We start from the raw sequence: 72,089 nt of genomic DNA, 5'->3' as shown, positions 1-72,089 counted from the left end.
CGATATTCAAACCGTATACTGTAGTCTTATGCAACTGACGAATTGTTGCAGATATGATACAGTGTTTTTCACGTTCTATATTGTTTTCTGTAGGATTTTGATTTTTTACGTTACGATCAATAATTCTCAATAATACAGTGTGTCATAAAAAACGTTTACAATTAATTTAGTTAAATATTCTTTTTTTACATTGAATTGCATAGGCCTACCAATAATTATTCGTTCGGTATATGGACATTGCTAGCCATGGTTGTATCGAGATATATGTAGTACGTTTCATGCTTTGATTTTTTTTCAAACCGTCTGTACTGGAAATATCTTATTATTTATCTTCAATGCACTGCTCATTCTTAACGTTACGCATCCTTTGCTATGAGAAAAAAAGTTTTGCATTTTTATTTAGACTATCGTGTGAATTTTTATGCCGGCTGTTTTTTCGCACGTTTTCTTAATGTTATTTTTCATGTACTTCAGGGGTGTGCGTGTTGGTTGCGATGGGCACTGTCCGTGTCAATATAGGGGATGAAGGAATATTTGAGGTGAGACAACCTTCCCCAACAAAAGAAGAGGATCATTGCCAGATCGGGAATACATGAGATTAATTTTCCGTTCTTCTAACTAAATTATTGTGTAAAACGAAAGCAATTACTATATTTTACCCGTCCTGCTTTTCCATACATTAAAATCAGTCTCTATTTGTATTCAGTATCAGTAATATCTATGCTCTATATGATTATATTATCAGCAAACTTAATTAAAACACAAACATAAGAAAACACCGTCTAATATTTCTGCCGAGAAGAATTTTATTGAAAAAAAAACAATGATCGTATCTGTTCGTTTAGTGGACAGGAAATAAATCGATATTTAACCCAACTGTGCTCAGTATCTCAATATCTTAGATAGATGCATATGTTATAAAAAATATTTTGTGACAATATCCACAGTATGACAATGTTTTGCAGACATATTCGAATTGGCCAAATATGTAGCATTTATGCGATAACTTGAACACACAAACGTCGTTTTTGTCAGACCTATGTGATGGTTTTGAGAGTTATATGATAACGTTTTTGAGTTCTGCAAATATTTATACTTATTAAAATTCCATGTAAATTAGTTTCATGTCATCATTAAGTTATTCTGTTGATTGTATTTATATGTTATAATCAATTTGTAATGTGCATTATTTTCAAGAAAATACCCTCCCACCACCATCCCCATTATTGTAACTGTGTCAAAGAAATCCCGAGTGAAAACGTCCACCTGTTATATGGCTTTCTACTGCACTTTGTCTTTTCAATATTTCATGTTACAATAAATCTTAACATTAACATACGATTTGAATTTTTGTTATATTTATAACATACAAATCTAACTATGTAACATGGCCATACTTTGCAATCACAGATAAAACTTGAAGTGTCTTTGGGGTTGAACCTTTAATGGGCTGCTATGTACATTTATAGAACCGGTATTAGGACAACATATTGAATATTTAGATACATGCATATATATTTCTACCACAATAGAAGGTGTTATTTAACTCCCAAATTATCTTTGCATGTAACATTTAACTTGTTGTATAAAAATACATGTTATACCACATGTGACTTACATATGTACATGTAATTTATAAAGTACTTGTGTCATAATAAAGGATGCAGATTGCTTCGAAAATTTGACATGGGTACATATACACAGTCCAAGTAATTCGTTTTTACGAAAATTACATACGGCCAAAAAAGAACCGACTGATTGCTGAATCCAAAATTATACTTCTGAAAATATATTTAATGATTTAGAACGTTATCACGATAATTTGATGCCCCAAGGAGGAAATATGGTTTCAGATTTATTATTAAGTGAGGCAAGTCAAGGAAATGCATAAAATGTTCTGAAATAACTATTTTGAATACACAAATATATATATATATATTATCTTTAATGGAACATATAGTAAATCTGCTATTTAGTAAGTTCATGTTTCCTAAATAATATGAATGGTAACATGTTTTATAATCTTAATATAATTACGTGATACAAAACATGAAATGCGTCAACAACATATGCAAATATGTACACTATACAGTATGATCATCTGCAAAAAAGCTTAATATGATACTATCCTGAATATTAAAATGTTCTAGCTATCTTGAACGAAGCAAAACAACCTTTTCCTGAGGGTGACGTTCTTCGTAGATCTAGAATGATATATGTGATAATTTCTTTATAATCCATGACAGAAGATGTCAAGTGCATTTCTCTGATTGGTGACTAAACTAGTTGATATATCAAGGGTCACATAAAAATGCATGATTTTATCAAAACATTGTAGTTGGTAGGCGTATTGGTGAAATGAAATGACATTTTGGATTATAGTTATATCATATGCATAGACACTATATAAATCCAAAACCTTACAGAAATAAGGATACAAATGGGTGATTGTCTGGCGATACCATACCACATTCGCCTGTTAGCGGTACTCCGGTTTTCAACTTTGCGCTGCCAACATTGCAAACAAATGTAATGAATATAAGCTGACAGTATGTTGCGCAATTGGTGTAAAGTCATCATGGACACTGCCGTAATGAAACTTGAGTATAGCCTTCTATAAAGGCATTGTATGCTTTTTTTCAGTAAAAGTGAAAATCGATCTTGATCTTATGTACTATTCAAATCCATAAACATATCATAATGTATCACTCTCTGATAATGCAGAATTTTGACCGTTTTAAGTGCATTATATTATTTTTGCCAATATGTTCCCAACTATATTTTGTTAATAGCGACCCTGATCTTGACCTTGACATGTCCACATCACAACATATCAACCTCTGAAATTTCATCTAGTTTGGTTTCCAGTACATAAAATGCTTCAAAAACATCGAAACTGTTCTACTCATATCTCAAATTATCACGATAATAACAATAAATGAAGTGATCAAATATTTATAAGATTTACGAAATGGTAAGTGATATTACATGTACAAAATGAAAATATATGAAATAATTGAATATTTAAGGAAACGGAACATAACAATGTTATTATTATAACTATAAAATGCATGTAATGACCTACATGAATTACATGTTCATGCTTAATATATCTACAAACAAAGACATGAAAAAAATATTTCTGTTTCAATTGACATCATATATATATACATTTATCACTTATTCGGTCTGATATCTAGTGCAATCGCTCAAGAAATGTATCTTTTCTGACTTATTTGATAAAAGTTCGTCTTGGGATGCGCACTATGTCTGCACGGTGTGCACACGATGGGAAAACTGGACGAAATATGAAGCTATCACACAACTGTTCGCATAGTGTGTGATTCTGTCGTAGTAAATGTAGTTTTGGAAATGACTGATAATAATACAATTAAGTGTTGGATAGGGTTAATTCAATTTCTATAAATGTAAGAGTACTGATTGTACTTCCGAATTAAGTCATACATCTATAGACTAAGCACATATGAATCTATCAAATACAGACTGAATAGTTATATACACTCGTAATTAAGAGTTCAAGAATTTACAAAGTGACACATTTGACCACTCAGTGTACACTCATAATATATGCAATCATTAAATGGACATCTTTTTTCGTCTCGACAATGAAACATCTCACATCTCAAACCGTCAGAAAGGAAATTACATTTTCATTCGCTCTGCATTGTTTTTATTTTCTATCATTTTGCAAGTAAATTTGAAGTGTTACACGGGAGGCCTAGCCGATATTGATCTGTCACGTATACAGCTGTATACAGGAATTTTTATTGTCCGAGGCACAGCACTCGACACTCTCTGAGGGGTGAAATTGTATGCTATAAACTTTAACGAGTTAAGTGTTTTTTGTTATTTTTTTTTTCGAAAAAATGTCAAATCAAAAACGACTAATAATCTACGATCAATTTTAAATGTGCCTGTGGTATATTTTAGTAATATGTACACGAGTTTTCCGTCTGTAATATAAGCCAACAAATTTTGCCATACTGCGCAAAATGTGCGATCCTATCGCACAGTTGTGCACTAGATACTGTATATTGCGTGTGTGTGGACGATGTGCGAACAATGTAAGCTTGATGTGCGCACGAGGGTTTTGGTATGATGGGCGTTACCACAACTTTATCTTAAATTTGCTTTTCATTTCACATGCGATTTTATAAAAAAAATGGCTGAAAGTTTGAATTTTTGATCGATAAGGTGATGTTAACAGTATTACACTATTACATTTGGCGTTGCACCAGCTTGAGATCAGCTTTCCGATGCTTGACCACATCCTTACAAATAAATGAGGTGGTGGCAAATTTACTATGTATAACACGTTAAATCCATGTGTATTAACATGCGTATTAATGATATGAATACAGCTCGTACTCTGATATGAATACACACAGAATAAGAGAGTATGATTCAACGTTATCACAATTCTGTCGTCATGCTTGGGTTGTCGTATGCCACAACGTTGCCGTTGTCGCCATCTTTGCAGTCGCCTTCCTCTATCATAAGCTTGTTTTCAGGATCTAGAATAAACAAACAAAACTGTACTAAGATGCATTAAACAATATTGCATATTTTCTCATCCAGTTATGTAATTAACAGCTCCAACAATTTAGATTAATGGTGAGTCAATGAAATGCAGCTATATGATGCACTTCAATACATTATTGGTTATATTGTAACTAATTCTAACTTAATATTGAAATTAAGTTCGAATTATATATATTTTAACTGACCCGAATCGTGGTATATCAAAATATTCTCAGGGGCTCGAGATATGTAATTACGTTGGTGTGACTTTCGCCCAAGTGCGGACGGTTTTACTCCATCCCAATCACCAGGGTTTCTATCAAGTGATACCAACGTATAATGGTTGTAACTTCTACAACGACATTCTGGGCATCTGTAATGCAATAATTGGGTCCTAAATAAAGGCTTGGATCGAAGTATGAACATAAACTGCTGTATCGCTGATGAAATGACTTACGACACGAATCAATCGAGCCGTTAGACGCACCAAAGAGTTGATCACTATATTCCTCTTCGCTCGGCATCTGAAGTCCATCACCGTTAAGGTTTTCTAGCGTCATCTGACGTCTCACCAGCTCCTGAAGACACTCGTGAATGAACAGGTACTGCTCCTTGATAAAATTAAATCATGACAATGTTATGCACTAGTGAATAATCATATCTAGATCTACCACGATGAATGTACATGTATTCAATCATACTGAAGATTGCTTGATATTAAATTTGAAATAATTCTAAGAAAAAGAAAAGACGTTTTTTCTTACCCTTGCCTGCACCATCTTAGTTCTGTGCTGTCTTATGTTCAGAACGCATTGAAATATATCAAACTCCTGTGAAAGATTGTGGGTCTTGAGAAATTCTGTGAGGTAATCAAGTACGAGATATGTTCCTGTCCTTCCAACTCCAGCACTGAAGCAGAAGCATAGAAATCAAAGCAGATCATTATTGGCTATTCGAATAGAATAAATGGGTGTCATGTCATGTCATGGCTTGTAATGGTGGCGTTGTTATTGCTCTTGGTTATATTTTATAATGATTAGATATTAATGTTACAAATGTTTACTACCTGCAGTGTACTATGATGGGGCCTCCAAGGTCATCGTGAATTTCACTCTTAACCCTGAAAAGAAATTCCAGGAACACGTTGAAATCCAATTCAGCACCAAAATCAGGCCATTCTAGGAAATGAAAATGCTTGACCGATTTCTCGTGATCAGCCTGAAAACAAAGAGTGATAAAAACAATCAAGAGTATACCAACAAACTGCGACATTATCTTGTATATTAGTTAATTGGTATCAGAATAGTTGATGGATGAAAACTGCTTTATGATTAGGATTTGAGTTAACGATCACAAGTAAACATGATGTCCAAACTCACCGATGTGAGGTTAAACTCGGAGTAGACGTACTCGTTGTTGCCCTCTGACACTGTTCGTGTTACCTCAACTTTTCCATATGTCACTGAGTCATGTAGATCCTCTGGCCAATACTGTTCACATTTCTGAAGGATTAAAGTTAACGACTGATCTATAATGGCGATAAAAGAAGTGATATTGCAACTTTAACTTGTAAAACAGTGTTATGAATACAAATTATAAATTATCGATTTCTATTTAATCTTGCTAGAATTGAAAAAATCACAATAAATATGCATATGCATCATATATGTACCGTCTGTCGGACACCGATTTCCTCGTCACTAGCAACAGTATATGTCCACGTAGCGTTACATACTTATAGAATTGTAAATTGTGATTTCATTTATATGTGTCTGTCAAAATGGGGCAAAAATCAATATACCATTCCTGTACTAGAAATGTCGCATGTTGATAACAAACAGTTGGGTTTTACTTACGATAACATCGCCTTCATTGCATCTGGTAAGCATCACAATTATAGGTACATCTTGTTCCCAAACCATTTGCCAAAAATCCACTGTAGTATTTGGAAGAGGTCCTTGGCAAGCTATGTATTCTCTCTCGAACTTGTAACCCTGTTAAAAGTGATATAACCTGATATACATGTGTCTAATTGTTCGAGTGATATTACAACTATTGAACCAATTGAAACATTAAAACACATTGCCATTTTTTACGCTTAAATAACGTTGTGTACTATATAGCACACCTGGTTTATATGTTTTTATGAGTCTATTCAATGGAATAGGCTATTGACTGTTAAATCAGTTAAAGTATTAGTCAAATCGAATACTCTTTAAACAACTATGATATTAACATCCTGCCACTATGAAAAATATATTTGATGATCCCTTCGTTTTCAGGACGATTTGATTATAAGCTTAATCAGTGTAATTACATACGTATCTATTGTTTCTGTAGCAGACATATTCAGTCACCATAAGATTTCACTTATATACATTTGTACACATTTTTGAGTTAATAGATATGCGCCATAATATAGTCACGTAATGTTGATCTGCTGCTAGAAATCTGTTCATAGCATTGTGTCACATTCCTTAAAACACAATATCTGGTCACACGATACTGATTGGTTGATTTCTCTTGATTTTCATCCTACATAACGTGTTTCTAAGTTATCTTCAACAACAGTGGAAACACTTACTGGGATATAGTTTGCATTGATATAATCATCTCCACCGCTGCACAATTTTACTCTCGACCGATCAACTGCAAACGAAATAAGCAACGTTTCGTTGTAGAAATTGGCGGCATCATCACTTCTCTCAGTGATAATTTATGGAAAGAGATAATTTCACAGCATAAACAACAATATTTAAAAATATGCATCAAATTTCGAACATGTATGGTATGAAATTTGAAAACGAAACGTTATCTCTTCTATGTCCGTCAGAAAGATAAATTAATGTGTTTCTATTGTAACGAAATATTGAAACAGAAGCATTGCAGATAATTATATAGCATTGTAGATATTAGATTCATATTCATGGTAGTGTTTAAAATATACATGAGGTCTAATTCGAATTAAGGTTTTGGTAGCTTAAATAACTCACATGTAAGTATGTCATTTTAGCTTAAATAACTCACATGTAAGTATGTCATTATAGCTTAAATAACTCACATGTAAGTATGTCATTTTAGCTTAAATAACTCACAAGGAAGTATGTTATTGTAGCGATTCTTTCGAGCATTTGCCGCAAGTAGTGCTACTTCAGTTGGATGATGTGGACTAAGTGAATTCAGGTCCTGCAATAGAGAAAATGTATATGTATGTAACTTTATACTATTTAAAGTTGAGTGTTATTATGCTAAGATTCGTTTTCATTGTAAAAAATATACATGTAGAATAAATATTAAATATGGAAACATAAAAGTCATGAATATCATATGTTTTGGTACATTATATTTGGCTGTACTTAAAAAAGCCAATCTGGAAAGGTTGCTGCTTATGTATGTATAGCTTTAGAACCCCAGGGTTAGGCCCTAGTTAGGAAAATAAGTATTTTAATAATCATGACTTACGTTTAGAAAAAGGTAAAATGTAAACGCAAGTGCCTTGACAGTTCTTCTAAGTTCATTTCCTTACCATATGATAATACCATTTCTCTTTTAAAAGATAATCTCAAAAACCAAGAAAAAGAAAAACTTCGAAATATTTAAAGTTGAACTCAAAACGGTGCTTTCATTAACTTTGTTTTACAAACAAAGACATTACTAAAATCAAACGTACGTCCCATTCCAGATGACACAATCGGCCGCTGTCTTTCTTCATTCGGTCAACCAACTGTTTTATTCTTCCCAAAACAAACGGTCTATGAAATGGAATGGAAAATCAATACATCAACATTATACATTTGTGTTTTGCTATTATGACTAATTTCAAGGGTCACATTGGCCACGCCTAATCTAGAATCAGCCTCCGAAATCGGACAACTTCATTAGGGTTTCGGCACTTTCCCATATGATACTATTTTTCACGAGCAGTGTGGCAGTATTTCTCAGTTTCAATAACTCAGGAAAACCATTATACTTTGCATGAAGTAATAAAGAGCAAAAAGTCGATGGAGTGTTTACAAATATATCGGTTTCATAGTTATGTTAATTGTTTAAAACACATTTAGCGTTAGTTGTGAATTAGAGTGGGATTTCAATGATTTAATCAAAGATTTCTATAAAAATACACCGATTTTTCTCTGAAGATCATGTGTGTACCGATAAAATAGCATGACACCTCGGGAATAATAGTGGAGATTTTCCCACAAGAGTTAAGGCCTAGACTTGAAATTAACAATAGTACCAACCGATGTCGACTGATATGAACACCAGGACCCGTTGAAGCTCTTGTCAGTTGAGCAGAACCAGAGTTGTTAAATGGGCTGCAATAAAGAATAATAATACTTCAAAAATGTATATCAACAAAAAGTGTAGTATTTGTTAAGAGTAAGTGCTTTTAGTATCCACGTCTTCATATACTTGAAGTCTCGTAAACAAAAAGTCACAATGATATTGTGATGTCGTAAATAACGTTTATAACTTTTCATGAATTTTGTCACTGTAAGAATCTGCAGATGTACTGAAATCACTTCTGCATTTTTTGTTAGTTTGTTTGCAATATTAGTAATCAGAAACGGATATCTTTTCCGACATATATTGTATTTTCGCATATATCACCAGTGTTATACATCCTGTAGCGTTCTTCATTTCATGTGGGGTAAAATTTCTAAGCGATTTGGTACCATGGAACGTGAGTCCGAAACCTGAACAGGGCACGAGTCAAAAATTATCTTCCTTTGTCAGTTGTGTTACAATGTTCAAATATCGATTAGTAAAACAATGCATTATATACAGTAATGTATACAGATCTAAAGGTTTTCAAATTTGAACTTTCAAGAGATCGGCAGACTTTTGGATACCAAGATGAAAATTCTAGCCGAACCGGAAAAAGGAATACAGAAACTTCAATCTTCTGTTATTTTCTTTCAAGGCGAAACTAATTTGTGGTCTCTTAGAATTACTCTACTGTTTACTTCGGTTTTATTTTTGGCCTCAGAGCAGGACAGAAACACCGGGCTTGATAGTTGACCTTAACTCTAAGATGTAACTGTATAAAGTTACATTCCAAACACGGAGTGTGTATCCAAAACTCATCTAGGGGGTCTCAATCAGCGTAAAATAAATAAACCTCAAACAAATCCGTTTTTAGGAAAATCCATGACAACCATACAGATGTCAACTAAGAAGGATATATGAGCAGTACTTGAGCCTAAGGCCAATATATATAATTCTTTATCATTTTCCATCCTCTCCCCTCCCAAATTTAATAACTTGCGACATATGTCATATTATTTGTCTACTTAATAACTGAAATGATATGTTACATCGAATTCATACAACTATGTTATTCAGTCGTAAATAATTACCTATAAGATAGAATGCTTGCATAAGTTTGGAATTTTTTCATTTACATTTTTTCAGACCTAAAACTGGAAAATGTGAAGTAAAACAGTAAAAAAGATCTCGTGTTATGCTATGGTTCTTTTACATGTGGAAAAGTTACAAACTATTCCACAGTAGTAGGTGTTACAAGTAGATTTCTCTCGAATATAATTCATGGACAACAGATGGCATCACCGCCATATTTTAAATATGTATCTTGCATGCTATTTTGATGATTAAAACAAGTTAACCTATAACTAGGAATGATTTTTGAGGTTTTCAAAGATATGCATACAGTTATAATTGGGAAACGGTATCGGAGGATGATTCATTCATAAACCTTTGCAAATAATAAACTGATAATGATAGCTCAAACGTAGTTGCCCCACTCTTTTTCATTATCTTTGCTGATTCGTATGTACAAAAACATATTTTTGGAACTTCCAACAGTTTCCATCTGTACAGTATTACCAGGAGTATAATGATAGCGATGATACATATCAACACCAGGACAATCACTCCAGCGACTTCCCTGCTCGATAGTCCAGCTGCAATAAACACATATGACATCCCGTTTATCATATAACAGGAGTCATGGGGGCCTTAACGGTCATCAGAGTTCTATGGATACTGCCGTTTCTTGTGAAATACTTATCATCTTGTTTACAAGTTTTTATAGCTACCATGTAATCAAAAAGTCAACTGTGTTCGGCATCAACTGCAATTCCATCATACGAATTTCAACAATATTTTAATGAAAACAAATCACACTTAAAAATGTAGGGATTTTTTAAACTAAGAATATCGAAAACTATTGTTAAAGGACCTTTAAACCTTTCCGTCAAGGAATACCATTTCATACATTTCCGGTGTTGAGAGGAAATTATAGCTCTTTTGATCACTTTTGGCCCCGACCTTTAGGGTCCTGGAGGTGAAGAGATTATTCTTAACTTTTGTTCACTTTGTCCATGGAAAGTCCTCGCAAAATTCTATTGAAATTGTTTTAAGGGTTTTCAAGAAAAAATAGAAGTGATAATCATTCACGGTCGGACGGGGACAACGTACGATGCTGGACATAATGCAATCGCACAGACCTCTTAGGTTTTAAAAATAATTACATCTCAACCGTTTTTTCTTCCATCAATTAATATATAAAACTAATTCATCAAACAACCAATCTATTTAGATATTTTCTTATTATCTTAACACCATTACTATGCTCTGTATTGTACTGGTTCGATTTAGATAATATGACAATGATTTAGAAATCAAATAAAATTTTGAAGCTTATTTACGAGAGCATGGTGGTATGTGTATTTGGACAATCGTCGGCTCTGATTTGTGTTTTCTGTCTATGACAGCCACCACCTGTATCAAATAAATAGAGTGGTAACATGAATCATCTAAGTATTGTCTTTTGCAAAATGGCGAACCTGTTTTCTTTATCAAAACTTTAAAAAAATTAGGCAAAACACATTAAGAAAGTCTATGTATTCTTCAATTTTTATGCTCTTTTCTTGACTGACTAATGCAATTAGTCCGATATGACTAAATAAAAACGTATTTCTCATCACAAAAACATCGGAAAAGCTTACTATACACAATCAAATAAGGTTTCAATAAATACTTACTACTAGATACCATAGCATATACATGTTGGCATATACTCACAGTCACATTGAACTTCTTAGCCTTATTTCCTGCCTTTTCGAACAGGGCAACATCCGTTTTGCTCTTATTCTTGAATATACACTATCATCGCGCTCATACATCTGAGGAAAATGATAATAACTAATTTAACCGTTATTGGTAAAACTCTATGCAAAATTGTCTCGATAAACGTTTATTTTCAATTCTGTTATATTTTTTACAAAACCATCAAAGAAAATGCTGACATGTCAACAAAATCTTTAATCAAACTAAAAATCGATGAAGCAATGGTAAATATGAACAAATACAGATTTAAACGAAGACTCAAGTACAAGGAGAAAAAGACGAGGTGTTCTGGAAAGATAACATCTTTTGCTTCATCGACAACACCCAACATTTTGGTAGCTCTAAGTAATTGATGTCACGTCGCTATTAAGAACACAGAAAACAACAACGGAACCTACAGGTATAGTTACTGGCATCAAACACGTCTAACTTTACATGGCATTAGGAAATAGATTGCTTACTAACGAGATCAGTATGCCTACTTCCCATCATTGTCATAAAACAGCAGTTTTCGAAACACTGTGTTGTGAGATTGTCTCTCAGTTGATGAAATCGTGATACCAAGAAAAAAACAACATTATTCGACTAATAGCCATCACTCTAGATGGTGAATATTTTGAAACTTTCGGATGACCTTCGGTGTCGAACAAATGATCTGTAAACCTGGATAGATGTATCCAATTTTTGCTTGTGCGAGATTTCCTTTTCCAAAATGCTTAAAAGTTTATTCAAACCACTTAAGAAATTAATCTTGACAAAATTACGTTTGAGATATAAACTCTGATAATCTTTGGATAGATTTTAGTCTCGGGTAATATTTCTTCGTTCCGTGTGTTTTTGTTACAGCCTTCGACAAACATAAAACAGATTTGACAAAATGGAAAGTCGATGTTCTCTCGCGTAAGCTATATACACAGATAATATAAATAGTGATTCCGGCAAAATCTTTAGTCCCAATAACGAAGCATGGACATTGCACAGAAACACCACTAAAAAACAAATAAATGATGATAGTAAGTAATCTCCTGATAATTGTAGCATGTTACCAACCCCACTTAAGACAACAGATTAACAAAAATGTGAGATTGTTTTAACAATTATTAAAGTAAATATATGGTCAAAAAATACAATTCTGACTACCTTTGTTTCGCTTCATCATCAATTGAGAAATGTAGAATATAGATTTTACAGGTGATTAAATCTATGTGTATATACATACTTGTATCTAGCTGAGCAAGAGTTCGGATATGTCTGTCCATCTATTCCGCACACCGGACTGTAATTATAGGGACACAAACAATTCTGACATGGACACCTGCCCTTGCACTGGATCACAGCACCTCTGAAGGATTAGAAATAATACATGTGTTAAAGCTAGAGGTTAGATAGTTGGTTTCGGATGTTAGATAACAGCGCATATTTTATGCCTCTGCTATTGGTAAAAATTTTAGTGAAGATTTTACTCAGAAAATGGTAATGTAGCGTGGCTATCAGTTGGATAATTCTGCTCTTCGTGTGTGTTAGTAGTAATTTTTACGGAGTAAAGAGACATCAGTGCATATTACATATCTCTACTTCATTAACTTATATTTTGAATGCAATAATATAGTACTATCGTACACTTTGTGTATTGTTACTTGGGCGATAGATATGGTCATTACAAACAAAATGCTCTTCCATCATTGCAAAGCGCGACGATGATGAAACGATATTTCGTTACTTAGCATATCAGACAGGCAATTATAATATGCACTTAATCATCATTGTTTCAGATATTTATTTAAACACAGTTTTGGAAACTATGGTATGAAGAGTAAGTTGGGGTATGTTAATACATGACTTTACTTGCAGGCGTTACCGTGTGTTGTTTTCCGTTATACCCACACATTGGTTTATAAATGTCTGGGCAAATGCAGGGTTTACCACAATGACAGATACCCTCACATTGTACACGAGAAAGTCTAAGGTATGAAATAAATATGAACATACACGTCAGGATATAGTTTATGATGTATGAAGGCCAGATGGTTAACATTTCTAAACCTGTTTTTGACTCTGCCCAGGAACCCAGCAAAAAGCAATACGAAAGTTAAATGCAAGTTCATGATCACGTTTTTAATGTATTACAAATGAAAATATTTTCGATATTTTTTATTGCTCAGACTTTGTAGAACAGAAACAATCTTAATGAATAGCAGCTCTAATCACTTTCTCTGAATATATTCAAGGGCTAGGTAGATAGCCCGCCGAGAATATTGAGGCGTTGTTAGGTAGCCGGCATCCATAGGCTTCATATTGTGAAACCATGGCCGCTGCAACCTTATCATTATCGTTTAAACTATCAGTATATAAATGCAGAAATGTTTTATATTCTAACTGTAATTTCGAGAAGGATGAAAGGTGCAACTGTCAGTGTCCGATTTAACCATTTTTCATGAAGTGAAAAATCAGCTTCTGGTGAATTCAAGAACCAAGATGGTATTTCATTCGTTTAGAGTGTACATTGGATAGTGTCCTAACTACAAAATCATATGGAAAATCCTTCTATGGCTCTAGCTGCTTCTAAATAAGTAGATTTTGACTTTCATATTGTTTACGTATGACTTAAAGAGGTTTTCTTGAGCCATATTTTATCACTGATTTTAGATCATTAAATTTGCTTGATGAATCCATTTGCCGTCTTCAGAAAATAATACACCGGAACGTTTGTAAGTGGCGAGTAGTATCCCTTCCATTTCTTATTCCAAATTCCTAATATTTAAATGATTTTCTGAAATTTCATCAGCTAAATCACTATTGCTATTTTCAATAATTTCACTAGTCACCAATATTACAAACATATGAAACAAACAAAAAGGGTCTAAACTTTATCTCTGTGATTCGTCAGCATTAACATATTTAAAAGTTGGAAAAAGACACAGATTAAAATACCTAGCTTCTTATCTGACAAGTTATATGTAAACCAACTCGATAAGTGTCCTTTAATATTAAAGAGTTCTAGTTTCTAGACTAACCATTCATGATATAGATATTTAAGATTCACTTATTCGATTAGGTTGCTAAAGCAGGCGCCATTTTTTTGCATTTTCCATTATTCAATGTAAATAAATTCCAACGTAACATCTGCGGTTTTGTGTTTTTATATACTTTGCTATTATTAGTCGTATATGTACGTTTAAGGAACAATGGGGAACTTAATTTGCGCGTCATATAATCTTTGCTTGTAGGCATGAAATCCGGCTTGATATACCACTCTTCGTGTTTTTAGATCACTACAGCAAACATTTAAGCTTGTTTCTTGATCCCTGAAAAAACGCCTATTGGATTAAAATTGTAAGAACTAAATCACAGTGATATCCTCACTTTTATCACGAAAAGCATAAAGTCTTTTAAAAAGACTTACACATGGTCTGATATTCTAAGCGGAAAAATGAGTGTAGCAACATATGGATAAATCTAGCAGGTCGTGGCCCAACTGATGCTTTATCGCTACCACCTGTTGTTTTTAAACTTCATTTTACCGATTTAAAACCATTTATCAACCATTTTGTAACAGCTCAAGGGCAAGAGGAATGCAATCAATATACTTATTATAAATTGCACTCCGTAAAACTTATCATCGGTGAATGGTCTCCATACTATAGAGACAACCACCGAGAAGAAGTTGACCTTGCCCGTCTTCGGATGGGCCGTACATACCTTTATGAATTCATACCTGTTGAAAGGCGAAGATAACCATCGGTGCATAGGATGTGATGAACCGTTAAACATTTTCTCTTTTGGAATGCTTTGACTTATCAACTCGAGAATTTTTTATCGTAAGATTACATGTCTAAGGACCCTTTTTGAAACTTTTGAGATTAATCAAATTCTAGGTTAACTGAAAGATGTTGGTCTGTATTATAAACTTATATGACTTACCTTTTTAGTCTTTTGTGATAGTATAACCATTACGATTTTTAGCATTTGTCTTTTACCTTTTAGCTTGTTTGATGTTATTTCCTGTCTGGATCGTTGTGTGTTTCACCAGTTGGTGACCCTTATGACCTATTATGTGTTGAGGGGCCGTTAAGGTTGTGAGAAGAATGATAATAATCTATCAACATTTAAAACTCTCAAAAACGATGAAGCTGTCTCTTTCACACTGTTTAATTATTTACAATTAACTGAGCAGTTATAGTCTTGACTTTCAGATGTTTGTTAAAACGGTTGTTCAATTTAGATTTTAACACAGGCTTATTTCAACCAATCAAGGAAAAAGAATGGAAAACAATCCGTCATTTTACTTACGCGCAATTTGCCACACACTTGTTGCTGTATGTCTGGCCATTTGTACCACATACAGGGTCGTATTCCCTTGTACAAATACAGTTCGATTTACAAGGACATCGTCCCCTGCATGCTACTGAGATACCGCTGGAAGGCATCATACACGTAGTTAAGTATACAATGACATAACAAAACAGCAAGAAAATACTGACAAGTGAACAGAGATTTAATGAAAAAATCGATGACACTCACCAGCACAAACTAGAAAGAAAAGAAAGCTTTACATGGTGTCCAGTGATAAAGTATTTTCATTGATTATAAGCACCATGTACATATTGGTCAATGCAAGTAAGTAATGTTAAGTACTCAAGTGATGCTTGGTTACAGTACAGAAATAACCATGTACAAACTAGACAGTACCGGACGTACATGTATCTTCATTCATATCACACAAGGAAAGAAATGAAAAACGTCTCAAAGAGATCATGGTAGCAACCATAAAGTAATCCCTGTCATCCCTGATCATTGTACATCTCCTAAAAGTCATCTGGAAATGAAACATTCTTCCTAGGAACAATCGCAGTCTTTATGCTTATACAGCTCTGTTGCTGGTAGCTGACCCTGTTGATGTCGTTCTAAGAAAAGATGATGGCAAGTGAGGTGGTAGAAGAGTCGTGTTCTGATTGTAAAAACGGAGGACATTTTCAGTATTTTAATCTTGAAAGTAAAATAAAGATGTCAAGATACTTAGAGTGAAAATGAAGGAGTATTAGAGTCGCGTTTCATAAATTTAGCCTAGTATAAAAAGCATATGTAAGCCAATAATTGGAAGGTCTAAAACAACCGAGAAAATATTATAATGTCACTAGAATCTTATTTCAAACTCAATTGAAATGAAAGTATTGCAAATCAAGAACAAAAGAAAAATTTACACGGAAACTAGTGAAAACGTGCAATGATCAAGTGTTCCGGAAGTATAGTCGGCTTCTGCTTTATTGACGGCACCCAAGATGTTAAATATGGCCAATCCATATAATTGATGGCAAATCCCAAATTAAACAGAGAGATCAGAATACTTCCCAAGGAGATCATTATAACAAGCGTAAAATATCCTAGATAATCTTAATAGTGCATATTTCAAAATCCTGCATTATCGGACGCGACGACATTGTCCAGCAGAAATCATTTCAACTTCGACTCCAATAAAAAACGTATCCACACGGAACAAGATTTAGAAATAATGCTACTACTTTGCAGACAGCAGATACTTACCCTACTTCCTTGGTGTTAAAGCGTATGTTTTAATAGTGTAAATGATATAAGTGTTCCGGTAGTATAATTAATGGAATAACAGTAACAGAAATATGTATTTTCTATGACATATATCACCTACGTTTAGGTATAATATTGCATCTGACATATAAATTTGGACAATATCTTGTTATTTATTATTCCCTTTATATCTAAGTACCTATTACCACATGAACAGAAAAAAAGAAAAGTTTTGTCCTCGATACATCATGACTTCTACAAATTCATGCACATGTAATTAACACAATATGCTTTAAAAAGATGCCCCGTTTAGTCTGTATTACCTTCTCCAGGCCAAGCATTCGCTTCTGTACGTCTTTCCATTGACACCACACACAAGGTAGCCGTAACATTTCCGTACTCCTGTTCAATATACCACAGTCTTAAATATCATTTAAATACAGGCAAGACATTCTGCAAATTTCATAACTATCGAAAAAATATGAAAAGTTTTAGAAGAAATAAATTAATACGCTTGTTTATTACGTCCAGAAGGCAGTAAACGTTGCATTGATATGCACAGTTAATGTATGAGAAATGTCTTAAGCGCTAAAATGAGTCAGGTGCATGGTTTCATATGAATAACAATAGCAGAATGCTTTCTATAAAATTTATATTTCAATGAAATAGAAAGCGACAATTTCTTGATCTTGTTTCAGACTGTGATATGTTTTATTCGTCTCTCATCATATTAAAGCACGACTCATGGATGCCTTTTACCAATAGTTCCATATTTTGTACATTTAATAGTTCTATGTTTCATGTGACTGTGACATTTATACTTGTGTTATATTTGTTTTCCATTCTGTAAGTGGACATCGGATCTGTAGAAATGGAAATTGAAATAAATCGAAATGAATGAATTAATGTATTATTTCGTTATAATGTTACTTTTGTTTCTAAATAGCAGAACGCATTACAATAATTTGTGGTCGTGTGTGGCAGTAGTATCACACTCGCCTTTCACCTCGACGTCGGGGTTAATGGGAAGTATTGGGTCAACCTGCCTGTCAGACCATGGTTGGGTTTCTCGGGGTTATCCGGTTCCTTCTAAGATCCCTCGACGCTTTCACCTGGGCCAACAGGAATGATTGATATAATCTGATAGCTTGTTTCACAATTATTGTAAAGTAAATCAAATTTATACTTCATAACGCAGTTTTCAAGAACGATGATTATTATACTTCGTGTAACAATTAAGCTGACATCACATTACTATGAACCAACCAGTAGCACGTATTCTAGATAGCCAATAAGAACAGCGTAACGTCACGCCACATAACGTAGGTGCATGTGAGTTCAGTCTCGATTCGTGCATATATTACGCAAACAACACAGAGGTGTTGCTTAGTGAACATGTCAGTATAAGCAATTTTAACATATCCAGATAATTTGGGATGGAAGAGATAGTCACGTTTTCACCGATACGAATTTTAGTTAAAAAAAAACATTATCATACGTCATGTCTAGCAATGACTGTATATAATGATTTAAACTTTGTATGAAATTGTAAGTACTACGATATTTCAACTCTGTATGAAGTTGTAAATACTACGTTATATTAAGAGAATCATTTTGATAATTCAATTGATTTGACGCCACAGATGGCTCTACGCGATAATATGCCATGATCAATACAGAATATGTAGATAAAAGTAGATTGTTCCGTGAAACTGATTTATTACGAGTAACTGAATCACCTCCTACTTGATAACAAAGCTATATCTGTAAGTAGACAATTTTTGTTACAATATAAAATACATTAATTATTGAGCAGATAATTGTAGATTGCGAAAATAATTCGTTTATGCTAAGTTTGTCTTAATATCAGGAAAGCAATTGTTTTACTATAATTTGCACCTGTTTTAGGTATATTTTTATATTGTTACACGTAACTGACACAGTGATTAATGATGCGAGTCTCAAAATATTGTCCAAATATAAAATATCATTTTATTTATCACATATTCTCCAGAGAAAATGTTTTCAAACATCAACAATATTCCTACACTTTATACATAGCATTATGTCCTCCATTTAGCCACATGAATATGATCAATGTGTTCTGTCATGTGACGCCAAGTGAGATATGTAGCTGTCACTATCTACGTGACATCCGGGAAGGAGGAGTTTATAAAACCGTCTCACTATCTTACAGCTCAGGTGCATCAGGATTCCCGAAGATAACGAATCAGAATGAGGAACTTTCTTTACTTACAAGGATTTCTTTTGATAGTCGCATGCTATCTTGTAACCGAAGGTGAAGCAATTCGTAAGTATTATAGTGAGAAAGTGATATTACACGAGGATGAAGCCAGAGGTAAGTAATATTACATAAGGATGAAGCTAGAGGTAAGTAATATTACACGAGGATGAAGTCAAAGGTAGGTGATATTACACAAGGTTGGGGCTAGAGATGAGTAATATTACACGAGGATGAAGTCAAAGGTAAGTGATATTACACAAGGTTGAGGCTAGAGGTAAGTAATATTACACGAGGATGAAGTCAAAGGTAAGTGATATTACACAAGGTTGAGGCTAGAGGTAAGTAATATTACACGAGGATGAAGTCAAAGGTAAGTAATATTACACTAGGATGAAGCTAGAGGTAAGCAATATTACACAAGGATGAAGCTAGAAGTAGGTATATTACACGAGGATGAAGCTAGAGGTAGGTAATATTACACAAGGATGAAGTTAGAAGTAGGTATATTACACGAGGATGAAGCTAGAGGTAGGTAATATTACACGAGGATGAAGCTAGAAGTAGGTATATTACACGAGGATGAAGCTAGAGGTAAGTAATATTACACTAGGATGGAGCTAGAGGTAAGCAATATTACACAAGGATGAAGCTAGAAGTAGGTATATTACACGAGGATGAAGCTAGAGGTAGGTAATATTACACCAGGGAGAAGCTAAAGGTAAGTAATATTACACAAGGATGAAGTCCTTGGTGGATTGTTTCGTCATTTTAAGACACGTCTTTGATGTAAGGCTGTCATACACGAGGATGTTGTACAACGCGAGTAGTCGATATAAATGCTGAATTATCAAACAGGAAGCCCTTGGAAACCAGCACGACAATAACACCACTGTTAGTGACTGCGAAATGATTAATTTACTAAACCATATATAGGACTGTACACAACGATAAACAAACTGTCACAGTTGTGCCCTGTGTTATTGTATTTCTGTTTTACCAGAATATAATCCTGGTGTAATTGTAACATTGCTACAGGCACTAGAACTAGAAATACACGCAAAACATTAAGTATAACCAACAGATCTATTCGCTTCACTTCAAAGATGCAATAAGACGTAAAATCTCACCGGACATGGTTTACATTACTATGATTTTTCCGTGTATAATGGAATATTATTTTATTACAGACAGGAGACGGCGTTGTAGCACACAAAGTGGACGAGTGTGTGGTGTAGACGGTCGCACATATAGCAGCACATGTGTTGCTAATCGCAGGTACGCACGTTGTTGATCTCGAAAAGTGTAACATATATCCCGATTCTAGGGAGTGCATGGACCACAGAAACATGAACGCATTTTTGATCGCTTAATTTCTTTCTGAATATGTGCTTTCTTTTAATCTAAAATACTTTTTAACGATCAATAATTTTAACATGCATACGCTATTTTATATTAACATAGAAATCAAGCTATGCTTAGAAATATTTAAATGTTTTCATATATCAACCGCAGAGAACTGTTATCAACGTACGTAGCACCAAAAGAATTTGCACGTTGAAGAATTATTCCTATTTTGAAGATAGTTTAGTAATGCCACCTAGGCAGATGTTTCACTGATATGCACAACATATGCTTGAGATGAAAATATAGTCATGGTTACATCCTTTATCATTGAAATGCCAATTAAGTTCTGGATGTATAATAAATATGTTATTTTCTTATTATATTCTATTGACAAACAGTATCTTAGAATGGTTTTAACACAAATCTACTCTTACCTTTTTATTTTTTCATGCCTTTTGTGGTACATTAGGAAACAGACTACAGAAACAATCTGAACGGTTTTGTAGATAATACTCAAAAAAATAGTTGTACATTTTCGAGTGATTGATCTTTCTTCGGGCGGAACGAAAATCAATAACGCAATAATTCTGTTTTACAGGAAAATCGACATTGCTTGTAAAGGTCAATGTCCCTGTGAGATCGACCGGCGGTGCTATTGTACCAGGGAATACAAGCCAGTCTGTGGGTTAGACGGCAAAACCTACGGAAACCAGTGTGAAGCGAAATGCGCGTAAGCACCTTCGAGTAGACACACCATCTAGTATATAGAACGATGACTTTCCAAAAGCTGGATTTCAGCATTTATTATTATCTTTGAATGGAAGAACTTGTCTGCTCCTGACCCCTAAAGTAATGACTCGAGGTCTTCCGTTATAAATGTCGCTTATGGTGTGCACCTTAATTAGAAAAGTGTCCGAAGGGAAAAAGAGTCAATGTAAAGAGAACATAGAATACCGAAAGAACACGGGTGAAATGTATAATTCATTAGCAATGATCACGAGCAAATGCGTTTTAAGTACGTCCATTCTTTGTTTTAGCGTAATTGTTGAAATAATCTGAACGGTTTTGTAGATAATACTCAAAAAAAAAAAAAATAGTTGTACATTTTCGAGTGATTGATCTTTCTTCGGGTGGAACGAAAATCAATAATGCAATAATTCTGTTTTACAGGAAAATCGACATTGCTTGTAAAGGTCAATGTCCCTGTGAGATCGACCGGCGGTGCTATTGTACCAGGGAATACAAGCCAGTCTGTGGGTTAGACGGCAAAACCTACGGAAACCAGTGTGAAGCGAAATGCGCGTAAGCACCTTCGAGTAGACACACCATCTAGTATATAGAACGATGACTTTCCAAAAGCTGGATTTCAGCATTTATTATTATCTTTGAACGGAAGAACTTGTCTGCTCCTGACCCCTAAAGTAATGACTCGAGGTCTTCCGTTATAAATGTCGCTTATGGTGTGCACCTTAATTAGATAAGTGTCCGAAGGGAAAAAGAGTCAATGTAAAGAGAACATAGAATACCGAAAGAACACGGGTGAAATGTATAATTCATTAGCAATGATCACGAGCAAATGCGTTTTAAGTACGTCCATTATTTGTTTTAGCGTAATTGTTGAAATAATCTGAACGGTTTTGTAGATAATACTCAAAAAAAAAAAAAATAGTTGTACATTTTCGAGTGATTGATCTTTCTTCGGGTGGAACGAAAATCAATAATGCAATAATTCTGTTTTACAGGAAAATCGACATTGCTTGTAAAGGTCAATGTCCCTGTGAGATCGACCGGCGGTGCTATTGTACCAGGGAATACAAGCCAGTCTGTGGGTTAGACGGCAAAACCTACGGAAACCAGTGTGAAGCGAAATGCGCGTAAGCACCTTCGAGTAGACACACCATCTAGTATATAGAACGATGACTTTCCAAAAGCTGGATTTCAGCATTTATTATTGTCTTTGAATGGAAGAACTTGTCTGCTCCTGACCCCTAAAGTAATGACTCGAGGTCTTCCGTTATAAATGTCGCTTATGGTGTGCACCTTAATTAGAAAAGTGTCCGAAGGGAAAAAGAGTCAATGTAAAGAGAACATAGAATACCGAAAGAACACGGGTGAAATGAATAATTCATTAGCAATGATCATGAGCAAATGCGTTTTAAGTACGTCCATTCTTTGTTTTAGCGTAATTGTTGAAATAATCTGAACGGTTTTGTAGATAATACTCAAAAAAAAAAAATAGTTGTACATTTTCGAGTAATTGATCTTTCTTCAGGTGGAACGAAAATCAATAATGCAATAATTCTGTTTTACAGGAAAATCGACATTGCTTGTAAAGGTCGATGTCCCTGTGAGATCGACCGGCGGTGCTATTGTACCAAGGAATACAAGCCAGTCTGTGGGTTAGACGGCAAAACCTACGGAAACCAGTGTGAAGCGAAATGCGCGTAAGCACCTTCGAGTAGACACACCATCTAGTATATAGAACGATGACTTTCCAAAAGCTGGATTTCAGCATTTATTATTATCTTTGAACAGAAGAACTTGTCTGCTCCTGACCCCTAAAGTAATGACTCGAGGTCTTCCGTTATAAATGTCGCTTATGGTGTGCACCTTAATTAGATAAGTGTCCGAAGGGAAAAAGAGTCAATGTAAAGAGAACATAAAATACCGAAAGAACACGGGTGAAATGTATAATTCATTAGCAATGATCACGAGCAAATGCATTTTAAGTACGTCCATTCTTTGTTTTAGCGTAATTATTGAAATTATAACTCTACTGGAATAAGAACAATATTTGCTTTTACTGGAAGTTTGTGTATTGAACAAGATACAAAATAGAAGAAAAGATATTTAACGTCTCATATAGTAACAAAAACTCTAAGGTTCACTAGTCCCATAATCGGGTTTTTATGATTGAATATATCTAATTCAATCAAAGATATGTTCATGTTGATTTTCTGATACATTTTACATAATTGTTCTTCTCTAACAATAAAGGATGTCTATAGGTTATTGAACCTAACATGTGTAGTTACACAGAGTAAATAAAATTAACAAAATAATGTGCCTATCTCCCTGATGCAAATATCACATACCTAAGTATGATACCTGCTTCGCAAACTATGAGAATTTAGAGCCTGTCCCCGATATCATGATCTGTGCGATTCATGAAAACTAATAACTGTTATGTTTACCACAAAGGGTTTGGATAAATGACTGAGTAAGTTTTGTAGTCACCGTCAGAACAGCATCAGAAACATTTTATGTCCTTTATCGATATTGAGTTTGATTATTTAGATGTTCTGGAGCATGCCTAACGATTTAGTTGTTATACATCATCCTAGTAAATTACTTGTACGTTGTGCTGTTATGGTCATACTTCCGCCTCGTTTTAGTTCATTTTGTGTTTTAATTATGATTTTGATGAATCATTGGTGTTCTTAAACATTTGTTTGCTTTGGTCGCCATACGTTCATGATTGGGGTATATTATGAATGAAAGGCACTTATGTCATTGAAAAGTACATTGATTATAAAACAACAAACTAACAATATTCCATGTTACATTGTAGTGCATGCGAATATCATAGCTATGGACAGGGGTGCACTCATTGGAAGAATAAGCACCTTCGTGTTGTCATAATTCCAATAATCACATACATAAATGATGATGATGAAAACAACTTAGCGTAAATCAAATATCTTTAAATAAGGTATATTTTAAGAGCTAAATTACCGATTACAGGGGAATTTTGCTAAATCATAATGACTTTATAGGGTCAATAAAAGTTCAACTAACCATTTACTATCTAATGTAATTCTCCGAATTTCCTTGTAATATCATTTTAATTTTCTTTTCAAAGGAATACGAGAGTGGCTTGTCAAGGAGAATGTCCGTGTCATAAAAAAACAAAATGTGCATGTCCAAAGATTCTGAGACCTGTATGCGGACAGGACGGACAAACATACCCCAACAGATGTGAAGCAACATGCAGGTGAGTAAACAACAATTTTTGTAATTTGGAAGTCAACGTTTGTTCAAGTTGTTCAGGTACACTAATATGAAAAGGATGTTGCGATGCTATTGCACATGGATAATGAAAAGAACGTACAAAAGACACGTTAGAGAACAGCATCTTTCAAATTAAGTTCTAGATACAAATTAAACCCAATAAAACATGGGTGCATTATTCCCATAATCGGGTTTTTATGATTGAATATATCTAATTCAATCAAAGATATGTTCATGTTGATTTTCTGATACATGTCAATTAGAACAAGTCTTCTAGAGGAAGGACAGTAACACTTGGGTTATCAGAAATCCACAAAAACGAAGAGTCGCTTTTGATTAAAATTAAGAACTAGATAGAGAAAAACCAAATAATCGAGCTGACATCATCATATAATCCCTTCGGCTTTCTAAGACTCGTCGGTCGTTTTATGGGTTTAAAAATGGAAATTATGAGGCGAAAGAGGGGGAACTAAGTACAACAGTAGCAGTCATTCTCAGTAATCTCATTTTTTGTTTTATAAAAGAGCAATATCTGCTGCACTCAGAAATTGAAACTATGGTTCGTTGGTGTTTGCAATTTCAGGAAAACAGGCTTCAGTTGTCGAGGCAGATGTCCATTTGATACTCAATGCATGTGTCACTTTATCCTAAAGCCACTTTGTGGAGTTAATGGGAAAACATTCCCTAATTTGTGCAGCGCTCGATACAAATGGGTTATCTAATGACTCTCATGTTTCCAGCAATATAATTATCGTAAATCAGTTTGAAAGTCATTCGAAGTTGTTACATCACGGTTTAAGATGTCACATAGTAAAATATCAGGATATATGAAAAGGTAGAATATATCAATGTATAATGTTCGATATTCAAACCGTATACTGTAGTCTTATGCAACTGACGAATTGTTGCAGATATGATACAGTGTTTTTCATGTTCTATATTGTTTTCTGTAGGATTTTGATTTTTTACGTTACGATCAATAATTCTCAATAATATAGTGTGTCATAAAAAACGTTTACAATTAATTTAGTTAAATATTCTTTTTTTACATTGAATTGCATAGGCCTACCAATAATTATTCGTTCGGTATATGGACATTGCTAGCCATGGTTGTATCGAGATATATGTAGTACGTTTCATGCTTTGATTTTTTTTCAAACCGTCTGTACTGGAAATATCTTATTATTTATCTTCAATGCACTGCTCATTCTTAACGTTACGCATCCTTTTCTATGAGAAAAAAAGTTTTGCATTTTTATTTAGACTATCGTGTGAATTTTTATGCCGGCTGTTTTTTCGCACGTTTTCTTAATGTTATTTTTCATGTACTTCAGGGGTGTGCGTGTTGGTTGCGATGGGCGCTGTCCGTGTCAATATAGGGGATGAAGGAATATTTGAGGTGAGACAACCTTCCCCAACAAAAGAAGAGGATCATTGCCAGATCGGGAATACATGAGATTAATTTTCCGTTCTTCTAACTAAATTATTGTGTAAAACGAAAGCAATTACTATATTTTACCCGTCCTGCTTTTCCATACATTAAAATCAGTCTCTATTTGTATTCAGTATCAGTAATATCTATGCTCTATATGATTATATTATCAGCAAACTTAATTAAAACACAAACATAAGAAAACACCGTCTAATATGTCTGCCGAGAAGAATTTTATTGAAAAAAAAACAATGATCGTATCTGTTCGTTTAGTGGACAGGAAATAAATCGATATTTAACCCAACTGTGCTCAGTATCTCAATATCTTAGATAGATGCATATGTTATAAAAAATATTTTGTGACAATATCCACAATATGACAATGTTTTGCAGACATATTCGAATTGGCCAAATATGTAGCATTTATGCGATAACTTGAACACACAAACGTCGTTTTTGTCAGACCCATGTGATGGTTTTGAGAGTTATATGATAACGTTTTTGAGTTCTGCAAATATTTATACTTATTAAAATTCCATGTAAATTAGTTTCATGTCATCATTAAGTTATTCTGTTGATTGTATTTATATGTTATAATCAATTTGTAATGTGCATTATTTTCAAGAAAATACCCTCCCACCACCAACCCCATTATTGTAACTGTGTCAAAGAAATCCCGAGTGAAAACGTCCACCTGTTATATGGCTTTCTACTGCACTTTGTCTGTCTTTTAAATATTTCATGTTACAATAAATCTTAACATTAACATACGATTTGAATTTTTGTTATATCTATAACATACAAATCTAACTATGTAACATGGCCATACTTTGAAATCACAGATAAAACTTGAAGTGTCTTTGGGGTTGAACCTTTAATGGGCTGCTATGTACATTTATAGAACCGGTATTAGGACAACATGTTGAATATTTAGATACATGCATATATATTTCTACCACAATAGAAGGTGTTATTTAACTCCCAAATTATCTTTGCATGTAACATTTAACTTGTTGTATAAAAATACATGTTATACCACATGTTACTTACATATGTACATGTAATTTATAAAGTACTTGTGTCATAATGAAGGATGCAGATTGCTTCGAAAATTTGACATGGGTACATATACACAGTCCAAGTAATTTGTTTTTACGAAAATTACATATGGCCAAAAAAAGAACCGACTGATTGCTGAATCCAAAATTATACTTCTGAAAATATATTTAATGATTTAGAACGTTATCACGATAATTTGATGCCCCAAGGAGGAAATATGGTTTCAGATTTATTATTAAGTGAAGCAAGTCAAGGAAATGCATAAAATGTTCTGAAATAACTATTTTGAATACACAAATATATATATATTATCTTTAATGGAACATATAGTAAATCTGCTATTTAGTAAGTTCATGTTTCCTAAATAATATGAATGGTAACATGTTTTATAATCTTAATATAATTACGTGATACAAAACATGAAATGCGTCAACAACATATGCAAATATGTACACTATACAGTATGATCATCTGCAAAAAAGCTTAATATGATACTATCCTGAATATTAAAATGTTCTAGCTATCTTGAACGAAGCAAAACAACCTTTGCCTGAGGGTGATGTTCTTCGTAGATCTAGAATGATACATGTGATAATTTCTTTATAATCCATGACAGAAGATGTCAAGTGCATTTCTCTGATTGGTGACTAAACTAGTTGATATATCAAGGGTCACATAAAAATGCATAATCTTATCAAAACATTGTAGTTGGTAGGCGTATTGGTGAAATGAAATGACGTTTTGGATTATAGATATATCATATGTATAGACACTATATAAATCCAAAACCTTACAGAAATAAGGATACAAATGGGTGATTGTCTGGCGATACCATACCACATTCGCTTGTTAGTGGTACTCCGGTTTTCAACTTTGCGCTACCACCATTGCAAACAAATGTAATGAATATAAGCTGACAGTATGTTGCGCTATTGGTGTGAGATCCGAATTCTGATAAGTCATCATGGACACTGCCGTAATGAAACTTGAGTATAGCCTTCTATAAAGGCATTGTATGCTTTATTTCAGTAAAAGTGAAAATCGATCTTGATCTTATGTACTATTCAAATCCATAAACATATCATAATGTATCACTCTCTGATAATGCAGAATTTTGACCGTTTTAAGTGCATTATATTATTTTTGCCAATATGTTCCCAACTATATTTTGTTAATAGCGACCCTGATCTTGACCTTGACATGTCCACATCACAACATATCAACCTCTAAAATTTCATCTAGTTTGGTTTCCAGTACATAAAATGCTTCAAAAACATCGAAACTGTTCTACTCATATCTCAAATTATCACGATAATAACAATAAATGAAGTGATCAAATATTTATAAGATTTACGAAATGGTAAGTGATATTACATGTACAAAATGAAAATATATGAAGTAATTGAATATTTAAGGAAACGGAACATAACAATGTTATTATTATAACTATAAAATGCATGTAATGACCTACATGAATTACATGTTCATGCTTAATATATCTACAAACAAAGACATGAAAAAATATTTCTGTTTCAATTGACATCATATATATATATACATTTATCACTTATTCGGTCTGATATCTAGTGCAATCGCTCAAGAAATATATTTGTTTATGATACTAGTGTAATAAAACCTGGTAGATTTTTCATTGGGTGCGCCGGTCATAATCGACTAAAATGTCATAATAAAATGGGCAAAGACAATGGTGTCGGTTTGAATTAATCCTCTAAATATTAACTTTGAAATATGTCAATGTATCTTTTCTGACTTATTTGATAAAAGTTCGTCTTGGGGAGCGCACTATGTCTGCACGGTGTGCACACGATGGGAAAACTGGACGAAATATGAAGCTATCACACAACTGTTCGCATAGTGTGTGATTCTGTCGTAGTAAATGTAATTTTGGAAATGACTTCTGATAATACAATTAAGTGTTGGATAGGGTTAATTCAATTTCTATAAATATAAGAGTACTGATTGTACTTCCGAATTAAGTCATACATCTATAGACTAGGCACATGTGAATCTATCAAATACAGACTGAATAATTATATACACTCGTAATTAAGAGTTCAAGAATTTACAAAGTGACCCATTTAACCACTCAGTGTACACTCATAATATATGCAATCATTAAATGGACATCTCTTTTCGTCTCGACAATGAAACATCTCGCATCTCAAACCGTCAGAAAGGAAATTGCATTTTCATTCGCTCTGCATCGCTTTTATTTTCTATCCTTTTGCAAGTAAATTTAAAATGTTACACGGGAGGCCTAGCCGATATGGATCTGTCACGTATACAGCTGTATACAGGCATTTTTATTGCCCGAGGCACAGCACTCGACACTCTCTGAGGGGTGAAATTGTATGCTATAAACTTTAACGAGTTAAGTGTTTTTTGTTATTTTTTTTTTCGAAAAAATGTCAAATCAAAAACGACTAATAATCTACGATCAATATTAAATGTGCCTGTGGTATATTTTTAGTAATATGTACACGAGTTTTCCGTCTGTAATATAAGCCAACAAATTTTGCCATACTGCGCAAAATGTGCGATCCTATCGCACAGTTGTGCGCTAGATACTGTATATTGCATGTGTGTGGACGATGTGCGAACAATGTAAGCTTAATGTGCGCACGAGGGTTTTGGTATGATGGGCGTTACCACAACTTTATCTTAAATTTGCTTTTCATTTCACATGCGAATTTATAAAAAATTGTCTGAAAGTTTGAATTTTTGATCGATAAGGTGATGTTAACAGTATTACACTATTACATTTGGCGTTGCACCAGCTTGAGATCAGCTTTCCGATGCATGACCACATCCTTACAAATAAATGAGGTGTTGGCAAATTTACTATGTATAACACGTTAAATCCATGTGTATTAACATGCGTATTAATGATATGAATACAGTTCGTACTCTGATATGAATACACACAGAATAAGAGAGTATGATTCAACGTTATCACAATTCTGTCGTCATGCTTGGGTTGTCGTATGCCACAACGTTGCCGTTGTCGCCATCTTTGCAGTCGCCTTCCTCTATCATAAGCTTGTTTTCAGGATCTAGAATAAACAAACAAAACTGTACTAAAATGCATTAAACAATATTGCATAATTTAACTGAACCGAATCGTGGTATATCAAAATATTCTCAGGGGCTCGAGATATGTAATTACGTTGGTGTGACTTTCGCCCAAATGCGGACGGTTTTACTCCATCCCAATTACCAGGGTTTCTATCAAGTGATAACAATGTATAATGGTTGTAACTTCTACAATGACATTCTGGACATCTGTAATGCAATAATTGGGTCCTAAATAAAGGCTTGGATCGAAGTATGAACATAAACTGCTGTATCGCTGATGAAATGACTTACGACACGAATCAATCGAGCCGTTAGACGCACCAAAGAGTTGATCACTATATTCCTGTTCGCTCGGCATCTGAAGTCCATCACCGTTTAGGTTTTCTAGCGTCATCTGACGTCTCACCAGCTCCTGAAGACACTCGTGAATGAACAGGTACTGCTCCTTGATAAAATTAAATCATGACAATGTTATGCACTAGTGAATAATCATATCTAGATCTACCACGATGAATGTACATGTATTCAATCATACTGAAGATTGCTTGATATTAAATTTGAAATAATTCTAAGAAAGAGAAAAGACGTTTTTTCATACCCTTGCCTGCACCATCTTAGTTCTGTGCTGTCTTATGTTTAGAACGCATTGAAATATATCAAACTCCTGTGAAAGATTGTGGGTCTTGAGAAATTCTGTGAGGTAATCAAGTACGAGATATGTTCCTGTCCTTCCAACTCCAGCACTGAAGCAGAAGCATAGAAATCAAAGCAGATCATTATTGGCCATTCGAATAGAATAAATGGGTGTCATGTCATGTCATGTCATGGCTTGTAATGGTGGCGTTGTTATTGCTCTTGGTTATATTGTATAATGATTAGATATTAATGTTACAAATGTTTACTACCTGCAGTGTACTATGATGGGGCCTCCAAGGTCATCGTGAATTTCACTCTTAACCCTGAAAAGAAATTCCAGGAACACGTTGAAATCCAATTCAGCACCAAAATCAGGCCATTCTAGGAAATGAAAATGCTTGACCGATTTCTCGTGATCAGCCTGAAAACAAAGAGTGATAAAAACAATCAAGAGTATACCAACAAACTGCGACATTATCTTGTATATTATTTAATTGGTATCAGAATAGTTGATGCATGAAAACTGCTTTATGATTAGGATTTGAATTAACGATCACAAGTAAACATGATGTCCAAACTCACCGATGTGAGGTTAAACTCGGAGTAGACGTACTCGTTGTTGCCCTCTGACACTGTTCGTGTTACCTCAACTTTTCCATATGTCACTGAGTCATGTAGATCCTCTGGCCAATACTGTTCACATTTCTGAAGGATTAAAGTTAACGACTGATCTATAATGGCGATAAAAGAAGTGATATTGCAACTTTAACTTGTAAAACAGTGTTATGAATACAAATTATAAATTATCGATTTCTATTTAATCTTGCTAGAATTGAAAAAATCACAATAAATATGCATATGCATCATATATGTACCGTCTGTCGGACACCGATTTCCTCGTCACTAGCAACAGTATATGTCCACGTAGCGTTACATACTTATAGAATTGTAAATTGTGATTTCATTTATATGTGTCTGTCAAAATGGGGCAAAAATCAATATACCATTCCTGTACTAGAAATGTCGCATGTTGATAACAAACAGTTGGGTTTTACTTACGATAACATCGCCTTCATTGCATCTGGTAAGCATCACAATTATAGGTACATCTTGTTCCCAAACCATTTGCCAAAAATCCACTGTAGTATTTGGAAGAGGTCCTTGGCAAGCTATGTATTCTCTCTCGAACTTGTAACCCTGTTAAAAGTGATATAACCTGATATACGTGTGTCTAATTGTTCGAGTGATATTACAACTATTGAACCAATTGAAACATTAAAACACATTGCCATTTTTTACGCTTAAATAACGTTGTGTACTATATAGCACACCTGGTTTATATGTTTTTATGAGTCTATTCAATGGAATAGGCTATTGACTGTTAAATCAGTTAAAGTATTAGTCAAATCGAATACTCTTTAAACAACTATGATATTAACATCCTGCCACTATGAAAAATATATTTGATGATCCCTTCGTTTTCAGGACGATTTGATTATAAGCTTAATCAGTGTAATTACATACGTATCTATTGTTTCTGTAGCAGACATATTCAGTCACCATAAGATTTCACTTATATACATTTGTACACATTTTTGAGTTAATAGATATGCGCCATAATATAGTCACGTAATGTTGATCTGCTGCTAGAAATCTGTTCATAGCATTGTGTCACATTCCTTAAAACACAATATCTGGTCACACGATACTGATTGGTTGATTTCTCTTGATTTTCATCCTACATAACGTGTTTCTAAGTTATCTTCAACAACAGTGGAAACACTTACTGGGATATAGTTTGCATTGATATAATCATCTCCACCGCTGCACAATTTTACTCTCGACCGATCAACTGCAAACGAAATAAGCAACGTTTCGTTGTAGAAATTGGCGGCATCATCACTTCTCTCAGTGATAATTTATGGAAAGAGATAATTTCACAGCATAAACAACAATATTTAAAAATATGCATCAAATTTCGAACATGTATGGTATGAAATTTGAAAACGAAACGTTATCTCTTCTATGTCCGTCAGAAAGATAAATTAATGTCTTTCTATTGTAACGAAATATTGAAACAGAAGCATTGCAGATAATTAGTGACAGTTCATATATAGCATTGTAGATATTAGATTCATAGTCATGGTAGTGTTTAAAATATACATGAGGTCTAATTCGAATTAAGGTTTGGGTAGCTTAAATAACTCACATGTAAGTATGTCATTTTAGCTTAAATAACTCACATGTAAGTATGTCATTATAGCTTAAATAACTCACATGTAAGTATGTCATTTTAGCTTAAATAACTCACAAGGAAGTATGTTATTGTAGCGATTCTTTCGAGCATTTGCCGCAAGTAGTGCTACTTCAGTTGGATGATGTGGACTAAGTGAATTCAGGTCCTGCAATAGAGAAAATGTATATGTATGTAACTTTATACTATTTAAAGTTGAGTGTTATTATGCTAAGATTCGTTTTCATTGTAAAAAATATACATGTAGAATAAATATTAAATATGGAAACATAAAAGTCATGAATATCATATGTTTTGGTACATTATATTTGGCTGTACTTAAAAAAGCCAATCTGGAAAGGTTGCTGCTTATGTATGTATAGCTTTAGAACCCCAGGGTTAGGCCCTAGTTAGGAAAATAAGTATTTTAATAATCATGACTTACGTTTAGAAAAAGGTAAAATGTAAACGCAAGTGCCTTGACAGTTCTTCTAAGTTCATTTCCTTACCATATGATAATACCATTTCTCTTTTAAAAGATAATCTCAAAAACCAAGAAAAAGAAAAACTTCGAAATATTTAAAGTTGAACTCAAAACGGTGCTTTCATTAACTTTGTTTTACAAACAAAGACATTACTAAAATCAAACGTACGTCCCATTCCAGATGACACAATCGGCCACTGTCTTTCTTCATTCGGTCAACCAACTGTTTTATTCTTCCCAAAACAAACGGTCTATGAAATGGAATGGAAAATCAATACATCAACATTATACATTTGTGTTTTGCTATTATGACTAATTTCAAGGGTCACATTGGCCACGCCTAATCTAGAATCAGCCTCCGAAATCGGACAACTTCATTAGGGTTTCGGCACTTTCCCATATGATACTATTTTTCACGAGCAGTGTGGCAGTATCCCTCAGTTTCAATAGCTCAGGAAAACCATTATACTTTGCATGAAGTAATAAAGAGCAAAAAGTCGATGGAGTGTTTACAAATATATCGGTTTCATAGTTATGTTAATTGTTTAAAACACATTTAGCGTTAGTTGTGAATTAGAGTGGGATTTCAATGATTTAATCAAAGATTTCTATAAAAATACACCGATTTTTCTCTGAAGATCATGTGTGTACCGATAAAATAGCATGACACCTCGGGAATAATAGTGGAGATTTTCCCACAAGAGTTAAGGCCTAGACTTGAAATTAACAATAGTACCAACCGATGTCGACTGATATGAACACCAGGACCCGTTGAAGCTCTTGTCAGTTGAGCAGAACCAGAGTTGTTAAATGGGCTGCAATAAAGAATAATAATACTTCAAAAATGTATATCAACAAAAAGTGTAGTATTTGTTAAGAGTAAGTGCTTTTAGTATCCACGTCTTCATATACTTGAAGTCTCGTAAACAAAAAGTCACAATGATATTGTGATGTCGTAAATAACGTTTATAACTTTTCATGAATTTTGTCACTGTAAGAATCTGCAGATGTACTGAAATCACTTCTGCATTTTTTGTTAGTTTGTTTGCAATATTAGTAATCAGAAACGGATATCTTTTCCGACATATATTGTATTTTCGCATATATCACCAGTGTTATACATCCTGTAGCGTTCTTCATTTCATGTGGGGTAAAATTTCTAAGCGATTTGGTACCATGGAACGTGAGTCCGAAACCTGAACAGGGCACGAGTCAAAAATTATCTTCCTTTGTCAGTTGTGTTACAATGTTCAAATATCGATTAGTAAAACAATGCATTATATACAGTAATGTATACAGATCTAAAGGTTTTCAAATTTGAACTTTCAAGAGATCGGCAGACTTTTGGATACCAAGATGAAAATTCTAGCCGAACCGGAAAAAGGAATACAGAAACTTCAATCTTCTGTTATTTTCTTTCAAGGCGAAACTAATTTGTGGTCTCTTAGAATTACTCTACTGTTTACTTCGGTTTTATTTTTGGCCTCAGAGCAGGACAGAAACACCGGGCTTGATAGTTGACCTTAACTCTAAGATGTAACTGTATAAAGTTACATTCCAAACACGGAGTGTGTATCCAAAACTCATCTAGGGGGTCTCAATCAGCGTAAAATAAATAAACCTCAAACAAATCCGTTTTTAGGAAAATCCATGACAACCATACAGATGTCAACTAAGAAGGATATATGAGCAGTACTTGAGCCTAAGGCCAATATATATAATTCTTTATCATTTTCCATCCTCTCCCCTCCCAAATTTAATAACTTGCGACATATGTCATATTATTTGTCTACTTAATAACTGAAATGATATGTTACATCGAATTCATACAACTATGTTATTCAGTCGTAAATAATTACCTATAAGATAGAATGCTTGCATAAGTTTGGAATTTTTTCATTTACATTTTTTCAGACCTAAAACTGGAAAATGTGAAGTAAAACAGTAAAAAAGATCTCGTGTTATGCTATGGTTCTTTTACATGTGGAAAAGTTACAAACTATTCCACAGTAGTAGGTGTTACAAGTAGATTTCTCTCGAATATAATTCATGGACAACAGATGGCATCACCGCCATGTTTTTAATATGTATCATGCATGCTATTTTTATGATTAAAACAAGTTAACCTATAACTAGGAATGATTTTCGAGGTTTTCAAAGATATGCATACAGTTATGATTGGGAAACGGTATCGGAGGATGATTCATTCATAAACCTTTGCAAATAATAAACTGATAATGATAGCTCAAACGTAGTTGCCCTACTCTTTTTCATTATCTTTGCTGATTCGTATGTACAAAAAACATATTTTTGGAACTTACAACATTTTCCATCTGTACAGCATTACCAGGAGTATAATGATAGCGATGACACATATCAACACCAGGACAATCACTCCAGCGACTTCATTGCTCGATAGTCCAGCTGCAATAAACACATATGACATCCCGTTTATCATATAACAGGAGTCATGGGGGCCTTAACGGTCATCAGAGTTCTATGGATACTGTCGTTTCTTGTGAAATACTTATCATCTTGTTTACAAGTTTTTATAGCTACCATGTAATCAAAAAGTCAACTGTGTTCGGCATCAACTGCAATTCCATCATACGAATTTCAACAATATTTTAATGAAAACAAATCACACTTAAAAATGTAGGGATTTTTTAAACTAAGAATATCGAAAACTATTGTTAAAGGACCTTTAAACCTTTCCGTCAAGGAATACCATTTCATACATTTCCGGTGTTGAGAAGAAATTATAGCTCTTTTGATCACTTTTGGCCCCGACCTTTAGGGTCCTGGAGGTGAAGAGATTATTCTTAACTTTTGTTCACTTTGTCCATGTAAAGTCCTCGCAAAATTCTATTGAAATTGCTTTAAGGGTTTTCAAGAAAAAATAGAAGTGATAATCATTTACGGTCGGACGGGGACAACGTACGATGCTGGACATAATGCAATCGCACAGACCTCTTAGGTTTTAAAAATAATTACATCTCAACCGTTTTTTCTTCCATCAATTAATATATAAAACTAATTCATCAAACAACCAATCTATTTAGATATTTTCTTATTATCTTAACACCATTACTATGCTCTGTATTGTACTGGTTCGATTTAGATAATATGACAATGATTTAGAAATCAAATAAAAGTTTGAAGCTTACTTACGAGAGCATGGTGGTATGTGTATTTGGACAATCGTCGGCTCTGATTTGTGTTTTCTGTCTATGACAGCCACCACCTGTATCAAATAAATAGAGTGGTAACATAAATTAGTACTGTCTTTTGCAAAATGGCGAACCTGTTTTCTTTATCAAAACTTTTAAAAAAAAAGGGCAAAACACATTAAGAAAGTCTATGTATTCTGCAATTTTTATGCTCTTTTCTTGACTGACAAATCCGATTAGTCCGATATGACTAAATAAAAGCGTATTTCTCATCACAAAAACATCGGAAAAGCTTACTATACACAATCAAATAAGGTTTCAATAAATCCTTACTACTAGATACCATAGCATATACATGTTGGCATATACTTACAGTCACATTGAACTTCTTAGCCTTGTTTCCTGCCTTTTCGAACAGGGCAACAAACGTTTTGCTCGTATTCTTGTATATACGATCTTCAGCACTATCATCGCGCTCATACATCTGAGGAAAATGATAATAACTAATTTAACCGTTATTAGTAAAACTCTATGCAAAATCGTCTCGATAAACGTTTATTTTTTTTACAAAACCATCAAAGAAAATGCTGACATGTCAACAAAATCTCTAATCAAACTAAAAATCGATGAAGCAATGGTAAATATGAACAAATACAGATTTAAACGAAGACTCAAGTACAAGGAGAAAAAGACGAGGTGTTCTGGAAAGATAAACATCTTTTGCTTCATCGACAACACCCAATTTTGGTAGCTCTAAGTAATTGATGTCATGTTGCTATTAAGAACACAGAAAACAACAACGGAACCTACAGGTATAGTAACTGGCATCAAACACGTCTAACTTTACATGGCATTAGGAAATAGATTGCTTACTAACGAGATCAGTATGCCTACTTCCCATCATTGTCATAAAACAGCAGTTTTCGAAACACTGTGTTGTGAGATTGTCTCTCAGTTGATGAAATCGTGATACCAAGAAAAAACAACATTATTCGACTAATAGCCATCACTCTAGATGGTGAATATTTTGAAACTTTCGGATGACCTTCGGTGTCGAACAAATGATCTGTAAACCTGGATAGATGTATCCAATTTTTGCTTAAAAGTTCATTCAAATCACTTAAGAAATTAATCTTGACAAAATTACGTTTGAGATATAAACTCTGATAATCTTTGGATAGATTTTAGTCTCGGGTAATATTTCTTCCTTCCATGTGTTTTTGTTACAGCCTTCGACAAACATAACTCGCTCTCACACACATACTGATAACAATGTGACTGGTATTCACATTGTATTACAAAGATATTGTGTCAATTATATCAACCATTGGAATAACGGCAATACATATATAATGAACCTAGCATGGTAGGGCACATGTAAGAAACACAACATTTCATTCCCTTGTGAGTAAGGGGAGATCAACCCTCTAGTTGCTAGGTTCAATGATTTGTTAAACATTGGCTTTACCAACTTCATAGACCTCCGCCATGGATTGACATATCTTTTCTTATATATGTGTGTGATTTTATATATTCTATCAATCACATTTTGTCTATGCCCAGTTGGTGATCTGAATAATAACCATTTTCGTGAAAGCCGAATGCTATCCCGTGATCTTTTACTGCACTTACTCTCTTGACGAGACATATTTGCATAAGGCAATTAGTTTTAAAATTTCAACTAATGCATTATGTAATATTCTGTAAAAACGGTAATCTTTAATCCTAATGAGAAGTAAAAGTTTGACAGGAGATACCAGAAGAATCTGTACGCTGATCATTGCATGGTCTGTAATAAGTCTTTATGTGTTGTTTTTGACAAGTAAATCAATCTACGGTACCAAGTGAACAAGAGAACCCTACAACCCAATGCTTCCCATGATTGTTTTTTTTTTTTTTTTTTTTTGCCTTTTTTCCTCACACTACTAATGGCAATAATTTTCATTGTCAAAATCTAAAATCACGACTCAGCTATTTGTTTTCTGATTTGTCACAAAATCTAAAAGGTATCAACAGAGACTGTCGGCGATTTTGTATTTTCCAATATGACAAACGAACAACGGAAAGATGGATGGACATTTGAAGGACGCAGAACACTAGAAAAAGCAACATCTAAGCCAGAAGTCGTTTTATATACATTGCGATGTCTTCCGAGAGATGATACAATTTTATATTTTGCTATTATTCCGTTTCGGTTCTTCATTTCTGGTTCTGTCCATTTTACACCATATATGTCCTCTGTGCAGTCATCTCCAGCCTCCTTTTCTTCGCCAAGCCCCCTAACCTTTCCAGGAACTAAATAACAATCATCAAGTTAAATACATTACTTTGATGCAAAGCATAAGGTAAGATCATATGAGTGGGGTTATCGAACAATATCAATAAGTCTTTTTTGCAAAATTGAACTTATTTCCATTTAGTTTTATGGATGGTATCTTTTAATTCATTCAATTATTTATTACATTATATACTAATCATTGCCAGGATGTTGGAGCGGGGGAAGGGAGGTAAAAACCGTTGTATTTAATATTCAGAAAATTAATCATTAACCAAACCTCTAAAAGTACCCTCCTTTTCTGGATACCATCACAGAAATCACATCTCGAACAAAATAACGTCTTTTTCAAGGAGTGATAACTTGTTTTGATTTTTAAAGGGAAATGAAAATGTTTGTTTCATAGAGTATTCAGATATATGGTATATCCCTAAGATGCGAAGTGATTCATACCGACTTTAAACACAGTTGTTTAATGCAAGACTTATTACTTATATACCTGCATTTTCTATCCATTTTGCTGCTCAATATATATTTCTGTTTGTTTCATACGAGATTTTTAATGGAAATTGCAATATTTTTAAGAATTTAAGATACAAACATACTTGCGAAACTAGTAATAAATGTCTTGGATTTGGACGAATTGAAGTTAGTCGTTGTTGTGTTGGCAATAACGAGAACGCTGTATTTCCAGTATGCCTTTAAGTCAACAGCAGTACAACCTGAAAAATGAAAAGCATAGCAATGTTTCCAAGATAGAAAATCGTACTCTCAAACTGAAGGTGTAAAAAAATAGAGTAACAATGAAATGTCACTGACTTAACATTTAGACAGTATCATCATCAACTAGCTTAAAATCATCTAACCTTTCACAAAATACAGATATTGCGTTAATAAATTATCATGTAATAACCATTTAAGTATATGATGAGAAACAAGATTAGCAACATGACTGCATCACAAAGATAAACAAATTTTGGGATTATATAAGGTTAGCATTTTGTGTTATAACGTATATTTTCAATTATGAGCTACATGTATGCATACTTGGGTCGTTCAACGTTACATATGGGCACTTTTGGGTCTTCTTCGGTAATTGGAACACTTCGTCTGTTATCTCCAACCTGAAGTCTGTTGGTCCAGTTCGATAACCGTACGTCCAATATACAGTCGCTTCGTGCGATTTGACGCTACGTATTTCAACGTCTCCGGGAGTGTGAGGCGCTGAAATGTGTGTCATTCCATATTGATTATGTCAGTAAAGATATACATGTGTTTAATATTAATGGACTTTTTTTTCCTCGACTACAATTATTATTATTCGATTATATCACATAATCCGTCTGATTCCAGTTTGTTCGCTCATGTTTTATTTTTGTCACTATGGTATACAACCTTGAGTGATTTTCCTTGGCTGTACCAGTCAGATTTCGATTGTAATGGCATATTGCCGACAATGACTTTACGTAAGAAATTTAAAAAGGGCACACAGAATGGCTGTATCTGTTTGAATTTTTTCATCCGCATTTTGATAGCAAACCTGTTATCAAAAGGAATCTTTAATTCGTTTTCATTTTCAATGAGATTTTATGAAACTCGAAACCTTTGACATCAGAATTCCGAAGTCTAACGTTCGCCTTTCTACAATTTTGCTAGAATTCTGCCGGACGGACGTTTCTTATTGTCATTTCTCCCTTGCTTTCTTGTTCTTGATATACGTTAAAGATTTTTTGGAAAATGATCAAAGTTAGATAGTTTTGTTTTTAATGGTATACCTCCAATGGCTGTTGTGACGTTTCCAGTTACTGCAACACCGGCGCCAGCAGAGTTATGTGCCTCAACTGTCAGTATGTAAGTGGTGTATGACAGCAGATAATTAAACTCCAACTGTAGGAAAGGGGTATAGACCACCTCTATACATTCACAATCCATTTTCGTTCCATTTTGTCGTTCCTGTTTGAACAAAAATACATGTTAAAGTCACAAATGTCTGAGACCAGATACCTGAATGACGGACGGGATACCTGAATGTCAACGAACGGATACATAAATGACTGATGCCGGATACCTGAATGACTGAGGCCGGATGCCTGAATAACGGACCGGATACCTGAATGTCTGTGACTAGACACCTTAATGATGGAGGTCGGATACCTGAATGACTGTGACCGGATACCTGAATCACTGACCCGATGCCTGAATGTTTGAGACCGGATACATGAATCACTGACCGGATACCTTAATGACTGAGGTCGGATACCTGAATGACTGTGACCGGATTCGTTAATGTTTGAGACCGGATACCTGAATGACTGTGACCGGATACGTGAATGACTGAGACTGGATGCATGAATGTTTGAGACCGGATACATGAATGACTGAGGCCGGATACGTGAATGTTTGAGACCGGATACATGAATCACTGACCGGATACCTTAATGACTGAGGTCGGATACCTGAATGACTGTGACCGGATACGTGAATGTTTGAGACCGGATACATGAATGACTGTGACCGGATACGTGAATGACTGAGACCGGATACCTGAATGACTGTGACCGGATACGTGAATGTTTGAGACCGGATACATGAATGACTGTGACCGGATACGTGAATGACCGAGGCCGGATTTCTAAATGTCTTTTCCTTTAAGGTTAGAAAACCATAAGATTAAATGTTTGTTTTGTTAGCAAATCAAAAACAACGCATTTTGCCTTAATGTTTGTGTTCTGAAACATAAAATGTATCCCCATCAGGTCGAAAACTACATAAATGTTTCAGAGGCAGTTTGATATTAATTTGTTAATATAAAAAAAAACCCATCCCTTCACAAAAAGTAATTAAATTTATTTTGCATGTGCTTAATTTATGGTATGATATGCAAATATATCAAATTCGTGAAAACAACTAAAAACATATTTTCACTAACATGCTAAAACACTGTTGATCACTGTACAGTAAGGTATGTAATTGGTCCTTTTAAACTATATATAAACTCGGTAATATATTGCTTAGGGTGAAAATGCAAATACAGACTGTACAACAATTTCAAGCAATATTTGATGAAAAAATAAAACTGTATAAATCAAAATGAAGCTCGGTTTTTCCCCATCGACTTATCAAATTCTGTCAAAGGTTTCCCTTTTTAAATCATCCTGCTCAATATCAGCAGTAGTCCGAACAAAATACTGACCAAAAATTAGTATTAAAGCAAAACTGGAGAATAGTAAGGAGCCCGGAACATTGTTCATACTGGTCACATCCAAAACACTCTTAGATCAAAATACTAGTTGCAAGTATGGTTCAAGTAGGAAAAGCTCAAATTTATGACATTTTTTCTGGATTTTGAGTCCCTACGTTTTCTCACACGATATCTCATAAAAGCTGTACGCTCCACAATTCTTGCATTGATAGTTTGCTGCCAGACTATGTGGAACTCTGACGATTACACATTTTTTACCAATCTTACCCATGACGGGGACACAATTGTGGATTACAATTCAATGAATTTGAAAATACTGAAAAATGTAACCAGTTAATGATAACATGTCACTCCCACATCCAGTGATTTCTTGCCTCCAGAGATGCGATCAATGTGGACGTCATAAAATAACGCCTCGTAATTTATCATCTCCAATAACAAAAGAAATTGTTCTGACAGCTGTACAATTAAGTAACGCTTAATCAACTGTATGTATGGCATTTCATTTCATTAGAATGACAATTATATCACTTTTATCATGAAGTCACCAAAATCTGAGGAAACACGTGAAATGTGATCGGTATCTATATCATGGCAAACTGAGACTTTAGCCAAGTATTCAGTCATTTCTAAAACAAAGTATAAAAAAAAACCTTTCGCGAAGTCAAATTGAGATTGAATAAAATTAAAATAGATTAAAGTTTAATTAAGCCGTTTACGAAACTTATATTTAAAAAAAAAGCAGGGATGCTTCTGTACATTTGTTTTAGAAGAAAGTAAAAAAAACACAGGTAAATAACACCAAATAAAAACCAAAGTGATCGAAAAAAATATCAAAACTCTAGATAGAGAGAAGTGTAGTTCCATAATTTAATAATTTCCATCCATCGAATTTTTTAGAAAAACTTCCAGTATATTCTTTATCGTGCCACTTGTCGAAGTTGATGTATCTCTAATAATTATAAATTATAAATATCTGTGTAACAATTTGGTTATGAAATCACATAAAATGTCTTTAATTCTCATAAGAAATTTGTTTTCGAGATATCTAATTCATTTAAACATATCCTTGTAACGATCTCAGAAATTTCTGTTGTATTTGATACTAACTACGAGCTATAAACAAGTACAAAATAAGGATTTCACTGTGACTGACTGAGTTAAGAAACAGAAGACATAAAACAAGTATTAAAATGATTGTGAAAGAACATCCACTTTGCCAATTAAGTAAAATATCGTTAGGAAAATTGGGTTTGTGTAACGGTTAGTGCTGTTGTGTAGAATTCATTCTTCAATAAAAGACTAGACTTGGTATCGTTAGGTCTCACCTGCAGACTGCTACAATTGAAACCGGCCGAGAGGCTCATGATTCGGACTTTGCACGGCGATGAGGATAAAGTCAGGACGTAGGCAGTTAACATCCCATTTGGATGTTCAGGACGGTCGAACCTAACGCTGAAAGAAGTCGGATTAACATCTGTGATGGTAACGTTTTGGACCTTTCCTGGAACTGAAAACAAATACTTGTGTCAGAAAATACGTAAAGAGTCTTTAATTGAGGTAGGATAAAACAATTAGCCATCAGACTTACAAGATATATTAAAGTGATGCTTCAGAATACCTTTATTTATTTATTTATTTATTTATTTATAACAATGACATTCTAATTTGGAATCAGAGAATTTTTTTCCAATGCCTGATAATACATAAGAATTCAGAAAACAGTTGTATTATAGTACTAACAAGCTATTATGACAACTTACCCGATTCCGCTGTTCTGAACGTAAGATTCAGGCTTTCTGTGCTCGTGAACTCTTTATTTTCAGAAAATATTTCCAGCAAGTACTCTGCACCTATCAATAAAATGGAGAAATAAAATGCAGATTCGGATGACGTGAAGATTATTATAATATACTTTGAGGGAAATTTCCTACACAAGGGGTGAGATTCTTGGTTTCCTTTCCAGAGGCTCTCCCATGGGTTAGACGATCAAGAATATTATCACAAGGTTTAGCGTGTTTTCAGTCAGGCAAAACAAAATCAGTGTTTCTGGTTTCCCTACCGTCCTTATGATATTTGCTACCAACACTTTTTTCACCGTTTTGGCAAAATAAATCTTCCAATTTCCGTCGATATCCGGCATAACAATTGTAGCTTTAAACTACTGCTGAACGTCTCGACAAAAAGGTGTGATTTTGATATAGCTGAAAATGTTCAGGACATGCCGCTGGTACATCTGTGGTTGTGTTGGACAGGCGTATTGGAAAACGTCAAAAAAGTCCAACTAACCGCGCCCAGTTAATCGCAGCTTTAACACAAGAATGGAACAACATTTCCTTAAGGCGAAATAATGTTCTCGTGAATTCAATGCATAGGAGATTCCGTGCAGGGATTCGTGCAAAAGGTGCCTACACCAGGTACTGAAGTGTTATTTTGGTTTTCGTTTGAATCTTACTGAAAGAAACCACTGACGACATGAGTGGCACCTCACGGACTTGTCCCTTCACATTTATATAAAATTTTGTACAAATTTCCAAAAATATCATATTCTACTGATTGCATTATTTAATTGTGCGTTTCATGATTTGTATTTGGTATAGCATGAACATACCTGGAGTAAGGTTATCGACTCTCTGGTTTGTCTGGTTAGTGAAGAAATATCCCTCGCTGCGTAGTGTGAACTTCTGGTCAAGGTATCTTTTAAACCGTAATTTGTATGGATAAATCAGTTTCGAACATTTCACATCACTTTCGTGAGCAATAGTTAGAAAGACTGTCGTGTTACCTATTGGTTGTAGTATTGTCACGTTTCCAGGAGGATCTGGCACTGCAAATAGAAATAGCAGATGTACATTTGAGATTTCTTGTCTTTTTTGTTTTTTGTTTGTTTTTCTTTTTTTTTTTTTTTTTTTGTTATTCTTTTTTGTTTTTGTTTTTTTTCAGTTGCTCAATGCAAGAACTTCATGATATATGTATATTTCAGTCATAAGAGCTAGTACAGTAATGACGTCATCCGTTACGGATATTACTTAACACAGTAAGCAGAGAACAGTTTAATTATGTAAAATTTGAAGTAAAATTTCAGATACATTTTTTGTCGTGTTTTACCAATGTAATTAGTGGCAAATTCCGTAGTCCTTGTATCGCTTGATACATCGCCACGCATAGCTGTAATGTTCAAGCGGTATTCGCGTTCGTGTTCCAAACCAAACACCGAAATGCTAGCAGTTTTCGACCGAAATTTCTCTGGTACTCCGACTGGACATAACAGTGTCATGTATATCAGGTACTTGTCGACTAATCCAACAGACTTAATCCACTGTATTGTTGTATTTGGAGCGTCGTATCCTCCGACAGGATTTATCAGGAGACCGGGCTTTGCTGGTTCTGTAATACATAGTTTGAATGCTTGAATCGCATCTGCCATATCATCGAACCAACAGGTATCGAACACATTGACCTCAATATCACACTGACGAATATCGTACACATCGACCTCAGTATCACACTGACGATTATCGTAAACATTGACCTCAATATCACACTGACGAACACATTGACCTCAATATCACACTGACGAACACATCGACATCAATATCACACTGACGAATATCGTACACATCGACCACAATATCACACTGACGAATATCGTACAAATTGACCTCAATATCACACTAACGATTATCGTAAACATTGACCTCGAAATCAAAATGACGATTATCGTAAACATTGACCTCAATAACACACTGACGAACACATCGACCTCAATATCACACTGACGAATATCGTACACATCGCCCTAAATATCCCACTAACGAATATCGTACACATCGACCTCAATATTACACTGACGAATATCGTACACATCGACCTCAATATTACACTGACGAATATCGTACACATCGACCTCAATATCACACTGACGTTATCGTTTAACATTAACATCAATATCACACTGACGATTATCGTAAACATTGACCTCAATATCACACTGACAAATATCGTACATATCGACCTCAATATCCCAATGACGAATATCGTACACATCGACCTCAATATTACACTGACGAATATCGTACACATCGACCTCAATATCACACTGACGTTATCGTTTAACATTAACATCAATATCACACTGACGATTATCGTAAACATTGACCTCAATATCACACTGACAAATATCGTACATATCGACCTCAATATCCCAATGACGAATATCGTACACATCGACCTCAATATCACACTGACGTTATCGTTTAACATTAACATCAATATCACACTGACGATTATCACATTGCCATCAATATCACACTGATGAACACAAATCGACCTCAATATCACACTAACGATTATCGTACACATCGACCTCAATATCACACTGACAAATATCGTACACATCGACCTCAATATTACACTGACGAATATCGTACACATCGACCTCAATATTACACTGACGAATATCGTACACATCGACCTCAATATCACACTGACGTTATAATTTAACATTAACATCAATATCACACTGACGATTATCGTAAACATTGACCTCAATATCACACTGACAAATATCGTACATATCGACCTCAATATCCCAATGACGAATATCGTACACATCGACCTCAATATTACACTGACGAATATCGTACACATCGACCTCAATATCACACTGACGTTATCGTTTAACATTAACATCAATATCACACTGACCATTATCGTAAACATTGACCTCAATATCACACTGACAAATATCGTACATATCGACCTCAATATCCCAATGACGAATATCGTACACATCGACCTTAATATCACACTGACGAACACATCGACCTCAATATTAATACTGACGATTATCGTAAACATTGCCATCAATATCACGTTGACCATTATCGTACACTTCGACCTCAATATCACACTGACGAATATCTTACACATCGACCTCAATATCACACTGACGAACACATCGACCTCAATATCACACTGACGAATATCTTGCATATCGACCTCAATATCACACTGACGAATATCGCACACATCGAACTCAATATCACACTGACGAACACATCGACCTCAATATTACACTGACGAACACATCGACCTCAATATCACACTGACGAATATCGTACACATCGCCCTCAATATTACACTGACGAATATCGTACACATCGACCTCAATATTACACTGACGAATATCGTACACATCGACCTCAATATCACACTGACGTTATCGTTTAACATTAACATCAATATCACGCTGACCATTATCGTAAACATTGACCTCAATATCACACTGACAAATATCGTACATATCGACCTCAATATCCCAATGACGAATATCGTACACATCGACCTTAATATCACACTGACGAACACATCGACCTCAATATTAATACTGACGATTATCGTAAACATTGCCATCAATATCACGCTGACCATTATCGTACACATCGACCTCAATATCACACTGACGAATATCTTACATATCGACCTCAATATCACACTGACGAATATCGCACACATCGACCTCAATATCACACTGACGAACACATCGACCTCAATATCACACTGACGAATATCTTGCATATCGACCTCAATATCACACTGACGAATATCGCACACATCGACATCAATATCACACTGACGAACACATCGACCTCAATATTACACTGACGAACACATCGACCTCAATATCACACTGACGAATATCGTACACATTGCCCTCAATATCCCACTAACGAATATCGTACACATCGACCTCAATATCACACTGATGTTATCATAAACATTAACATCACTATCACACTAACGATTATCGTAAATATTGACCTCAATATCACACTTACAAATATCGTACACATCGACCTCAATATCCCACTGACGAATATCGTACACATCGACCTCAATATCACACTGACGAACACATCGACCTCAATATCCCACTGACGAATATCGTACACATCGACCTCAATATTACACTGACGAACACATCGACCTCAATATCACACTGACGAATATCGTACACATCGACCTCAATATCACACTGACGAATATCGTACACATCGACCTCAATATCACAATGACGAATATCGTACACATCAACCTCAATTTTACACTGACGAACACATTGACCTCAATATCACACTGACGAATATCGTACACATCAACCTCAATATCACACTGACGAACACATCGACCTCAATATAACACTGACGAATATCGTACACATCGACCTCAATATCACACTGACGAATATCGTACACATCGACCTCAATATCACACTGACGAATATCGTACACATCGACCTCAATATCACAATGACGAATATCGTACACATCAACCTCAATTTTACACTGACGAACACATTGACCTCAATATCACACTGACGAATATCGTACACATCAACCTCAATATCACACTGACGAACACATCGACCTCAATATAACACTGACGAATATCGTACACATCGACCTCAATATCACACTGACGAATATCGTACACATTGACCTTGATATCGCAGTAATTAGTAAGAAATGTATATTCACAATATCGCACAAAGGAGTTTTGAACACACTGACCTCATTACCTCACTAACAGGTATGAAACACATTGAAAGACCTGACAAGAAAATATATGTGATTCGACAATGAGATAATTGTGACGAACATTACAATAATCAGAGAGTCTGTGTCACCAGCATCTCTGATAGTCATGTGTCGTAATCTTTCTATACAATAGCATCATTTATGACGTGATTTGAATCGCCTGTATACAATAGGCTCGTGAATACTGGTAGCTATATAACTAAGGACTTACTAAATATTGTAGACACTTCAACTGCAGAAATTGCTATCAGACCGCCACTTAAGACTGGAGATATTGATAGATTGACTTTTTGTCCGGGTTGCGATGAATGTAGGGTAAACTCAGTCCGGTTTATGACGAACATGGACAAGTTTCCATATATGTTTGTTGTTAATTCGGAGCTGAATTTCCACGGCGGAAAGCTTTTGTAAGTCCATGTCACATTGATTGTTTTCTCGTTGACTTCAAACTTTATATTCATTGGCCTCAAGTCAGTTTCTGAAATAAAATCATAAGCGTCGTGTTCACGTGGAAATGAAATGTGTGATGTTTTGAATAAAGTGGTTGTTACATATGGGTCCTACTTTTAATGTCGCCTTAGTTACCAGTTTTTTTGTTTTGTTTTTTTTTTTATCTTTAAATAATAGCACTTAAAGACCTTTTTACTTTTTGATATGTTAGCATATATGTATATACGGCTTAAAACCATTTATTTGGCAAATCAAATTAGCACAAATATGTGTTTGTGCTATATGTGATAATCTTATTAATACTGAGTGTGATATGTTATAATGTCTTTCACTATTATAATTTTGTATGTATTTTAGATCTTTAAATAAAGTCTATTATTAATATTATTATTATTAAAAATAAGTAATACATATGTTTGCATTGATCTCCGAATAAATATTTCCTTTATCCATAATTTGCCCCTACCCCCTCCCTGGGTTTCATTGTTAATGAAAACTCTATACCAATATGTTGTCATTATCTAATTTTATGGCATGAGGTGTGTATCCTTATATTTAAAATTTATTTTGATACTAGGGGATCAAATACAGAAATAAAATTTTTAAGTGGTCGATATAAGATATTAGCAAATGATAACAACTGGTTTTCATCCAATATTTTCAGAGTAAAGAAAGCTATAGTTGTAAAATACATGGAGTTTTGATATAACGAGCTCTCTTGGTAACTTTAAAGACTTACCATGTACTAAGAATTAGTATTTTTGTTATCAATCAGTATTTGTAATTACGTGTAACAATTTTTTATATCCTTGTCATTTTTCTTCAAGTAAACTTGCCAACAAATGAAACTTATAGACTGTTTCTATGACTTTGTATATTATAGTAGAACCAGAACAACATGTTATTGGTGATATACCTTAATAATCATCGACCAAAGTTTAAATTTGATCCTTTGCTTGTTTTGATAATTTGAAAGGTGGAGCTCTGCACCTTTAACACGTATTTTATTTAATTTGTTTTAATTTGTAACTCATTCTTGTCAGAATGTTGTGAGGTAATTGTGAAGCCTTCATAAATTGCGTATAGGACCAAGAGCACCCACGTTACCATCCATAATTATAGACGTTTACTTAAGATCTGATATTTTACGCAAGCTACCTTATCTGCTGCAGTGGTGCGTATGCTACTTACGAGCTATTCTTATCGTTACACGTTTCACCTATACACCATGACTTACCTGTAGGTATAAATCATAACTGTGGGAGAAAGAGGAATTATCCGCAAACCTTCTTAATAAGACTAAGCAAAGGCAGTTTGTCTAATTCCAAGTTTGATAAATAACAGTTTGCGAAACGATAGACGGGACACGAGGAAGAACAGATATACCTTCGAAGAAATTGTTAACTTTCATTGATAGAGAATGGTTTCCAGACGTAGAGGAAAGTACAAGACTATCTGGTATAACTAATAAAGGATTAAACTGAGTTACATAACTGATGTTTATATTGATGTTTACGAGTAAAACAGAACATGTTTACCTTCAGCACACGTTAGATTTTTTATTGCAATGAACGAGACAGGACATAGACATTCCGAGTCTGCAGCTGTCTGGTTACCCGGTGTGATCGGAGTCGTGTAATTACACTGGACATGATTAACTTGTAATGGATTGGCCGTAGCTGTGCCGTTCTGGCAGGACACATTACATATCTGGAAAGAAATATCATTCTATAGAGATTCGAAGTATAATATAACGAAATAGAATAATTATTGTAGCAATGTTCTTGGAATATGAAGTAATTTCCATATTTAGCAACTCCCTGTTGAACTTATGGAAGCAAACAAGACGAGTTAACACTTGTTACATTTAATGAATCATACGTCTATCTGTTGTTCGGATTTCCATTTCATCACGGAACAAACAGCAGACGTGTGTCTTGAAATCTTAACAAAGTATGAAAACGCCGATGAGTTCTGCCTATTGCTATTGTGACTAGGCGTGATGAATGTACTTTGGAAAACTGTAAGTTTGTAACGAATGTGGTGAGGTAGGGCGAGTAACATTGTAAAATATCATACACGGAACAACAAATAACTAATATTACTGTATGATGTTTGATGAAATCCGTAAATGTTTCGGAAAAAATCTGATCGAAAGACTGATTAACCAATGAGGAAAAAACTCTGGAAAGATTCCAGAAACAGTTTACATTGGTGTGCGAGGTGGAACTTATTTATATAGATTCCATTTCAGGTATGGGTCCGAATGTCCAAATGTATTATAAAATAAACCATAGAAACCTCTATTTTAACCACACATCGCATGGTTGTCTTGGAAAGCAACTACATGTATCTCGTCCGTGATACTCGTCAATATGGAGGCCACAACTGTAGCGACTGATTTAACATGGATTACTTCCTGTAAAATCGCACAATGGCATTGAAAAAAATATTGAAAGTCTTTAATTGGTCATTTCCGCAAGAGTTTCAATACCGCGAATCTGTATTGTACTACATTACATAATAAAAGATCTACAACTTTAAAATGGTATGGATACGACGTACCACAGATAAATTTTCTGTAAATTATGACTAATTTTAATGGGTCAAATCAAAATACAGAAACGACATTCAATAAAAACATCAGTGTAGCAAGCAGAGCACCCATAAGCAATGTATAACACATCACACTAAACAGTATAACACATCATTACAATAAACAGTATAGCACATCACCCTAAAATATAAAGCACATCACACTAAACAGTATAACGCATCACCCTTAACAGTATTACACATCACACTAAACAGTATAACACATCACACTAAACAGTATAACACATCACACTAAACAGTATAGCACATCACCCTTAACTGTAAAGCACATCACACTAAACAGTATAACACATCACACTAAACAGTATAGCACATCACCCTTAACTGTAAATTACATCACACTAAACAGTATAACACATCACCCTAAACAGTATAACACATCACACTAAACAGTATAACACATCATCACAATAAACAGTATAGCACATCACCCTAAAATGTAAAGCACATCACACTAAACAGTATAACACGTCACACTAAACAGTATAACACATCACCCTAAACAGTATAACAATTCACCCTAAACTGTAAAGCACATCACACTAAACAGTATAACACATCACACTAAACAGTATAGCACACCACACTAAACAGTATAGCACATCACCCTTAACAGTATAACACATCACACTAAACAGTATAGCACATCACCCTTAACTGTAAATCACATCACACTAAACAGTATAACACATCACACTAAACAGTATAACACATCACCCTTAACAGTATAACGCATCACCCTAAACAGTATAACACATCACACTAAACAGTATAACACATCATCACCCTTAACAGTTTAACACATCACACTAAACAGTATATCACATCAAACTAAACAGTATAACACATCACCCAAAACAGTATAACACATCACGCTAAACAGTATAACAATTCACCCTAAACTGTAAAGCACATCACACTAAACAGTATAACACATCACACTAAACCGTATAACACATCACCCTAAAATGTAAAGCACATCACACTAAACAGTATAACACATCACCCTTAACAGTATAACGCATCACCCACATCACCCTAAACAGTATAACACATCACACTAAACAGTATAACACATCACACTAAACAGTATAGCACATCACCCTAAAATGTAAAGCACATCACACTAAACAGTATAACACGTCACACTAAACAGTATAACACATCACACTAAACAGTATAACAATTCACCCTAAACTGTAAAGCACATCACACTAAACAGTATAACACATCACACTAAACCGTATAACACACCACACTAAACAGTATAGCACACCACACTAAACAGTATAGCACATCACACTAAACAGTATAACACATCACACTAAACAGTATAACATATCACACTAAACCGTATAACACACCACACTAAACAGTATAGCACACCACACTAAACAGTATAGCACATCACACTAAACAGTATAACACATCACACTAAACAGTATAACATATCACCCTTAACAGTATAACACATCATCACACTAAACAGTATAGCACATCACCCTTAACAGTATAACACATCACACTAAACAGTATAACACATCACACTAAACAGTATAGCACATCACCCTTAACAGTATAACACATCACCCTTAACAGTATAACACATCACGCTAAACAGTATAACACATCACTCTAAACAGTATAAAAATTCACCCTAAACGGTATAACACACCCCCTTAACAGTATAACACATCACCCTAAACTGTAAAGCACATCACACTAAACAGTATAACACATCACACTAAACCGTAAACACATCACACTAACACATAACACATCTTAAACAGTATAACACATCACACTAAACAGTATAGCACACCACACTAAACAGTATAGCACATCACCCAAAACAATATAACACATCACCTTAAACAGTTTAGCACATCACACTAAACAGTATAACACATCATCACCCTTAACAGTTTAACACATCACACTAAACAGTATATCACATCAAACTAAACAGTATAACACATCAAACTAAACAGTATAACACATCAAACTAAACAGTTTATTACATCACCCAAAACAGTATAACACATCACCCTTAACAGTATAACACATCACCCTAAACAGTATAACACATCACGCTAAACAGTATAACACATCACGCTAAACAGTATAACACATCACCCTAAACGGTATAACACACCCCATTAACAGTATAACATATCACCCTTAACAGTATAACATATCACCCTTAACAGTATAACACATCATCACACTAAACAGTATAGCACATCACCCTTAACAGTATAACACATCACACTAAACAGTATAGCACATCACCCTTAACTGTAAATCACATCACACTAAACAGTATAACACATCACCCTTAACAGTATAACGCATCACACTAAACAGTATAACACATCAAACTAAACAGTTTATTACATCACCCAAAACAGTATAACACATCACCCTTAACAGTATAACACATCACGCTAAACAGTATAACACATCACTCTAAACAGTATAATAATTCACCCTAAACGGTATAACACACCCCCTTAACAGTATAACACATCACCCTAAACTGTAAAGCACATCACACTAAACAGTATAACACATCACACTAAACCGTATAACACATCACACTAAACAGTATAACACATCGGCTTAAACAGTATAACACATCACACTAAACAGTATAGCACACCACACTAAACAGTATAGCACATCACCCAAAACAATATAACACATCACCTTAAACAGTTTAGCACATCACACTAAACAGTATAACACATCGGCCTAAACAGTATAACACATCGGCCTAAACAGTATAACACATCACACTAAACAGTATAGCACATCACACTAAACAGTATAGCACATCAAACTAAACAGTATAACACATCACACTAAACAGTATAGCACATCACCCTAAACTGTAAAGCACATCAAACTAAACAGTATAACACATCAAACTAAACAGTTTATTACATCACCCAAAACAGTATAACACACCACCCTTAACAGTATAACACATCACGCTAAACAGTATAACAATTCACCCTAAACTGTAAAGCACATCACACTAAACAGTATAACACATCACACTAAACCGTATAACACATCACCCTAAAATGTAAAGCACATCACACTAAACAGTATAACACATCACCCTTAACAGTATAACACATCACCCTAAACAGTATAACACATTACACTAAACAGTATAGCACATCACCCTAAATATTTTTGAAGACAACCCTAAATATTGCATCAGACCTATCTAAAACCTTTTACATTTTAACAGACCAACCTTCGAAGTAAATATTGCTCTGTTTGAGTACTTACATTTTATCCGACTTAAGAACCACTCTGATTCCTCGGTAAATACATGTATGTTACACATCTATGGTGACGAAGAGTAACTAATATCATTATACGTGTATATGCTAAATACAACACAAAAATGTCATCAGAATAGTTTTTGCTTGCAGAATAAGGTGTTCCTTAAAATAGGTTTTGAATTTTTTTTTTTTTTTTTTTTTTATGTATAGTATATATATAGTAAAACTCACTTGTGTCAAACCGCTTGAATCGAATGCATCGGATGTGTCAAATGCTGTGTTCGGTCCGAATTTTTCTCTTTTCTATCTTAGTAAATAAAACACTGATGACTCGAACCCTGTTGAGTCGAATACTGCTATTAGACAAGTATACGGTAAAAACAAACGATGAAAATAGTCATTCTCGCATGTACAATGCTTTCGTTCATAGAAACATGGTTAAGTCGAACCATGGAATAAGTCGAACATTTCATCTGGGCCCCGTTGAGTTCGACTTATCCAGGTGTGTATATTTTCATATGCTCTTGTAAGGAGTTTCAATATTTCGCAACAGAAAGGAACAAAATACTAGTAGATATGTCTGTGGCCTTTACTTTTCCTTATGGTGAAATTCAAATTTCCTGACCTAGTACTATATTTGTTATCAATGGTGAAGATTTTAGGCATAAGCTAATGGCATATTCCGTTATAGATGTCAAATGTGTGATTAAAGCGAAGCAGATTATCTCTCTATATCTGTACATGCCAATGATAATGTTGGATTCTCGTCCTATTATACAGATTTAGAATAAAACCAAAGTGGCAGGCCTACCTAAATTGAGTTGTAGACCGAATTAAATATTGTTCAGAACGGAATAAACACATTTATCTTTGGTTTAAAACTTGAATCGGGGGCTTCTGGTATCAACATTAAGTTAGTACAACTTGGGTTGTACATTATCGATGCTGAAGGGGTGACGATCACTTTCGCTAAAAGGAAGGTTCCTTGTGTGACACTTTGTGTCGAATCTAGGGGTCGCGTAACAAAATACTGTACTTGCTTTGAAGTTAGGTGTCGCTCCTTTGTAATCTTAAAACATGGTTGTTGTTTTTTCCTGAAATCCACTCTACACCAATTATTTAATTTGCCTGTATCTTCAATTTTGCATGGAATGTTCCATGGGTGCAGAGAACGATAGTGATCGTAACACAGGACAGAAAATTTCTGTCTCTGAAATGATAATCTGATGTCAATATTCACATTTATTATGATTTATAGATATTTAGAGTTTTACTGAATATTGACACGAAATTATCATTTTAGAGACAGAAATTTGAAGTCTAGCGTAACTCCAGGATTATCAAGGATGGTGTGGTATTGATATTGGTGAAAGGATAACTATTATAGTATAACTTGCTTTTAAGATATTTTAGTGCTGAACAAGTAGCTCTAAAATTATCTATCTTAAAGTTTGTATGTATTAGATATTAAAGCGCAACCCTTGACTTTATCATTATATTATTTTTCAGAATATATGAAGAAATGAAGAAATTGTGTGGCTCTCTCTCTCTCTATCTCTTGTGTTATAAGCGTCAATTTCTAATGCAGATTCTAATTACTGGTATATATATATTTCTAAACTATTGATAGTCATGCCATAGCTATGACATAATGATACTTCAGCTTTGAACCCATAAGTACAAGAATAACTTAAACATTTCAATATGAATCATATATCTCCTTCATAAAGCGACAGATGGTTATCGGTTTGAATGTTAGGTGTAGATTAGGGATATTAAATAATATCGTACTTCCGGTTGCAGTTTATGTATAACTGAATAAAGTGTATGTGTTCCTAGAAAAAAGAAAACAATCTATTTATGTAAAAAAAAAAACGTTAACATATATTTAAATGATAGATGTTGACAGTTTAAGAAGATACATATAGACAAAAGACATGATATCAGGCAGAGAAAGAAAACAGTGGGTGATCATGAAGAAGGAGAGAGTAGGATTGATTTGATTAAACATTACTGCAAGAAATTAAATTAACCATCGTAATTTTTTCTTTTGGGAGAAGAAAAGATGGTGAGAGACACTGAGTAAAACAATTTGAGAGAGATGGGAAGGGGGAGAAGGGGAGGCTAAAGTAAGGATAACATGGTGAGAGACACTGAGTAAAACAATTTGAGAGAGATGGGAAGGGGGAGAAGGGGAGGCTAAAGTAAGGATAACATGGTGAGAGACACTGAGTAAAGCAATTTGAGAGAGGCTGTGAGGGGGGAGAGGGGGAGGCTAAAGTAGGGGTAACATGGTGAGAGACAATGAGTAAAGCAATTTGAGAAAATGGGGAGGGTGAGAGGGGGAAGCTCGAGTAGGGTTAACAAAGTGAGAGACACTGAGAAAAGCAATTGGAGAGAGATTGGGAGTTGGGAGGCTAGTGTAGGGGTAACATGATGAGGGACACTGAGTAAAGCAATTCGAGAGAGATGGGGAGAGGGGAAGGCTAGTGTAGAGGTAACATGGTGAGAGACACTGAGTAAAACAATTTGAGAGAGATGGGGAGGGGGGAGGGGAGGCTAAAGTAGGGGTAACATGGTGAGAGACACTGAGTAAAACAATTTGAGAGAGATGGGGAGGGGGGAGGGGAGGCTAAAGTAGGGGTAACATGGTGAGAGTCACTGAGTAAAGCAATTCGAGAGAGATGGGGAGGGGGGAGGGGAGGCTAAAGTAGGGGTAACATGGTGAGAGTCACTGAGTAAAACAATTTGAGAGAGATGGGGAGGGGGAGTTGAGGCTAAAGTAGGGGTAACATGGTGAGAGTCACTGAGTAAAACAATTTGAGAGAGATGGGGAGTGGGAGGGGGAAGGAGGGGCTAAAGTAGGGGTAACATGGTGAGAGACACTGAGTAAAACAATTTGAGAGAGATGGGGAGGGGGGAGGGAGGCTAAAGTAGGGGTAACATGGTGAGAGTCACTGAGTAAAACAATTTGAGAGAGATGGGGAGGGGGGAGGGGAGGCTAAAGTAGGGGTAACATGGTGAGAGTCACTGAGTAAAACAATTTGAGAGAGATGGGGAGGGGGAGGGGGAAGGAGGGGCTAAAGTAGGGGTAACATGGTGAGAGACACTGAGTAAAACAATTTGAGAGAGATGGGGAGGGGGGAGGGGAGGCTAAAGTAGGGGTAACATGGTGAGAGTCACTGAGTAAAACAATTTGAGAGAGATGGGGAGGGGGAGGAGGGAGGGGAGGCTAAAGTAGGGGTAACATGGTGAGAGACACTGAGTAAAACAATTTGGGAGAGATGGGGAGGTGGGGAAGGGGGGGCTAAAGTATGGGTAACATGGTGAGAGACACTGAGTAAAACAATTTGGGAGAGATGGGGAGGGGGGAGGCTAAAGTAGAGGTAACATGATGAGAGTCACTGAGTAAAACAATTTGAGAGAGATGGGGAGGGGGAGGAGGGAGGGGAGGCTAAAGTAGGGGTAACATGGTGAGAGACACTGAGTAAAACAATTTGAGAGAGATGGGGAGGGGGAGGAGGGAGGGGAGGCTAAAGTAGGGGTAACATGGTGAGAGACACTGAGTAAAACAATTTGAGAGAGATGGGGAGGGGGAGGCTAGAGTAGCGGTAACAGGGATTATAACAAACTTCCGTGATATCACAATCTGATTCCTAATTTAGTCCTACCTGTATTAAGTCAGTTACACTAGAGCTGTAGTAATATTCTTACCTTCAAGACGAAGCAGACCAGCACGATGGCCTTCATCTCTGGCGTCATTTTTTAGATCCAGTTAATTTTGCATTTTGATGAGAGCGTATGTATAATATTAACTATGTGTGTGCAGAGTCCCATACCCCCGGGAGGAAATCCGTTTTTAACATTTGTTGGTTGATTCATATTTTCGTACAACGGAGTTCAGGTCCCTATTACACGGAAACAGATCGCACGTCTCTATCAGTGTAAAGCATTGTTATCTTTATAAACGTCACATAGTACATCATTTAGTTTTTAACTCTATCGATCATTTCTAAGAAACATACCAATATTTATCTTTCCTTTTCACGTGGCAATGTTTCGTTGGTCTGAGTATCAAGATAATATAATCATCTAAACAAGAAATACAAAATATACATTGATATCTTCAAACGCTTCTTATTTACTTTATCAATAAAGCTCGAGTAAGGACAGGGAAGTGATTACTGTGCCTGATTCATGTTAGTTTAGTCAAGTGCAAGCTTTAATGTGAAACTCTTCTATAGCAAATTAAACAAAATATACACATAGTAAAGATACTTAAATATCACCAAACAAAATATACACTTAATAACGACACTTAAATATATAATAATAAGATATTTGTATATACTCTCGGCGAATGAGAACTTCTATTTAGCTCGTTAGGCTGAACGTCAGACTAATAAGCCTCATGTGCCGGGTTCGAATCCTAGCGGAAGAATTGAGATCAATAATTACTTGTTTTTACATTGGCGTTCAGTAAAGGGTTCCATAAACATATATATATATCTGCAGCTATTGATTACATACCGCATCGCGGATTTCTCGCTGCAGGTGAACGATATTTTTTACTATATCATATAGCGGCATTTCAGAAAAATATTAATATATCGTTTTGTAGATAAAAATTCTAAAATGTATGCGTCTGATTAGTAAATTTAACATTTCTCTCTTACAGATATATAATTATTTTTTTATTTTAGATGAAAATTCGCTGTGTCATTTTTTAGTTGAATCTTCCACATGAATCTCCTTTATAGTCCTACTAAAAAAAGTTTTAACAAAACGATTATTTTGACAACTTCAATGTGAAATAAAAGCAATATCACAAAAAATCTCCAAATGCCTCTGGCTATCAAATATAGTAACTTTCCAGCACATTCATACAACTTTGACAAACTTTAATTAAAAATTAGTTATTACACATTTTAGGCGAAAATGGCACATAATTTCAGTTCACGGATTTTTTTTAAGTCCCATTACTATACAGGTTAACTAACACACCATCATTATACGTGTATCGATGAGTTATTAAGGCGGACTGATGTTTATATATAGTAAATAGCTATATTGTTTTCTGAGCAAATTACATTTGATATCTCCGGAATAAAGAATTCCATGCGTAATTAAGGAAATGAATAATAAGATGTAAACGACATTTCCACTTAGTGGCAAAGCTATAACCAAAACATAGTATGTGAATATCACTGAAGTTCATTTTTATGTCTCAGTTGTTATCTTTTTATTATTTTTTATTAATTTATTTATCTATAAGCTTATCACTCTATACAGTCCCTTTGTATATATACAATGCAATTTCAAAGACATATATACAGTTTACGACTGACATTTTTAACCATTGGTGTGAATATATACTGACCAATTCACTTACAATAAATAAAACAAGACGAATCATGGGATAATTATTGAAGAAGTGCACAATGTATATGTACTATGTTGACGTTGATACTCATATGTACGATAATTTTTAACGAGATATGTGTACGATACAGACATGATTATATCAAAGACATTCACTCTTGATTTCGTTTTATCTGGGTTCAGACTGCAGAATGCGGGAATTTTAAGGAGGTAGGACGAGACGTCCATATAATACAATAATAGATATAAGAGCTGCTCTGTTAGATTTTCAGGGGGAAAATTTACGGATATAATTACGTACAATCGAAATTTATTTCATATCCCACTTTAATACAGTCAAGTGTACACATATTTATACGGATACCTATATAAGTATGTGGGAAGACACTGAGTAACTCAAGGAAGGTCTTAATTGACAATTCATTATATACCATGGATATTTATATCGCAAAGTGAATGCATAGTAACCACCACCCCCACCTCCGCTCCCCATCCGTCCAATCAGAAATGGCATGATAAAGAATGGCCATTTGTAAATTTACTATTAAAGAGAGTGTTACATGCGGTCATTTCCAAATGTCATTTTTGCTACATTGTTTCAATAATTTAAGTAAACATCGAATAATCAGTGGTACCATCTCCTTCCCAATCCGGCCTACATGATCAAACAGAGACATTCAGGTTATTTTATAGTATTTTTAAAAACGGAAGTCGAACAGAGACATCAATACACTCACAATAGATGACTTCTATAGACACTTTAAAGATCTTGCGCAAAATGAGATTGATGACGTTGACTAACATGTATCTAATATTAATATAGAGTCAGTTTATGAAGATCTTGACTCCAATATCACAATAAATGAAATTGTTAAAGCCAAACAAAAGCTGTAGTGTAGATTTAATCATAAACGAAATTTTTATTCTAGGAAAGCATATCCTAGTGCCATACCTGGAACGGCTGTTTAATGCTATTTTTAGATCTGGGTTTTTCCCTAAATCATGGTCACAAGCATTCCTGATTTTAAGAAAGGCTGTATTAACGACACTAATAATTATCGTGGTATATCACTTGTAAGCTGTTTTGATAAATTATTTACATAAATCTTGAATAATAGAATTATGACATGGGGAAAAAGAAAATTGTATAATAACAGATGCTCAGTTTGGGTTTAGAAAAGGCAGCTCAACCATTGACGCCATATTTGTTTTACAAACTTTAATTAACAAGAAATTGCATAAAAAAGAGAGACTTTACTGTTGCTTCATTGATTTTAAAAAAGCATTTGATTTTGTTAATAGAGGGAAACTGTGGAGTAAATTAATACACCAAGGTATTCGTTGAAAATTTTTAAAGTATCATCTTTGTATGAAAATGTCAAATCCTGTGTAAAATTTGAGGGTCAATTAAGCCATTGTTTCCCTAATTATACCGGTCTCTTACACGGGAAAATAATGTCACCTGTGTTGTTTTCTTTGTATGTGAATGATTTTGAAATTAACTTTATTAATGATAATTGTCCAAGTATTGAATTACAGATGCTTAACCTTTTCTTGCTAATGTATGCTGATGATATGGGTTTTTTTGCTGATAGTCCTGATGCATTACAAAACATGTTAGAATCTTTACAAAGTTACTCTAGAAAATGGGATCTGGAAGTCAACGTTGATAAAACGACAGTCATGGTTTTTTGAAACGGGGGAAATATAAGAAATAATGAAGTGTGGAAATATAATAATGAGAGCGTAGAAATTGTTGACGATTTCAAATTTTTGGGAATGTTTTTTTAATTACAATGGTAAATTTTATAAAACCCAAAAGCATTTAGCAGACCAAGGAAGAAAGGCCTTATTTTCAATATCAGCCTCTTTAAAGAACCATTGTTTGAATCTGGAAACCCAGTGCTCTGTCTTTGATACTTATATCAGCAGCATCTTAAGCTATGGTGCAGAAATATGGGGGTTTCACAAAGCTCCTGATGTAGAGAGAGTCCTTTTGAATTTCTGCAAAAAAGTTCTTAAAATCTGTAAATCTACATCCAATGATTTAGTTTATTGTGAATTGGGTAGATTACCATTAATTGTTACAAGAAAGTTAAAAGTATTCAAGTATTGGTTGAAGTTGACGAAATCGGATAATTTGATATCAAAAACTTGTTATGTTGAATGTGTCAACGAGAATGATCCGTGGATTTGTAATATTAAGAATGAGTTAACTGCCCTAGGTCTTGGTTATATTTTTGAATCGAATCTACCATTTGTTAACTCTTTTAAAATTATTGAACAGAGATTGAAAGATGTTACTAAGCAAAATATGTTGGCAAAGATAGCAGCTTCTTCAATAGGTAGACTATATCAATACCTTATAGACAGTCGTTGTATTCAGTTTTATCTCCGTAAATCTATTGAATCTAAATACAAATGTATGATAACTAAATTTAGAACGTCGTCTCATAAATTGAATATTGAAATGGGTGGACACAATAATAACATTCGCAGAAATAGGAACTGTAGCAAATGTAATTTGGGAGACATCGAGGACGAATTTCATTTCATTTTTGTATGTCCTTTTTATATTGATTTAAGGTTAAAATATATAAAGAAGTATTATCATAAGAGTCCCTCTGTTTACAAACTTGTCCAACTATTATCTGTAAATAACGTCAAAGAGTTGTCAAATCTAGGTAAATATTTGTATCTAGCCACTAAGCGGCGTAATTAATTAATTACAGCTACATGTATTTATAACTTTTGTGCTTCTGTATTATGCTGTATTGTATGCTTATAGTCACTCTCCTATAACATATATATGTACAATATATCATGTTTAGTCTGTACCTATGAGTCTTAAGACTTTTGGTGAATAAAAGAAAGAAAAAAAAGAAAAAGATCATGTATACAGCTATATATATATGTATGTTATGTGTTCAGCTCTCCCGATATGTCAGCGTGTGTGTGTGTGTGTGAGGTGGTGTGTGTGTGAGGGATGGTGTGTGAGGTGGTGTGTGTGAGCGTAAGCTACATGCATGTATTATATATTATTATATATTTATATGTAAATGTATTACTTTTGTACCTATGAGCCGTAAGGCTCCTGGCTAATAAAGAATCTGAATCTGAATCTGAGAGAGGTCACAGATTCAATTTATAAACAGACAATTTTCCAAGGACATATTACAGAGGGAAATGGATGCTTTCCTGGTGTTAGCTTTTGTGTTTGTTCATTGAGCCGTGAAAGCGTTCCATTGGTTAATTAGTGCCCCGTTCACTTCTAGATAAGTAGGCCGATACTATTTTCAGATAACTTTATTATCCAAAATGATGGAGGTCTGAAACATACAAAAAGTAACATTGTAAATAAAATCAACTATCTGTTGGTAAGACATAAGTAATAGACTAACAAGTAAATACATAATCCTCTATCCCTCCCCGAGTCATTTATAAGTATTTTAAATGACTGATTTAATGTTTTTGTCCTTGTGGGAAATATGGATGGAATAAGTCTATTACTGTTCATTGTCACTGAAAATGTGATATGCCTTAACACTGTTATTACATTGTGAGATCAAATTATGTATCAATTAACAGTAAATGTAACATACAAAGAAAATGAAATTAAAATGATAAGGTACTATTTGTACATTAATTAAAAAGTAGAAAAGTAGAACTGTCATTGGGCAGACTACCCTCCAGTTCGGGGATTATTCTGCCCCATTTAATGCTCATAATCACTAAGCCATTTTGGCTCTTGTCGTTGTCGATTAGGACGTCTTGGGGTAAGGTCAACGGATAGTTGCTCTGGTCTGTTTGTCACGATCCTCCTGGGTGTGACTGGTGTTGCAGGTGAGGTAGTTGGAGGATGTGGTGACGGGGGTAGCCTGGGCGATGCTGGAGAGGGAGACGAATTAACCATTTGTGGGGATCCGTCCAATGCCAAGGGTGTTTGCGGTTTAGATTGGACTGTATGAGACGTCCTATCCTGCACAGGAGGTGGACTGTTACTCAGATCTTGTGAAGCTGGTGCACGCTTACTGATCCCTTGTGGATTGATGTCCAGACTGGGCTTCAAAGGATTTGCCGGGACCACTGGAGTTCCGCTCGTCGGTGGTGTAAAGTTTGGAATGTCCCTTTTGAAGTAATGTTTCAAGTCCTGCTCTATGGATTGCTTTTCAGGGGGAGAATACACAGGTGTATACTTGCGTAGAAACTTTCGATTGCGAAGCGTGATTCTGCCCGACCCGTCGATACGTACGACGTATTGGTCATATTGGTGAACCTCTATAACAGTTCCGGTTTTATCCCATTTTCTCGGATATGGTCCAGTTTGGTTTTGAATCCTGACGAGGTCTCCAACTTTTAGTGGCAGCAGACGCTTCGTATGTTCAGCTAAGCGTTCGGCGGTCTTCATGTGTCTGATACGTAAAGCCTCTTCTCTCAGGGTAAGCGTATCACTCCATGTCTCGTGTGGCTTATAGCGGCCTGGTAAGATTGGGATGAAGTCTCGAATGGCCCGCCCAAAAACACACATTGCTGGCGATAATTTCGTATCCCTGTCTGGAGTGTTACGGTATTGCAGCACTGCACGCTGGAAGGAGTCTGTGTCCAATTCACCATTTGGACCAGTGTTGTTTGTGATCATGCGCTTCACAGTCTTCACGCCAACTTCTGCTCTACAATTGCTATGAGGAAAGGCTACAGAAGAAAGCCTGTGGTGCACACCCCATGTTTTTAGGAAATCTCTGGTTGTTGAAGCTGTAAATTCCGGGCCGCCATCAGAAGACAGTTCATCTGGTATTCCAAATGTGACGAATGTGCGGCGTAAGCAATCAACAAGGCCAGATGCGCCATCTTGTGCCCTTTCAACAATTGGCCAATTTGAGTATCTGTCTACAATCACCAGGTAATTGCCGCCTTTGTAGTGGAAAAAGTCGGCACAAACACACTGAAATGGATATAAGGGGTAGACAGATGGAGTTGGCGGGGCGCTGGGTTGGGATGGGGCATTTCTGTTGCAATGGTTGCATGAGTTTCTAAGCTTGGTGATGTCGTTGCATATGCCGGGCCAAAACACAGATGTTTCTGCTCTTGACATCATGGATGAAGTGCCTTGGTGGGCTGAGTGTAGCGCTGTCAGCACGTCTGTTCTCAATGAAGGTGGTATCACTATTCTGTCCTTATATATGATGACTCCATCGATAGTGGAGAGGTTGTTACGGAACTGATGATATTCTCTCAGGGGAACTGGAAGATCGTTTCGTGTTTCTGGGATGCCACTTTCAATCATCTGTACGAGCTGGAACATGTACTCGTCGCTTGTTGTGGCAGTCCTTATTCTATCCCAGGTTATACACTGAAGTGAGGTGACTGATGACAATGCTGTCGAGTAGAAGATAGCTTCGCTACTTTTCAATGGGATTTCCAGTGTGTCATCTGCGATTTTGTGATTATGTGTTTGGATGGTATGTTGCGCCTCATTCTTGTTGCAGATATGAACAGAAGCAATATCATCGATTAAAACCATGCTATCAGATTTCCCAACTGGGTGACGAGAAACGGTATCAGCAGCTCGATGTTTGGCGCCGGGCACGTGTAACATTGTGAATTTGTAACGTAGAGTTTTCTCTTTTAGGTTACGAAGTCTTGAATTAGGAATATCTTCTAGTGATCTGTCACCAAAAAGTTTGATTAAGGGCTTGTGATCCACAGCGATGATTAGCTTGTCACATCCGAGAACAAAGTATCTCGCTTTTTCTAAAGCATCAGCAACCGCAAGTGCTTCGCCTTCTACGGGGGCATATCTGGATTCGGTGGCGCTAGTGAACCTGCTCCCAACAAGAGTTATTTTCCATCCGTCTCGGCAACAGAATGGCACGGTTTTGGAGCAATTGCAATGTTTTTGGAAAAGCCAATATCCGATGCCATTCTTTGACCAATCTGTGGCAAGACAAGTTGGTTTATTCTTGTCAAATATCTGGACGCCGTGTTCTATTTCACTGATAATAACTGCTTTTGATTCTTGAAAAAGACGCTCTAGAGTGTCATCCCAGCAAAATGGAGTTCCAGGTTTGAGCAGTTGTCTGAATGCTTGCATCCTGTCAGTCATGCTGAATGCATATGACACTTGATTTACAAGGCCGAACCAAGATCTCATATCAGTTATGTTCTTAGGTGAAGGGAAGTCCAGAATTGCTTCAAGATAACGGCTGCATGGTCGCACACTGTCACGAGTAATTTCAAAGCCAGCAAACTGAACAGTATCTTTTGCAAACACAAATTTGTCAGGGTTCAGAATGATACCATTTTTTCCACAGGTTTCTAGCCAATTGCACGATTGAAAGAAACTTTGCTGGATACTGTCCGACCAAAGAAGAGCATCATCTATACACTTTGTTTTGTCAGGAATGTCAGATACAATTTCGTCAAAGCGGCGTGTATATCCATCTCCGGAGGCTATGTATCCTTGAGGCGCTGTCTTATATCTGTATCTGCCCCATGGTGTGATGAAGGTGGTCAAGTGCTTGTCCTCTTCACGGATAGGCACACTATGGTACCCATTCCAGGCATCGAAGACAGTCTTTTTAGTGTGACGTGGAACAGAGCGAGCTTGATGAAATGGGGATTGTGTGTGGTGAGTTTCCCTCACTGCATGAACATTTAGTGCCTGAAAGTCTACTGTCCGTCGCGGTTTGCCATTCTTCTTTGCACAGACGACCATACGATGACACCATGTAACTGGTTCCCCGACCGGAACAGGCTCAATAACGCCGAGTCGAACATCTTGATCTAAGCCTGCCTTCACTTCATCCTGCCAGTGTAATGGTACTGGGACTGGTGTATGATGAGCAACAGGTGTGGCGTCAGGGTCCACCATGAGCCGCATCGGTGGGCCTGACATGTGCGGAAGTGGTTGGTGCTGACATGTATTGAAGGTGCTGGATTTGTACCAGTCTAGTAAGTACTGTTGCAGTTTCTCCCGGTTCGCTTCGGTTGCTGGGAACGGCAGAACCGATGGTGCAGGCAGTGGTGTTTCGCGTTTAGGACACTTGCAGTCGTCACTGTCTATACGTAATGTGGTTGTAGAATCCACAGAAGATGTCGATTGTGAACCGTGGTGTGCATAATCATCTTGTGTACTTGGGGAGGACACAGATTCGCTGATGGTCTCTATACTTTCGTTGTTGATGTTACGTGCTTCACCAATAGTTGGAAAGTTCGGTGTTATCATGCCAAGTGATGCACACGCTTCTCTACTAAGAAACACTTTGTCAGAGTTATTGGTAACGTACACAATTTGGGGAGCTTCATAAGTTTCACCTCTCGTTCCTTTGCCAGATATGCGGAGGATGACTGCCCCAAGGATTCTTATGCTGACGTTGTTAGCAGCATGCATCTTCATAGTCACTGGGATCAAATGTTTCTCTGAGATGCCAAGCCGATGTAGCACCTTAATGCCGGCTAGGCAGCTTTGGCAACCTGTGTCAGCCATGGCGGTGATGGTAGCTGTCTTTGGTTTCGGTATGATCTTTGGGTCAATGCCGAAGTGGTCATAGTCTTTAGGGTCAACACGAGCAGTCACATGCATAAAAGGCTGAGGCTGTGACGGCTGGCGAATCCAAGTGTCTGATAGCTGATTGTAAAGATGATGATCAAGTTGAACAACATTTCTACCATAGTTATTGTCATGACTGGTTGCGGCGCAAAGTGAATCAAACACAGCACTTTCCTGTTCAGTCTTAGTGTTTGTCACATTTTGTTTGCCTCTGCATACAGACTCAAAGTGGTTCATTCGCTTGCAATTGTTGCATGTATGACCATATGCAGGGCACTCTTTTTTGCGAGTTTGTGGCGTTGCTTTGGCACCATGACCTTTATTTCCACAATAGGTGCACAGTGTCTCTTGTTTTTCAGTTTTCTTAGTCACTATACGAGCGGCACTCTTATTGCGGCGATATGAACTGCTAGCTGCTTCTGCTCCTTGAGAAACAAGTAGTTTAGATGCAGAACGTTTACCCGATTCTTTGGCTTCAACGAATTGAAATGTTTGTTCAAGTGTCATGTTTTGATTTCTTTCCCCAAGGAGATCAAGTTGAATCTCAGAGTCGTTGAGTCCACGAATAAGCACATCACGTAAGATTGCGTCAGTATAGTTGACTTCGTTGTCGCAGCTGGGGCATGGTATTAAAAACTTGCACACACCTGCTTGTCCGCGTAGTCGAGCCCCAAATGAGCGCACAGTTTCTTCATGGTCTTGTGTCATGTTGTTCAGTGCTACCCGAGCTACCATGGTATTCTCTTCACGCACAGCTAGGATCCTGATGGCTGTTAATACATCTTCTTGAGACTTATCCGTCAGCGAGCCACCAGCTGATCTTGTGAGGTCTCTCCGTAGATTCTCATCGCAACACTCAAGAAGCTGTATAACAAGTTCCTTTTCCTTTATTTTAGTGGCTTCTACGTAGTCTTTCCATCGTGAGAGGAAGTATGACCAATCTTCACTCGTGCCAGCGGATGTAATGGTGGGCCGTTTGACTTTTTCCACTTTATTACAGCTTGCAGAAGTCGAGGCTGCTGTGTGTACTAGCGCATGGGTAGTCAAAAGTGCAGCAACGATTGCAGCATCTAAGTCATCTGTTTCAAAGTCACAGTCTGGGATTGGACACTTCACTGAAGGCATCTTGTTTGTGTAGTTGTTGCTGTTATGTGTTGTTAGTGGTCTCTCAGTGGATTGAATCCTCCATCATAGATAAGTAGGCCGATACTATTTTCAGATAACTTTATTATCCAAAATGATGGAGGTCTGAAACATACAAAAAGTAACATTGTAAATAAAATCAACTATCTGTTGGTAAGACATAAGTAATAGACTAACAAGTAAATACATAATCCTCTAACTTCAAAATAAATATTGTCTTTGTACTAACCGGCAGGACCAGGGCCGAAAAAAAGGAAATTTTCTTTTTCGTAACAAAAATGATACTAATAAATTGAAATGACAAATCATAAATATTACACAGGTCAAACGGAATATTATTAAGATTTTTAGTGTCACGGATTTACAATTTACTTTTTCGATATAGGGTGATATTTGACTTGTGAATACATCAAACACTTTTTGTTTTTAAAAATCTAAAGTAAACAGAAAGTATTTGTCACAAAAGTTAGCGAGATCAATTAAGCAAATTGAGATTTCTACTATACTGTTTGTTTGGAAAAAAATTAATGAGCAACTTTTGGTGAAAATGGTATATAAACACAGCAATGCTAATTAACTCTAATTGATACAGTATTTCAATTCAATATATTCCAAAACACAATAATCGCACAGAAATTTCATCTTATTCATTAGAAATAGCACGTTTCGAGACAATCATAATTATCAGATATCAAAATAGATACAAACATGCATTTTCTAGCATTTGAAACACCTAGGAAAAGTAGAAAAACAGTCTCAAATCCCTCAATTATACGTTTCTAAATTTATGTGAAAGAGTTAACTTTCAAGACTTGGTTAAAAGGAGATTTAATTATGTTGACGTGCTAGAAACGCATCGCATTTCGTACATTATATATCGTTACATTGGACTTGCAAAAAAAATCACGGACTTGTTGGTTGGAAAATTAATAACATATATTGATGTTGCAACAAAACTTTACTTATTGACGGCTATTCATAATGACGTGAGTCTTAAATCAGAATGAGAAATCAAATATACGAGTTCAGTGAGTTTGAGATTTGCTCTGTACTACGTGTGTATTTCAATTGGATAGTAGTATGGTCACAGAAGAAGATACCTTTTTTAAATGTTGTGGTTAAACAATTTCTAATCATTGCCCTTCTTTTCTTTAGTCTATGATACAGTTAACGTAAATTGTTAATAAATATATATATATCTGAAGCCGAATGGCCAGGTTGTTCGTCACAAAAGAAATTACAACAATTCTTCCAAATTACTGTACACATCATAGAGAACATAGTGTCAGGAACGTGTATGTAAGTTGTAAGGAATCTATTTCCTATATCCGTATCTTGCAAATATAAGAACTAAAATTGTATTCATAATTTTGCATTATTCAAATATCATTCTGATTGAAGATCGCTCATCATATGATAGGGAATAAATCCACCAACCGGAACTTCCTGGACATCGAACGGCATATGCGGGCATCGTGACATCACAGTACATGTACATTGTAAGTCTAGTACTGTTATAATTGGGTTTTTATCAAGCCTGTGATCGATGAAAATGAAAAACGCTTGAAGCATGTAGAAATGTTGGCTTCGATTTTATTCCAGAAAAAGCAATACTTCAAGTATGTCGCTAACACGCAGAAGTCAAACGAAGTACAACATGTTGATCGATGTATGTATTTAGATCAGACTACGGATGTGAGCATGTATGTAGTGAAAAATCTTTGGGGGACTAGAGACGGTAAAATTCCTAGAATTGTACTGTGTGAATCGCTCAGCGATGTAAACACGTCCGACATCTTGAAACGTTCAGCATACGACACAGAAAATGGAAATCCCCGCTTCCAAATATAGACAGGAGTTCCAAAAAGGGGGATAACCCTGCTACACTAACATGACACTCCCCGTCTGATTTCTAATCACTCAAGTTCATGAAAAGTTTCACAAGATCTATAACTTAGATCGAAATACGAATCGAGTCAACAGCAACTAAACACTGAAAACACATAAATCAATATAGCTGAGTTCATAAGTTGACACTGCACAGTCTCTGCATCTAAATGTCACAACAGTTCGCATCACACTTGGCACTAATACACGAAAAAGTTATTCACAGGAATCAAGCAGCGGAATCACTTCCGAAATGGGTCGAATGAAAACACTAGGTTTTCCGTCTTTCACAACCCGGATCTCTAGTTTACGCACTAGTCCGTCATCACTCGGAAAGATTTTGGTAACAAGACCATTCGGCCACGAAAGATGGGGACATTCCTTGTCCCAGAGAAACACAACATCACCCACTTTATGATTAACAGTCTCTAAGTTCCACTTAGAACGAGCTTGTCGAGCAAACAGAAATTCCGATTTCCAGCGTTTCCAAAAGGTGTTCGCCATGACCTGGACCATTCGCCACTGCGAGCGGTACATATCCTTGATACTTAAGTCCTGCGGGACGATTATGTCGTCACTGGTCTTCTGAGTTAGTAACTTTCCTGGCGACAGCAAATGAGGCATCTCGCAATCCGAAGAAACAGCAACCAAAGGTCTAGAATTCATTATAGCAGCAAACTCGGCCATGAAAGTCGCTAGCACTTCATCTGTCAGCTGTCCATGTTTGACGTCAAGAAGCATCGCGTCGAGAATGCGTCGGGCTATTCCTATCATTCTCTCCCATACTCCGCCGAAATGAGAT

The 72,089-nt window shown here is 35.4% G+C and overlaps 2 protein-coding genes across 3 annotated transcripts; one reads left to right on the top strand and one right to left on the bottom strand.

The window, feature by feature from the left end:
• The first annotated feature begins 19,968 nt into the window (after positions 1-19,968).
• On the top strand, positions 19,969-26,194 carry LOC132547993 (serine protease inhibitor dipetalogastin-like). The gene is made up of 8 exons (XM_060211807.1): positions 19,969-20,011; positions 20,608-20,695; positions 21,363-21,494; positions 21,935-22,066; positions 22,507-22,638; positions 23,077-23,208; positions 24,627-24,758; positions 26,110-26,194. Exons 1-8 carry the CDS (start codon positions 19,969-19,971, stop codon positions 26,159-26,161), a joined length of 843 nt encoding a protein of 280 aa, XP_060067790.1. The 3' UTR covers positions 26,162-26,194.
• Positions 26,195-28,686: 2,492 nt separating this feature from the next.
• On the bottom strand, positions 28,687-59,114 carry LOC132547972 (receptor-type tyrosine-protein phosphatase eta-like). 2 transcript variants are annotated; one of them, XM_060211787.1, is made up of 24 exons: positions 59,041-59,114; positions 50,950-51,121; positions 49,173-49,439; positions 45,471-45,749; positions 44,974-45,189; positions 44,126-44,215; positions 43,691-43,872; positions 40,936-41,113; positions 40,208-40,384; positions 39,766-39,882; positions 39,023-39,180; positions 37,259-37,369; positions 36,887-36,959; positions 36,037-36,139; positions 34,456-34,530; positions 33,885-33,966; positions 33,310-33,400; positions 32,786-32,850; positions 32,058-32,195; positions 31,581-31,703; positions 31,268-31,419; positions 30,961-31,105; positions 30,654-30,807; positions 28,687-30,340 (listed from the first exon to the last, which is right to left on the bottom strand). In XM_060211787.1, the coding sequence occupies exons 1-24, from the start codon at positions 59,086-59,088 to the stop codon at positions 30,240-30,242; spliced, it is 3,297 nt and encodes a 1,098-aa protein (XP_060067770.1). In that variant the 5' UTR covers positions 59,089-59,114; the 3' UTR covers positions 28,687-30,239. The 2 variants fall into 2 exon arrangements, with proteins under 2 accessions (XP_060067770.1, XP_060067771.1); XM_060211788.1 differs by having other exon boundaries at positions 30,684-30,807.
• Between the last annotated feature and the right edge of the window lie 12,975 nt (positions 59,115-72,089).

The sequence above is a fragment of the Ylistrum balloti genome, unplaced genomic scaffold (genome assembly GCF_031769215.1).
Source record: "Ylistrum balloti isolate Yb309-2 unplaced genomic scaffold, AGI_CSIRO_Ybal_v1 Utg369992, whole genome shotgun sequence".
NCBI classification, from domain to species: Eukaryota; Metazoa; Mollusca; class Bivalvia; order Pectinida; family Pectinidae; genus Ylistrum; species Ylistrum balloti.
This window is presented reverse-complemented; position numbering and strand designations above follow the sequence as displayed.

Excerpts from the sequence above, each read along its gene's own strand:
- LOC132547972 (XM_060211787.1), bottom strand. The coding sequence starts at position 59,088 with ATGACGCCAGAGATGAAGGCCATCGTGCTGGTCTGCTTCGTCTTGAAG. Across the intron at positions 49,440-50,949 it reads AAATCTAACGTGTGCTGAAG|AAACTGACTTGAGGCCAATG; the intron begins GTAAACATGTTC and ends ATTTTATTTCAG. Across the intron at positions 43,873-44,125 it reads GTTCAGAACAGCGGAATCGG|TTCCAGGAAAGGTCCAAAAC; the intron begins GTAAGTTGTCAT and ends ATTTGTTTTCAG.
- LOC132547993 (XM_060211807.1), top strand. The coding sequence starts at position 19,969 with ATGAAGCTAGAAGTAGGTATATTACACGAGGATGAAGCTAGAG. Across the intron at positions 22,639-23,076 it reads CAGTGTGAAGCGAAATGCGC|GAAAATCGACATTGCTTGTA; the intron begins GTAAGCACCTTC and ends TCTGTTTTACAG. Across the intron at positions 24,759-26,109 it reads AGATGTGAAGCAACATGCAG|GGGTGTGCGTGTTGGTTGCG; the intron begins GTGAGTAAACAA and ends CATGTACTTCAG.